The 69,962-nt window shown below is 50.3% G+C and overlaps 1 protein-coding gene and 1 non-coding gene across 4 annotated transcripts; one reads left to right on the forward strand and one right to left on the reverse strand.

Moving 5' to 3' along the window:
* Positions 1–6,753: 6,753 nt before the first annotated feature.
* Positions 6,754–53,231, forward strand: ADCYAP1R1 (ADCYAP receptor type I). 3 transcript variants are annotated; one of them, XM_049785326.1, is made up of 17 exons: positions 6,754–6,906; positions 14,917–15,033; positions 16,128–16,233; positions 24,485–24,592; positions 25,453–25,473; positions 26,388–26,432; positions 30,061–30,170; positions 30,632–30,729; positions 30,904–31,036; positions 31,982–32,135; positions 32,443–32,503; positions 32,831–32,900; positions 38,507–38,598; positions 47,803–47,886; positions 49,941–50,070; positions 51,143–51,184; positions 52,433–53,231. In XM_049785326.1, exons 2-17 carry the CDS (start codon positions 14,986–14,988, stop codon positions 52,619–52,621), a joined length of 1,491 nt encoding a protein of 496 aa, XP_049641283.1. In that variant the 5' UTR covers positions 6,754–6,906; positions 14,917–14,985; the 3' UTR covers positions 52,622–53,231. The 3 variants fall into 3 exon arrangements, with proteins under 3 accessions (XP_049641283.1, XP_049641284.1, XP_049641285.1); XM_049785327.1 differs by lacking the exons at positions 6,754–6,906; positions 14,917–15,033 and having other exon boundaries at positions 16,122–16,233; positions 47,806–47,886; XM_049785328.1 differs by lacking the exons at positions 6,754–6,906; positions 14,917–15,033; positions 47,803–47,886 and having other exon boundaries at positions 16,122–16,233.
* A 9,848-nt stretch (positions 53,232–63,079) lies between these two features.
* Positions 63,080–63,217, reverse strand: LOC126026375 (small nucleolar RNA SNORA51). Its single transcript, XR_007501665.1, has one exon. It is a non-coding gene; the product is annotated as a small nucleolar RNA SNORA51 (small nucleolar RNA).
* Between the last annotated feature and the right edge of the window lie 6,745 nt (positions 63,218–69,962).

A 69,962-nucleotide genomic window follows, 5' to 3' on the forward strand; every position in this document is an offset into this window, starting at 1 on the left:
CCATGCTAGGTAATGCCTTATCTGTCTTATCTCTCCAGTCCCCTGAATTAATAGGTCTTTGTCCAAAGGGAACTTCTCCTGAGAGATGTGCTCACAGATGTGTCTCTTTAAGGAAGACTCAGAAGTTAAAGCTGGTAACAGTACCACAAACCCCTCATCATTCTTGAAGATGAGATGCTTCGTGTTGAGGTAGCAGGGACAGATGTATGTGCCCTCTATTTGCTAAGGTTTTCCATACTTCTGAAGAACAGATTCTGGGAAAAGACCCCTGTTGCAAGTCAGCCAAAATATTTACATACACAACAGACCCCAAGCATGGGATGAGAGCCTTTAGTCTTATGACCCTAACCGGCAGGGGTTCGTGTGTGTGTGTGTGTGTGTGTGTGTGTGTGTGTGTGTGTGTGTGTGTGTGTGTGTGTGCGCGTGTGTTCACCTGCCTTACCTCTGCTGCGGATGACAAAGCAATGTACTGGACCATAACACTCTTGGCCCTTAGGAGTGGCTTCCTGTCCCAGCGTGTTCACATTGGGTCATAGACACTATTGTACAGCTGAGTGGGGTGGGAGATTTTACAGAACAGAGTCGTTGGACTTGGACCTGGGCTTGATGGATGTAGGTAGCACTAGAGACAGAACTTGGCACTTTCTGCCACTGTGCCATGTCCTGGGCCTACCATGAGTGACCAAGAGCAGCTGACATGGTGACGACCTGTGACTCAGACATAGAAAAATGAGCACACAGTCCCACTCTTGAGTAAATGCTGCATATATCGCTATGGCTGTGATCTCTTCCTTCTACTGCAGCTTCTTCCTGGACCCTCCAGAAAAATTCCTTGGAGATGCTCCAGCAGCCACAGCAAAGGATTATGCCATCAGCTGCCACCTCCGTGCAAAGTTGGTTGTCAAAGTAGGTTCTATTTGCCCTATTTTCAGTATAATTGCACAACACGAGCGTGATCAGTCTGTCATGGGCCCATTATCCTGATGGCTTTTCTGGGAGTGACAGTAGCCAAGTCCTGTGCAGGTGGCCTCCTCCCACACTAATTATCTGTCATTTCCACACCTCCATGCTCACCCAGGCCCCGTGTCAAAGCCAGGAATTGTGTTGGGTCAGGACACTGTGACTTTCAAAGCAGCTGAGCTTGGTTTGGAGGAAGCAGAAGCCAGAGCAAGCCCTTCGCTGTGCTGTATGCAAAGGGAGGGGACATGGGTGAGATCTGTCACTGTTCAGCCTCTTAGAGGGAAAACCTATGAAGGTCCCAGGGAGCCTGCAGCCCTCACCGCAGGGCCTCAGGATAGTCGCAATGGAGCACTGGCCAAGGGTGCTCCAACGAAACAGGGTGCTCTCTGTAGCAGAGAGGCATGGAGAAGATTAGGCACTGGGGCTGACCATTAAACATTCTGCTCCCTGCTGCAGCCTGGTTTTCTCTGCCAGATAGAAATGCAGGAGATGAACAGAAACCTGAAAACTGTCACTGTGCCGGAAATCTCCTGTGGGAGAGTGGGCCTGAAGAGGTAGTGCTGCCGGGATTAAGAAAACAAGAGAGACATTAGAGAATAAAGCAGAGCATTAGGGGTCTCTCAGCCTTTGGACTGAGAGCCCTGACTGTCCTCCATGTACAATATTTATTGTTCAGGGCCAACCAACATAGGAAGAAGAGCAGACATTAATAGGCAAATACCTATCCAATGCTAGTCAAGCCTCTGTGTGTCTTTACATTTCAAAAAGGGTGTGTATGGAGGAGGAAGTAAATGCATGGTCTCTCTGGAATGTCCTGCTCTGGGAGCAGTAGCAGGACAAAAGAGAATAAAAGATAAGATCCCCACCATCGGGAGTTCCCTAAGGGTGTTCTTAATTAAAGATTAAGAGCATTTAGATCACCTTTTCTCCTCTGACTGTCAACTTTCTAGCAAAACTTATTCATTTCTTAGATGTCTTCATATCTGACATATCAGACCCTTCTCGGCCTTTTGACTAAGATCAAGCGTAATATCTGACATATCAGACATCACTGGTCATCTCAGGCAGCTGGATGGTCATCAAGAGCCAGATCTACAGTGTTAAGTGTGGGATGGAGGCACTTCTGCCTTTACAATGTTGATTCATGGGTGAAGTGTGTATGCGTGTGTGTGTGTGTGTGTGTGTGTGTGTGTGTGTGAAAGAGACAGACAGACAGAGACAGACAGACTGTCAGACAGAGAGGAGGTGGAAGGGGAAAGGAGAGAGTGAGAAAGAGAGAGAGAGGAGAGGGAAAGAGAGGAAGAGAAAGGAAGACAGAGACAACACAGAGAAAGACACAGAGACCTGGAGAGAGGAGAGAGGTTGGACAAAGGTGAGGAGAGGCAGCTTAGAGAGAGAGAGGAGAGGCAGAGGGAGAGGTGAGAGGAGGGAGAGAATGTGTGTGTGAATGTCAGAGAGGGAGACAGTGAGTAGTGAGCGAGCTGAGCCTGCCTTCCAGAGTAGACGAAAGCATCTCAGCATGTACATAGTCTGCACAGCTGACAAAGGGGCGAGGGCATTTGGTGTCCCTCCCCCCTCTCTCTCCCTCACTCTCAAGACTGCCAAAATTTGTCACCAGTTCTCCCTAGAGTCCTTCCCAGTGTCCTCCTGGTTCGGGGAGGGTCCAGAGACCTGGCCAGTCTCTTCTGGATCTCATTTCCCTTCTCAGAGCCTCATCTGCCCTCCTGTGAACCAGAGAGAGGCGAGGCGAGTCCACACAGAGCATTTCCCACAGGAGTTCAGCACTCTGACCCCGAGGTTCTACTCACTCAGCCCTGCACTTGACCAAGAGGACCTTCAATCCCTAGCAGCTCTGAGGATAGGACCCCTCCTCCCATCAGGCCAGGCTCCCCGGAACTCAAGCCCTGGGGAAAACACAGCTGTTTGCTGACAGCTCAGAGGCTTGAGGGGACTGGGGAGCATGCACATCAGGTGGGTCAGGTGGTGTCCTCCGAAGTGGGTGGTACACTGGGCAGAGAGGGCAGAGGGCCTGCCCCAATGGGAGCTTTTTGTTTTCCCTGGGGGCAGAGAGGAAGGGGGAGAAAAGGCTATTTGCAGCTTTGCAGCAGGAGGAACTGTCACTTCTGTCCTTCTGTGGATATGAGTGACTCCTTGTGCCTGGGTCCAGGTCTCTTCAGTCATTTACAAATGGCCAGAGGATCTTGGGGTCTGGCCTGCCCTACTTCTACCACAGTCAAAGTCTCTGTTTTATTTTGGTTTGGTTTTGGTCTTTTGGGTCACACCCAACAATGCTCAGGGGGTCACCTCCTGGCTTTGCACTTAGGAGTCACTCTCGGTAGGCTCAGGGAACCATATGGGATGCTAGGGATTGAACCCAGGTTGACCATTTGCAAGGCAAATGCTCTTTCCGCTGTGCTATTGTTCTGGCCCCATAGCTGGTGTCTGAATTTTACTGACACCAGTAAGAAGAGTTGAGGGATCAGCATTTCTTTCTTTGCAGAACCTCCACGGAGCCACAGCCCAGTATTCCTGGCTTATATCAGCTTCCAAAAATGAAGCTGGTGGCTTACACCCCTTGTGTCATTCTTTCTTATCTTTCCCACGGCATGGAGAGAACATTCACGTTAATCCAGACATCTCTTGGGGAACATGGAACCACCTCCAGAGGGCTCTGAGTTGGCATACCCTGCTCCTATTCTGGACCAGGAGGACATAGGGTCCTGGGCACAGAGCACGGGGGAGAGGTCAGGCACTTTGGCTGTGTGTTACAGCCAAGTACAGGGTAGCTGCAAATATGCTCATGCACAGTCTTTCCAAGATCATGGGCTCGATTTGGCGGGTGTTGTGTGGGGAGATAAGGCACTGGCATATTTTCAAAGCCTCCAGGAGCTGCAAGGGTGAGAAAAAGCACTGGCCCAAGGTGAGTGACTCAGAGACTTTCCAGCTGACTAAGACAAAAATGCTTTGACCCAAGAGTGGTACTAGGTCAAAAGACTGGACCAGCAATTCTGAAGCTGGGGAACTGAGAATCCTGAGCAGAGCAATGAGGCTGCAGTGCATGGGGCGGGGCCATTGGCGCTCAGCACGGATGAATGCTGGGTAGGGCAGTCTGGCATTCATCTCCCTCAGCCACGGCTCTGAAAATTGAATTAAAACTCATATTTTTCAGTTGCCGCCTGGCTGGCTGGCCTGTGGCAGGAAGTTGAGACAGTGAGCACCTCAGGGTAGGGGAAAAGCTGTGAGGAGACACAGAGGAGCAAAAGCCAGTCCCTGGGATCTTCCAGGTTGTGGAACAGGGCCGCAGGCTCTCAGCAGGTGAAGACATACATATCTCAGGCATTATTCCTAGATTTGGGTGTGTAGGACTGGGGTACACTGCAGATAGTCGCAGTTGGGGGCCATGCAGATGGACACCCAGTTCATGTGCCAGGCCACTTCTTCCTTGCCCACCAGGCCATGGAGTCTGGGGACAGAGAAAGAGCATGGGAAATCAGGAAGCCCAAGTATCTGAAGGTGGAGCAGAGTGAACCTGGGAAAGGGGGCCTCTGGACAGGGTGTGTGAGTACATGTGTGTATGCCTATATGTTTGCGTGCTTGTTAGTATGCTTGTCAGTATACGTGTGTTAGTGTGTTTGTGTGCTTGTCTGTGCATATGTGTTTGTAAACATATTTATGTGTATATGTGTGTTTGTGCATGTGGGGTTGTTCGGCAAGTGTCCTATTGAGGGGTGCTGATTCCCAGGCCCACTCTCCGGGCTCCCGGCACCCACATTCCATGCTCCCCTCTGGTCTGTGCTCTTACATCTCCCTCCCTCTGCGAGGGTGCTTCATGGCTTCCTGGGTAGCTTCCCATTGGGACCTCGGGGCTTATTTCATTCATAGCCTTCTGGGATGGGTTGGATAGAGGGGGAGAGTTTGCGGGCTAATCTTCATGAGCCCTGCCTGAGGGGAGCATGCCAACCTCTCCTGGCCTGGCCTTCTATGCCTCTAGGACAGCCCCCTGACATCTGCTTTCTCTCCCTTGAGTCTCACTCGACTGGCCCAGACAAGCACTGACATTCTCCTCTTCCAGGAAGCTTTCTTGGACTGAAAGGCAAGTGAGTTATGCAGGCCAGTAGTGTGGTGTTCATGGTGGGGCTGGGGCACTGTTGCCTATGCAACACAGGGACACAACCACCACTGGCTGTGTGGGCCTCTCTCTGGACTCTTCAGACTCTCAGGTGATGACTACCTTTAAGTTTCCATCAAGAGCTATTCTTTCATCCAGCTGGCTGAGAACCGAGGCCTCAAGGAGCAACTCAGGTCCTTGACCCTCCTCTGGAACTTCCTTAGCAAGGGGGGTCTCACCCCACACCCTGCCCCAAGATGTTGCACAGATTTCTGACGAGTCTGGTTGAAGAACTGTGGGTCAGAGGGGCTAACACTTGTTCTAGGTACAGAGCAGGAGGAGGCGTGGAAGGTGGTGGCAGGTGGACTGCAGAGGGTGGACCTTCGCTGGGGGAGAGGCCATAAAGGACCCCTCAGGTTCACGTCCGCCTCTGGCTTCAGCCCTGGCCTTGTGTGCTGAACTCCTTGCGTTGTGCCTCAGTGCACCCATTGCACTGTAAACAGTAGCAATAACTGTGTTTCCTTCCTCTTGGCTTGGGTGCAGGGTGAAAGACTGAGCTCTGCCATGTAGAGAGGGCGCAATTGCAGTAGTCGCTTATTGATGAAGGCATGGACACATCCCAGAGATGCTTCCTAGGACCTCAAGAGTGAGAACTGAGCCCCATTTATATCTCAACGCTGCTGCCCTAGGAATAGGTGAAGAGGAGATGGGAAGGGGGCAGAGTCACTGGCAGCTTCCTGAGCTGTCGTGCCTGCATGCGTATCCATGCATATCCGGCTGATTTCCAGCATCATTGTTTTATAGAAGTCGTGCCTTGTCTTGAGAATCCTCTTCCTCTTTCCTGGCCTTAGAGATGGTCTCTAAGGGGGAATTCCAACCATGCCAGGACTCACAGTCAGGACTGTGAGGGTCAGAAAAGACCCCAGCAAGGGACTGGACCAGTAAGAAGGACTTCCTAGAGGAGATGATGGAATGAAGGGGAGAAAATAAGAGAGAAGGAGGGAAAGAAGTCGGGAAGGGAAAGGGGAGAGAGAGGAGAGAGAGGAGAGAGAGAGAGAGAGAGAGAGAGAGAGAGAGAGAGAGAGAGAGAGAGAGAGAGAGAGAGAGAGAGAGAGAGAGAGAGAGAGGAGAGAGAGAGAGAGAGAGAGAGAGAGAGAGAGAGAGAGAGAGAGAGAGAGAGAGAGAGAGAGGAGTGGGAGGAGGAAGAGAAGAGGGGAGGGATGGGGAGAGGGAGGAAAGAGGAGGGGAAATAAAGGAGGAGGGGAAAGAGAGGGAGGGAAGACGGGGGGGAAGACGGGGGTGCTTTGGAGAGTGGGCATTTGGGAGTGAGGATCTGGGTGGAGGCAGAGTCCCAGAAGCAGGGACTAGAGGGGTGCAGGGTCTAGTCTATCCTGTCCCTCCTCCTCCTCCAGACAGGCGGGTGCGGCTTGGGGCGGGTTCTGGGGCGCTGCTGGGTCTCCGGCTCCGGCCCCCCACTCCCAGCCTGGCTCGGCTCCGTGGGCTGCTCGGGGGAGGCGGTGCCTTTTCCGCAGGACTATCCGCAGGGTGGGTGCGCGCTCGGTCCGGCCCGGCTTGGGAGGGAGACGGGGGAGGCTGGAGGCGAGCGGTCCCCGCTTGCACACACACAAACGCACACACACACGCTTGCATACACGCAGACACACACACACACACGCTTGCATAGACGCAGACACACACACGCGCGCGCACACACACACGCGCGCACACACAGACGCGCGCACACCCGGGCGCACCGGGGCGCAGATGCTCTTCGTCCTCCCTGCCCGGCCCATCCGTTCTCCCGCAGAGCCGGCGCCCCGAGCCCCATCGGGGAGCAGGTAAGGGTCCCCCGCGAGCCCCTGTCCCTGCCCACCCTCCCTGGAGAGAATGGGTCGTGCCCTGGACCCCCAAAAGGAGACCCCGCTCGCTCCCCGCTTCTTCCCTACTCCCTGGTGACAGTTCTGGCATGGACTCATTCCTGCGGGCTCAGGCTGGGCTGGAGGTGGGGTGCGGGGTGCGGGGTGGGGTGGGGTGGGCAGAGGCCCCTTGCCTTGCTGGCTTGCACTCTAGGGGCGACAGGACCTCAGTGCTTTGCTGGGAAGAAAGGGGACCGGGGCATGCTAGCTGCCTGCCTCTGATCATCTCCTGCCTCCCTTCCTATTGGGACTCTGTTGTTTCTGGCACAGAGGCCCCGGGATAACTGGACATTGGGGTCCTGGAGAAAGGCTCAGGGCTCATCCACGAGGCCCTTGGCCCACTGGAGACTTCTGCAGGCCACCGTGCATAAAAGGTACCAGCTTTTTTCAAAGGCACGGACTGGGGTGCGGCGCAGTGGGTTTATGGGGCTTAGAGGGTGCCAAGGCTCTGTTATGCTCAGCTGGAGAGAGCTGACTGGGCCAGCACCCCCCCCCCATCCAGCCCAAACTGTCCCCCAACACCCCCTCCCCTCCCGCAGGCCAGGCTTCTTGGCTGCCTTTCTGAGCAGTGCGACAGCTCAGGCTTCTGCAGGACCCGCAAAACCCCTCAGTGTGCCTGTGGGGGTCTGGGGTGGCACGCGAGGGACAGGTTCCAGGACCAGGCCTGTGAAAGGAGGGGGCCTCTGTGGGTGGGGGGGCTTTAGGACACCCCTCCCAGCAGGCAGGTGCAAGGTCCCGGCTCCCCTTCTGCCTTAGGGCTCCTCTAGGGCCTGCACCCCCTCTGAAATCATCAGGCAGGAAGCTCAGAGCAGCTCTGCGCCAGATCTGCCCAGGAATCATCAACAAGTGTGTTAATGTGTGGGGGCGCCCAGGACCCACTTCCCCCTTTGCTTTCCCCACAACAGGGCGGTTTTGTGCCCTGAACAAGATCCCTCCTTGAGCCCCAGACCCCTGAGGACCCGCGGTGTTGATGGACCCTCTCCCATGCCCCTCCTGCAGCCATTCTAAGGGCTCCTGGTGCCGAAGGGCCACTAGGCCTCCTGGGAGGTGTCAGCCTGCAGAGTCCATAGCAGAAACCCCCTGTTTCTGACCTCTTCTCAGCCTGCTAGCCCTTGGGGCCTTGGGACCTTGGGGCCATTCCCCATTGGATTTGAATAAACCCACAAACAGAGAACTTACATTTCTAGACTGGGCTGCTGAGACAGGACAGGGACTCGGATCACGAAACAGTATGGGACCATGGTATCTGCTCCAGGGAAGCAGTTTTCATAGACTAAGAGCTGGCACAGATGTGTGTGTGTGTGTGTGGGGGGGTCCTGTGTGGCCACAACCTGGCCGGGCCCAGGTGTACATCCGGCCTGTCCTCACATGGTGTGCAGGAGGCTTGGTATTGGCGGGGCCCTGGCTTGTGTTTGAGCAGAGATCTGGAAGGGGCAGTGCAGGGCTGGGGGACAGTGGGGGAGAGAACCACACACACCACAAAGAGGAATGAGCGTGGCTCCAGCCGGCTGGGCTTCATGCCCAGTTTGCCTTGGCTACTGGCAGGGCCACTAGCGAGCTTCACCCCTGCAGTGACAGTCAGACAGGAGTGATATGACACACTGTCAGGACACCTGCCAGGGACACGGGTGAATGTGCCACTGCAGAGAGACAAAGAGAGGCCGGGGTGCACCTGGGCACAGCTGTCCATCACCAGGGACCCCGTTTGTGCTCCCAGCAAGATGGCAGCCTTTACCTTCTGGGTGTGGGGTGCTCATGGAACCCCCCGTGAGTGAGCGAGTTCAGGCAGTGAGGATGATGGGTGGGTCCACTTCTCTCTAGGACCAGGACCTCGCATACCCAGCCTTGCTGGTCATTCTTATGGTGCCCAGGACACCTCAAGTGGTACCATGAGTCCTGCCAGCTATTGACCAGTTGCTGCGCAGAGCCGTGTATGAAGCCATGGTGCTTGGATTTCTTGTACTTAATCACGTGTCATGGAATGTTTATCTTTTTGCGTGCTTTCCCCTTAACATGTAATATCTGGCTCTCCATAGTGATAAGAAAGAAGGTGGAGCAGGCAGTTGGAAGAGAGAAAATTTGGGAGAGGTGAAGGGGTAAGGGAGGCAGGGGCTTAGGGCCATCTGGCTTGGGATCTTGGCTGCATCTCTCCAATCCACTTGTCTGCTTTGTGGATCAATTCCAGGAAAGGCATCTAACTTGCCCGGCACCCAGAAGACAGATTCTTGGGGTCTGTCTGAAACCTGCCCTCCTCTAAGAGTACATGTGTGGACCACAGATATGACAGTATTTATCTCGAGATCACCAAATGGTCCCAGCTGCTCCTTTTCTCCTTTCCTTGGTTCTTTGCTACTGGCTCTGCACTCAGGAATTACTCCTGAAGGGCTTACGGGACCATATGGGATACTGGAGTTCCACACATCCATATATGTTGGCCGTGTGCAAGGCAAACACCCTACCTGCTGTGCTATTGCTCCTGCCCCCTATGTCTGTCTAGATATCTTTGCACCCAGTGTAGGGAGAAACAGCAGGAAAGCTAGAATGTGTTTCTAGTTCCTAGACAGCCTGCAAGTGTGAGATCCTAGGAAATGGAATAATTAAAGGCTAGAAAGAGTGGGGTCTGTGGAGGCTGGAGCTGCAAGGTGGGCTTCATGGAGTCGGTGGCAGGAAGTGGTGTTTGCCTTCAGGGAATACGTGGATGTTCCCATTCTGGCTCCTTGTCCTCTCCATCTGGTGAAACTGAGAAAAAGAAAATTCCTGAACTCCCTTAGGCTGCCCTGGCTCTCCTGCCTTCTGATTAAGGCTGTGTTGCTATTGCTTCTTTCGCCACTTCTCTGTGTCTCCTCTTCTCTTCAGTCCCCATCTGGTTTCCCTCAGCCATTTCTCTCTCTTCACACCCACAATCCCTCTCTCTCCTGCTCTGAGCCCTGCTTCCTGGCCTCTGTCCTTTCTGGCCCCTGGAAGTGTGCATTTGGCCCGGGATATACACAATGACCCCTGCCTTCCTTCCTCAACTCTTCATCCTGGAGCGTACAGTGTTCCCCAACTCCAAGTCACCTGCCCACCCTACCTACCTGTGTGCCAGAAACTTCTGCACCTGTGTTGAGTCCTGAGACTGCTGGGATGCAGCCCGAGCCTGTGGAGAGAGGGGCTCTCAGTATGCCCCCTTCTGCCAGGTACCTGCCAGATTCCCTGCATCCTCCCTCTCAGCCACCTCATCTACCCTCCTTCCTGCTTCAGCCCCTCCAGCTCACTGCCCCAGGGAAGTTCGCCATGGCTGCCAGGGCACTCCCACCTTCCTCAGCACAGGACATGCTCCTGCCCTGTCCACTCTGGAAGGTTTGAAGCATGCCCCAAGCTCCTCAGGCGTTTTTCCCTGCCCTAAGCCTGGCTCCCTTGCGGAGGTCTTTACTTCTGTTTCCTGCTGGGTAGGGGGCCTCAGGCTTAGAAAGGACAAGGTTTGAATCCCAAAGCACTAGCAATGTGCTTGGAAATGGTTGGCACCCTCCCCCTGAGCCCATCAGATCTGGGCTCTGCCCTTTATGAATCTGGGGCCTTAGCGGTTCCCTTTGTTTTGAAGGCTGATGCAGGGTGTCCGTTCCCTGCACTGAGAGGGAGAAGAGGACCTATGGAGTGTTTTCCTGAAAGAGGATCCAGAATAAGGCAGGCACCTGGCAGGCAGGGTTACAGAGCTGTGAGGAGTCCCTGGGGGAGAAAGAGAGGAGTGGCATTTGGCCTGTGGGACCTACCCTGCACTGAGCACCCTGGGCCTGAGTGTGCAAGAAGGGCAGTGGGAAAAGGCGGGTGCGGGTGGGCTTGGATCCTCCCACGTGCAGTTGCAGAAGTGCTTGAGTTCGGTGAGTCACTGCAGGCCTTGCTAATGCGGGCTGACATCCGCTTCCTGTGAGCACTGTATGGCCACTCACGGCACAGCTGCTCTGGGTGGGCCTGGGGGCCTGGTTCTGCATGGATTGTAGAACCCCCCATAGCCCAGGAGTCAGTGGATGCCAATCTGGTGCCTCACCCTGGACTCAATGTCCCCAAGAGGTATTCAAATGTTCTGTTCTGGGATGTGGGTTGGGGCCGGGCTATTAGGGTTCACAGTATTGCAGACGTCTGTGTGTGACCTTGAGGATGTCCCTGAACATCTCTGTGCCTCCGTCACCTCAGCTTGGTCACTTCACCTGTTAATGCTGGCAGGTGCCTCATAGACATGGGGCAGGCAAGATGAATAAAGGGGCACTTACCATCTGGAAGGACTTGCTGTGCTGTGGTGTGGTCTGTCTCATAAAAACCAACAGATAGCAAATAAAGGGGCAGCTGGCCTCCTGGGCTCATTTTGGAAGCCCTGAGAGGATGGGAGACCCAGAGAGGGCCAGAGAGCATGCACAGAAAGTGGTGGGGTTGACTCCCAGTCCTTACCAAGGGGGCCCTTCTTGGTTCTGTCTCTGACTATGCTGAGGACAGACTCAGTTCTCAACTCTGCCTTCAGTAAATTTCTGAAGCCTTCTAGGAACAACCGTGAATAGGTGGAACTGCAGTTCCTATTTTATAGATCACCAAGCAAAGGCAATGTCTTACCTAAGTCTCTGAGGCTAAACAGAATTGCATAATGGTCCCAGATTCCAGCCACTATATGCCAGGGGCTGGGTTGGCTTCAGAGGCCAGTCCTTAGGGCCCATCAAACCTGGAGCCTGGAGAGCCTCAGGGCCAGTGTTATGCGCTGGCTGGTCCTGGTGTCCACCCTCACCCTGGGATGGGCATGCTCAAGCTAGGCTGCAGTGGCCTGTCCCAGAGAAGGTTGTGGGAGCTGGTGAGATACTGGATCAAAGGGTGGGAAGATGCTAGCAGGGCTGACCAGGGACACATAAATACATGGGGGACTGTCTGGTGGGAAGAAAAGTGGACTTGGGGCCAAGGACATCCCCAGCAGGTAAGTAGGTCCCTGGGGGACCAGGCATGGGAGCCCTGCAGTTCTCATCTTCTAGGGGGCAGTCCATCTGGGCCTTGTGTGTCCTGTGATGGGGAGGGCAAGCCTAGCATACAGTCCTGAGGAGGTACCTTGCCCCTTTAGGCCATCCTGGTGGCACTTCTCCTGGCTGAGGTAGTGCCTAAGCACCTGCATAGGGGTGGGTGCAGAGTCTCTGATCTCCATTGCCTTTGCATCGTGACACAGCCACCACCTTAGTGGATGGCTGCATCATTCATCACATTCAGACTCTTGCCTTTAGGGGTGCCCAGGACATAGTCCCATGTGTGTTGTGTATTTTTTAATTAATATCTTTATTTAAGCACCATGATTACAAACATGTTTGTAGTTGGATTTAAGTTATATATATAAAGAACACCCCCTTCACCAGTGCATGTGTTATGTATTTACATTTTTTGTTATTCTTTTTTTTTCTTATTTTTTTTGGTTTTTGGGCCACACCTGGTGATGCTCAGGGGTCACTCCTGGCTATGAGCTCAGAAGTCGCTCCTGGCTTGGGGGCCATATGGGATGCCGGGGGATCGAACCTCGGGCTTTCCTAGGCTAGTGCAGGCAAAGCAGGCACCTTACCTCTAGCACCACTATGCCGGCCCCACTTTTTGTTATTCTTTTGGAGGCAGACCTAGTGATACACAGGGCTTACTCCTACTCTGTACTCAGGAATCATTCCTGGCATGCTCAGGGGACCGTATGGGATATTGCTGATTGAACCTGGGTTGGCTACGTGCCAGGGTCTAGCTGTTGTATTATTGCTATATTACTGCTCCTGCAATCATGATGTGTATTTATGGATGACATGTCTATACATGTTATTGCTGCAGATCTGTCTCTCCCACACATATGCACACATTCACTGTGTTGTGAGGAAGGCAAGAGAGTGGGAGAAAACACTCAGAGCACAACACACTCTTGCTGTTTGGCCTCCAGCAAGCACACTCAAGCTCTTCTGGAGCCGCCTGGGTCACCGATAAGGGTTCAGACAGCTGCCAGGCTCTCCCATCTCCACAAAGGAGCCTCCTGGGACTGGTGTGGTTAGCAGCCCAGCGGAGGCTCTATTTGCAGGGTGGCCAGAAGCTAGCCCTCAGGTGTGATACCTGTGCATACACTCTGGACTTCAGACTTACTCCCAGATCCCCTCTCTACCTCCTTGTTGGACTTGTGTGGGATAGGGAGGAAGTGAGGTGAGAGCAGAATGTGAGGTACGGGGAGGAGCTTTGGTGAGGTGTCTCTGTCCTCTCCTGAAACAGAGAAAGGCTGAGGCAGCTGGCGTTCAGGGTCTGCACTATGAGTGGATGCTAGTTGAATCGGGATGTAGAATTCTGGCTCCTACGTGGTTAAGGAGGGGGTCACAAAAACCACTCAACATACTTTGGACAGAGCTTCCCAGCCTTCCCCAGAGCTGGTCATGAATGGAGGATCGCCGCTACCTTGGAAGCCTGCTGGCGTCAGCAGCTTCTCTGGCACTGGCCGTCTGAGGGAGGGCCACATCTTGCTTGCCCATCCTCCTTGCCACAAAAATTTCCTCTAGTAGAGGTGGGGGGCTGTGGGCATCCTGGGAGAGGGTATGGAAACTGAGCCTGAGGGTGTCGTTGGGCCACCCCAGCGGGGGGAGATGCTGGCCAGCCTGGGCCCCTGGACTCAGCTCCTTATCGAGGAGGCCTCATTTGGCATCTGTGAATTGGGAGTGGGCAGAGCATAGGGCCGCTCCTTTGGGCCACTTCTGGCCACTTCTGTTTTTCTTCCAGGCTGCTCTCAGCTACCAGCTAGTTTGCTGAGGCCAGGAGACAGGCTTGGAGGCAGAGACCTGGGCATGAAGCTGGACTTTTATCAGGGCAAAGTCAAGGTCTTGAAGTCCCTGATGGTCCCTGCCCGAATCATGTTCCTATGGGAAGGTGGTAACCTCCAATGGGGTTCCTTCAAATTCTGGTAGTGCCAGACCATAGCTACAACAAATCTTGGATCAATGTAGTATTCTGGAGTATGACTGTGCAGGGCCCTATAAACAGCGTCTGTCTGATGGATGCTCTTCTGTGCCCCCCTTTCCCCCCCGATGATGCTATTTTAAACAGTGCTGCAGTGAATAGCTTTACATGTGCCGCATTGGTACAAGCATAAATATTTCTCTAGGACACGCACCCAGATGCGGAGGTGGCAGCTTCAGGGAGATGTGTGTGTGTGTGTGTGTGTGTGTGTGGGGGGGGTGTTTCCTTTCAAAAACCAGTGGCATATGCTTTCTCTGGGAAGGGTGAGCACTGGACACTCCCAAAACCAGCCTGTTCTCCAGGAACATCCTAGCTCTCCAGGTGCTCCTTCCTTGGCATCCTGCAGGGCTAGCAAATGCTCTTCACCCAATTGCCACTTGGTTTCACTCCGTGTCCCCTGACCTGGAGGCAGGTAGGCTGCAAATTGTGAGAGGCCCAGCCTGCTGGCAGTGCTCGGTCCACTGTGAGGACTCTTGGTGCCAGCTCAGCCAGCTGGGGCCCTTTTTCATGCTGCCCTGTGTGAATGGGCCTTTGCTGAGTCCTATCGCTGGGAAGAGCATGGACACCTGATGGGCCCAGGGCACTGGACTGTCCTTAATGGGGCAGCAGATGAGTTGCAGCACAGAGACTGGGGAGGGGGGGAAACAGTTGATGGATGCAGCTTGAAAGTCACCCAGAATCTTCATTTGCTGATGGGGGCTGAGTCAGCAGGTCTTTCCTGTGCCCTCAGCTCTTAGCACTCTGAAAAGGCTCTGCAGAGGCTCATGGGATAGATAAGCAAAGAACCGAAGGGATGAAGGGACATAAGGATGCAAGTATGGAGGGACAGAGAGAGGGAGGGATGTAGGGACATAGGGACAGAGGGACAGCCTTACATGCCCAGAGCTTCCCTATAGGCTTTTCCCCACTTGTTCTTCCCTACTACTGGACCTACAGGGCTCCTGTTTTCCTTCTGCCCAGCCTGAGCATTGGAGGCTGCCCAGACCCAGAGGCAAGCAACGCTGGCTGTCTTTCAGGCTGAGAAGCATCATGGGTGGCATCATCCAAGTCTCCTTGGCTGCTCTCCTGCTGCCTATGGTAAGACCCGACCCTCACTGCACAACGAAACAAACCCCAGGTCTCTGAGCTCCAACCCCAGACCAGCAGCCAAGCTCAGCTCTACTGTTGGTATCCCTGCCACAGGCTTATGGCCCACCTTTGGCACATGTAGCTCTACTGTTGGTATCCCTGCCACAGGCTTATGGCCCACCTTTGGCACATGTGCGAGTCAAGAAAGGGCCCAAACCCTGGTTTTCCAGCCACTCCACCCTCATTGAAAACCTACCACTAGGCCATACAACCTGCGGTGGCTCAGGTCAGGGTGCCCTAAGGCTCCTTGGATCTCTGAGCTCAGCCTGGCTCTGATGCATCTCCCAGAGCTGGAGCTGGGCAGGCCCCATTGTGGGCTCTTCTTCCACTCCATCCTGGACACTGCTCTCTTGAGCCTGGAGGCCAGCTGGGATGCCATTTTGCTGTGTCACAGGATCCTGTCTTGGTCTCCACAGTCAGTCCTTACACTGCAGGCAGAGTGAGGCAGCATCTTGGATCCCCCTACCAAACCTACCAGCATCCTCCTTGGGATCACTGTGACCTGAGCTAGAGGGAAAGGGGGCCATGTGAGGGTACGATTGTCACCATGGGCTCTGAAGTCCCTTAGTCTGAGCTTGCCTGGGTGACGTGGGATGGCCATGCAGCTGCTCTGAGACCCTGTGTCTTCTGCAAACAAGAAGTGCTTGGAATTCCCAGAGGACAGGACAGGACAGTGGGTCCGTGTCCCCTCCCTCCTGTCCCCAGAGCGAGCTGCCTGTGTGTCACTGGAGACTGGCTACAAAGTCTCGTGACATTGGGCAAGGCGTGTCATGGTCTGTGACTTCCCATCTCAGTCTGGGCCAGAGACATAGTGAGAAATGATGCCCACCATTTGCTCCTGAGAATCTATACAGCGTGTATGCTGGATTTCTTGGAGATAGGAACATTCCGGGAACAAATTGAATCTACTGGGGGTCCCCACACTGTGGGTGTGAGGAGACCTGGGCTGTCAGAGATGGAACAGGCACCCAGAACCTCATCTAGGCTTGTATGACAGAACTGGGCTTCATCTCTGCCCATTCCCATGCCCTCTCTGTCCACAGGCTGCCGCCATGCTCTCGGGCTGCATCTTGCGGAAGGAACAGGCCTCATGTCTGGAGAGGATCCAGCGGATGAATGACCTGATGGAACTCAATGCATCCAGCCCAGGTGAGTGGGTCGGCAGAGTGCCTCCATGCTGGGTGGGTGGAGGCGTCCACTTCAGACGTGGTGCTGGGGTGTCATGGGGCCCTGGGCTGGGCTGTGGACTCCCCCATGGGCACACAGCAACTGCCATGGCTGATCTGCTTGCTGTAGAATGGGGATGCAGTATAGACAGGTGGAGTCCTCTTGACCTGGACAAGGCCACATGTGGTAGGACACTGAGTAGCTCAACTGTGGCCCTGAGAACCCTTGGACTCCCCCTTCCAAGAAACACAATTGTCTTGCAACCTCCAGATGTCTTGGAGGTTGACACCTCAGGGTCATATGTGACCGTTTTTGACAAGATATCAGAGTTCCCTTAGCTCTTTGAGGCCTTCCTTCCCAGGGTCAGTAGGGACAGCTGGGGATTGGGGATTGTGGATCTAGAGGACTCCAGATCTCTGAAAACGCAACGTTCCCTATGGGCCCAGTTCCCTTCCAGTGAGAGAGCAGTCACTAGTGATGGAGCCACTTTGGCCCAACTGGCCTTTCCCACCCCAATGGAGCTGAAGAGGGATTGTTGGCCTCTGCTGATGGGACACTGAGGCAGAGTCCTCATGGAATCTGGTCAGAGGAGATCTCAATTTATGTTGGTCTAACTAAGCCTCTTGTCTCAGGGCTGAAAAGGGGAGTCTCAAGACTAGTGACTGGTCCGCACAATTCAGCCTGGTTTATTTAAAGATTTCAGCCTAAGCAATGAGAGTACCAGGGAGGAAAGAGAGGAGTGAGGAGTTGGGGTGTAGGTCGCATGCCTAGGCTGCTCCTGGGTGCTGCTGGCCTCTGTGGAGCTCAGCTGCAGGAGGACAGTAAAGGGTAGAGTCAGTGACTTGAGCAAATTCTTGTGGTACTCCCAGGCCTGCTCAGATGCTGAAGGAAGGATCTCTCTCGGGGAGACAGCAAGGAAAGCTTCCTGGCGAAGGCAGCATCTATGCTACACTCGGGTCTCAAATCTGCCTGCCTATCTGAGTCACTGGCCTTAAACACAATGTCCCCAATCTATGTTCCAAACCAATTTATTTAGGAGCTATTGCCTGGATTTGAAGGCTCCCCACACCCACAGTCCTACCCGATGATCCCCATGAGAACCCTGAGCCAGGAGCTTGGTGGTCCTTGGAGAAACAGAGGCTGCAGTGGCCAAAAGTGGGTCTCAGAGAAAAGTAGCAGCTTAGTGGAGGGAGATTCGGCTTCTATTGGGCAGGTGAGTGTGGCCAGATGTTCAGGAAGGCTTTAAAGAGGAGAGGGTGCTCCCACTGTGCCCAAGAGGAGCACAGGCCAGCTGGCCTGGCCCATGATCTGTCTGAGGGGGCTTTAGTCTCAGCTTTTGCCCTGGTGAAGCAGAAAGGAAGAGCCTGTAGGGCCTGCTAGATGGCCCTTCCTTGGTCCTTTCCTGCTCTGGTAGAATCAAGCCCTCAGCCAACACTTCCATAGAGTGACCTTAAGGGAAGGAAGTCCTACACAGCAGGCTCCTAGCATCCTTTCTTGGGTGCTGATGAAGAGGAGGAAGCGTTGATTGCTGGCTGGGAGCTGCTGTCTATGGAGGCTACCTGCTCTTCCTGAGCGGTATTGCATTGGAGAATCGGGTTTTAGCCCACATCCCAGGGCTATGCCCGTGAGGTCAGCGGTCTTTGTGAGCATCTGGGTAAATGTCTGTGAGTGTCCACTGTGACGGGATGGTTTCTGGCCTTGTCTGCAAATGGGTTGTAAAAGGAATGAATGAATGAATGAATCCAAAGATAGGTGAATATTAGAAGTGTGTGGGTCTTTATATAGAGGTTTTGGTGTGGGGCATGACCTGTCAGAAATTAAATTTGGTTGGGGCCAGAGAGATAGCATGGAGGTAAGGCATTTGCCTCTCATGCAGAAGGTCAGTGGTTCGAATTCCAGCATCCCATATGGTCCCCTGAGCCTGCCAGGAGTGATTTCTGAGTGTAGAGCTAGGAGTAACCCCTGAGCACTGCCAGGTGTGACCAAAAAAAACAAAAAAACAAAACAAAACAAAACAAAAAATATAAAAAATAAAGAAATTAACTTTGGTTTCACTGAATTCCCCTATTGGTTCCTTTGGATTGTTTTCCTTCTATCAGCATTTTTGGGCCCCCAAGGTGCTTGGTGATTTTGAATGAGGACTAATTCCCTGGTGCCTTGTTCTGATGCCAGTCTAGGGCTGGGGTTTGTGATCACCCCCCCCTTTTTTTTTGGTTTTTGGGCCACACCTGGTGATGCTCCAAGGTTACTCTTGACTATGTTCTCAGAAATCACCCTTGGCTTGGGAGACCATATTGGATGCTGCGGGATCGAACCGTGGTCCTTCCTAGGCTAGTGCACACAAGGCAGATACCTTATGCCCTGCACCACTGCTCTGGCCCCTGTGTGTGTGTGTGTGTGTGTGTGTGTGTGTGTGTGTGTATTAATTTTGGGCCACTCCTGGATCTGAGCTCAGAAATCACTCCTGGAGGCTCGGGAGACCTTATGGGATGCTGGGAATCGAACCTGGCTTGACCATTGCAAGACGATGTTATGCTACTTGTGCTGTTGCTTGGGTCCCAGACTGAGGCACAAGGAGCTTATGTACATGGCTTGAATAGAGCCTAATAAGTGACAGAAGTGTACAGTGTGTCAGTCTTTGCTCAGCCACCAGGCTGCCCTCCCTTTGTGATACCACTCAGGCCCTGGGCCCCAGCTCTGTCCTGAGTCACATGACTTCATGAAGGGCACATCTGTGGCTTTCTCGTCTGTGGACAGGAGGAGAGAAGAATTTCGGCCACGCAGGGGGGTTCAGGTGAGGCATGGAGGGTGGCAAGGGGACATGTGCTAGTCCTACCCGAGTGTACCACAAAGACATGAGAGTGATTTGTGTTTACCATCTTCTGTTCTGTCTGATTTCTTCTGAGGAGGTTTAGAGATTGCAGTTTGGAATATTCTAGAAGGATTTTCTGGAAGCACAGGGCAGTAGGGGGAATGGGTGCGGGGGAGCTTGGACACTAGATCTGAGTTTCCAGAGACTGCTGTATAGGCCCAAGAAGGCTGGGGAGGAAATAACAAATGGGGATGGGCCCAGGAAGGGCGGAGCAACTCTATGGGCAGTACTTGCATCCGTGGATAGTAGCCAGGACCAGATGCAAAGTCATGGCCCTCAGCACCCTGTGGTCCTGCCCAATCCACTTAAACTTTTCCAGCTGGGCTGAACCAGCACAGTTTGGCGACCCAGTACCCCATCTTTTCAAACGAGGCTGTGTGGTTGCTGGTTCATTTGGGGCAGGTTTGGGGGGGGATATGTGGCCCAAATGGGGTGATTCCTCTCCACATAGCCCCCTTGAAAATTTTTTTTGGCTGCCGTGGAAAGCCCCGGGGCTAGGGCAGAAGAGGTAGATATAAGGCTACAGAGCAGCTATAAGGAGCCTGCAGAGTGGCCTCTCTGTGTGGCCCCACATATCTTTGTGAGCTCCTGGATGGCTCTCCAACCTGGGCTGCAACATGCACGATGTGAACAGGAACTGTCCTGCCAGCTGAGGGGTGCTCTCTGGGCCTCTTCCAGGGAGGGCCTTAGGTTCTAGAGATCCTGCTGTGAGTCTCATGACCCATACTTGGGGATCAGCAGAGAGGCTGCCACTGATCTTGGTTTAAAGCCCTGGATGCCTCTCAATGTTGGTGTCTGGGCCTGAACACTCCCCACTCTGGGAGCATGCAGGGGAAGAAGGAGGAAAGGACTCGTTGAGGAGGTGTGGCAGGGCTTCCAAATAATTCAAGTGAGAACCCTTGGCTAGGTCAGAAAATAGATACCCCCAGTGTCCATCCACCCAAGGCTGGGTGTTCTAGTCCTATCCGAGCATGAGGTAACTTGGCAGCTCGAGTCAGATGTGCTGGGTGGCCTGTGGCCTTCATGCAGAGAAAAAGAAAGGGATAGTTAGTACAGTGACCCAAGGCATTGCTCTGTGGTGTGGCTAATGTGTTTGCATAGTTTGTATGTATGTTCCCATTGTCCTTTAAGTCCCCTGACGTGACTGCTGGAGCTAAGAAGGTTGAGCGACAGTTGAGATTAGTGCTTGATACTGGGTGGGATTAGGGCATCTCTGGAATGGGCTTCCTGCATCATCTCAGATCCTACTGTCTCTGCTCCTCAACGTGTGGGGTGATCAGGCCAGGGCCCCTGAGCTCCACATCTGTTCCAGGGGTCACCTCGTGTCCCTGAGCAGTGGAGGGAGGGAGGAAGCAGCTTTCTGACCACCTGCTTCAGCCCTGCCAAGGTCCGGGGAGGGAGTTCGTGGCTGTGTCTCTTCAGAACATTCCACGGAGCATCATCACACACAGCACTGACTCCAGCTCTGTTGGAAGACATGGAGGACCTGGCAAATTAGCCAAGGGCTCCAGCCAACGCTGGGATAGGACCCAGGTCTGGCTAGGCTGGGCCTTTTTATGCCATGGGTGCTGGTGCCCGGAAAGGGCGGAGCTGGGGCTCCGGGCGTGGGAACCCAGGCCTGATCCTGATTTGGCCCATCCTGGGAGCCAGATTAACTACTGGAAGCAGGGGGGTTGGGGGCTTTCAGTTGCTTGGGACCCAAGAGGTGGGAAGAGGACTGTGGCCCACAAGTTTCATGCTCTGAAGCTCTCACACCCCAACTTTGGCAGCTTGTGCGCTTTCTCCCACCGAAACTTGTTTTCCTTTATGCCAATCGTTTTCCAACCTGGACTTGCCCCAGTCCTTTACTTGAAGGCTGTAAAGTTGCAGGCTGCCCCAGGATTCTTTGTAACTTGGTGGGCCTGCTGTCTCCCAGGTCTCATTCTGAATACACAAACAACCTCACACTTCCTAAGACGGAAGGTGAAAACTGTGGGGGTCCTTTCTTTCCCCACCCCAGCACTGAGCTGGCTGCTCCTGGCTTCACTCATCAGAGGCAGAGGCTGCTGATAAGGTTTCAGGACATTGAATTGTTCCTTGCCTCTTGGATTGTCTGCTTAGTGAGGGGCTCACTCTAACAGTGCCCCAGTGTCCGTGGGCCACTGCTTCTCACAGGGAGGACGGAGCCTTTGTCTCAGTCCCTGCGGTGGCTTGGCTTTGTACGGGTTCTGAACAAAGCAGAAGTGGACAAAATCATTGCCATGACAACCTGAGATTTCGCTCCTGGTTTTTTTCCAGCCCAGGCTAATAGCTCCTGTGCTGTCTCTGTCTAACCTGATGCCCCCCCCCTACCCCATTCTATCCCCCTTCCTGACTGCTCCACATGGAATGAGGGTTGAAGGGAAGGAAGAAATAGAGATTTAGGAGTGCCAGGATGGGGAGGTCTGGGAAGGGGTCATAGGGCTGGATCTCTCTCTCTCTCTCTCTCTCTCTCTCTCTCTCTCTCTCTCTCTCTCTCTCTCTCCCTCTCTCCCTCCCTCCCTCTCTCCCTCTCTCTCTCTCTCCCTCTTTCTCCCTCTCTCTCTCTCTCTCTCTCTCTCTCTCTCTCTCTCTCTCTCTCGGCTTTCTTCTTACTCACCTGTGGACACACTGGGCTCTGAGCACCCTCTTACAGGAAGCAGTGCCCAGCTGTGCTGGTGTTCCCACTTGGCCCAGTTCTTTCCACCATTTGTTTGTGTCTCATCACAGCCTGCTACCCCCTGTGACATGACCCAAGGACTCTTCCTTGCATAGTGACAGATAAACCTGCTTATCTTAGACTTATCTTAGACTAGGCTGGACAACACAACTGGTGTGGTTGGCCCAGGCCAGGCCTGCTCATAGCTAGAGCTGGCCCGTGAGTGTTCATTCTCATATCCAGGCTTTCTGCTCTTTGGGGATGGCCTCCTTAATATGTGATTCCTCAAAATGTGCAGAGGAAATGACAGATGTGTTTTTAGAAAAAGAAAAGCAGGGGCTGGAGAGATAGCACAGCAGTAGGGCGTTTGCCTTGCAAGCGGCTGACCCAGGACGGATGATGGTTCAAATCCCAGCATCCCATTTGGTCCCCCCATACAAGCCAGGATTAATTTTTAAGCACAGAGCCAGGAATAACCCCTGAGCATTGCCAGGTGTGGCCAAACAAAACAAAACAAAACAGAAAAAGGAAAACAAAAAAGAAGCCTGTGTTTTCTTTTTTTAAAAATTTTTCTTTTTTGGGGGGGCACACCCAGTGGTGCTCAGAGGTTACTTCTGACTCTGTGCTCAGAAATAGATCCTAGTTTGGGGGACTATATAGGATGCTGGGGATCAAACCCACCTCCATCTTGGGTCAGCCTCATGTAAGGCAAACACCCTACCACTGTGCTACCTTTCTGGCCCAAACCTGTTTTTTTTTTCATATACCTTTAAAGGTTTTTTTTAAATTGCTTGGTTCCAGTCCTTGGACTCCAAGCAGAGTGATCACAGAGGCTCAGGCTTAAGTAAATGAGTGTGTGAGAGGGAGGGGAATAGGAAAATGCAAAAGGGAAGGAGAAGAGGACATCTGAAATCTTTCAGTCCCAACAACACTAAGCTTGGTCAGGATTGAGTGTGGCAGGACCGGATGGGGCTGAAGGAGCAGAAGGAGACACCCTCTCTCTTTTTTTTTTTTTTTTTTTTTTGGTTTTTGGGCCACACCCGTTGACGCTCAGGGGTTACTCCTGGCTATGCGCTCAGAAGTTGCTCCTGGCTTGGGGGACCATATGGGACGCCGGGGGATCAAACCGTGGTCCATCCAAGGCTAGCGCAGGCAAGGCAGTCACCTTACCTCTAGCGCCACCGCCCGGCCCCTAGACACCCTCTCTTAAACTGAAGACATAGAGTTCTCTCCAGAACACGTCCTCATGCTGGGGAAAGACCTCTGGGATTGATAAAGTGGGAGGGGGAACTCGGATCTGGCAGCCCCCATTTCTGTGTATCCCCAAGTGAGATTTTTATGGAGAATGTGGGATATTTAAAGCTAGTATTTCCTTAAGAAGGTGGCACCCCACTGGGTTAGCATCTATTTAGGGAAGAGGATGTAGAAAGATAGTCCTACAAGCAAGGCAATGTGGGAGTGCTCTGCTGCCTGCTTTGCTTCTGTGGGTTCAGACCTTCCTGTTCTTGACTCTCCTCCCCAGGAGAGCCGGAAGATCTTGGGTAAGGGGGTATCCTGACAGCGTTTGGGTACCTTCATGGCAATCATGTGAGTCTGAGATGTCATAAAATGGGTTTGGTCTGTGGTCACCTGAGAGACCCCTGGCCATAAAAAGGGGGAACCGTCCAGGGGCTCTATAGCTTCAGTGAAGTTTCTTGCTACCATACACAGGCCTGGGGTCTAGGGTGAGACCTCAGAGCAGGCAGTCTGTCAGGATAGCTGGTCCTTTGCTGTCCTGCCCTAGGCTCTGCCCTCTTGCCAGTCATTGCTTTTTACCTCCTTTCTCCCACAGAGACAGGCCAAGGGCACTGGGACAGACTTGCACAGAGAGACACAGAACCATACAAAGTTTCAGAATTTTCTGGAGCTTTAATAACCTGTAACTGCACAGGGTCCCAGACCTAAATCATACAGCCCCGTTTCTTTGTCTAACCATAGGACTTTTGGCCAAGCAAGAGGGGTCGTATTAAATTCTGGAGAAGCAATTAAGCAGCAATAGCCAACTGTAAATACAGGATCTATTGAGGGTCCAACCACCCAGGGACCATCACTATGTCCTTTAGCCTCCAAGGTCTCTTTCTTGGACCTGCTCCAGCGATCCCCACCCCTCCAATCAACAGCATTTGGTTCGTGGACTTTCTTCTTGTATAGGAACCTTGTGCCGCCGTTTGCTGAGGGATCTGCATCTGTACTCTGCGGTGTAGCTGGTTCAGGGGTGGTGGTGTAGTGTAACCCCCTGAGCCCTAGAATCCTTCTTTGACTCCCATGTAACTTACTAGTCTGCCCCTTCCTTCTTTTCTGCCCACCATATCTGGGCCTTTGTGTAATCAATTTTGGGATCCCTGAAACATCTCTGTGTTTCCTTAGTTCTGGGGGTCACCGGTCGGTGTTCAGCCTGACTCTGCATTCAGAACTCACTCCTAGTGGTGCTTGAGGATCATGTGGGGTGTCGTGGATTTGAACTGGGCTCAGTTACGCCTTAAGGCTGTGCTGTCTCTATGAGGTACATTAACTTTTAGAATTAGCGTTGGGTAAATTCTAAAGAAGCCTCACCTTCTCCTCCCTTCAATGGTTTCCCTGCAAAAACGTATGATACTGTGTGGACATCTGCGCACAGGCATGTAGGGTGAGGTGGCTTCTTGCTCATGTGACTCTCCTGCCCACAGACTGCCCAGGAATGTGGGACAACATCACATGCTGGAGGCCAGCCCACGTGGGGGAGATGGTCTTTGTCCATTGCCCTGAAGTCTTTCGCATCGCCAACCCTGACCGAGGTGAGCTTCTCTCTTCTCTCTCTCCTACTGGGCTCACCTCTCCCCACCCTCCTGCTCAGCCCCCCAAGAGGATGGATTAAGAGAGAGAGGGAGAAAGAGATGTAGAAAGAGAGAGGGAGAGGAGGGAAGGAGGGAGAAAGAAAAAAGGAAGGGAGGGAAAGAAAAATGGAGGGAGGGAGAGATGGAGAGAGAGAGAGAGAGAGGTGGGAGAAGAGTAGTTCATAGCTTGTGAGCATCTCCAGTCATGGCCCAACCCTAGGCCCCGTAGAGGAAGGCCCTTGGGAGAGAAAGCTATTCACCCACAGCCTCTCTCACTGGCTTTATCGCCATCTTGCTCTCCTCCTGCTGGTCCTTCCCCCAAGCCTCTATCTTCCACATCTGTGGGGACTTAGGCACCCAAGCTGCTGCTTCAAGTGTCCTCAAAAGCTGAAATGGAACCACAGCCTCCCAAGCTTCTCCTAAGAGCTGCTTCCTTTCACACCAGGGTTCCCTGTCTTCGGGGCATAAAGGTGCCAGAATTCTTGCTTCCTAATGGCTCATTAGGGCCTTTAGTGTCTCACCACTGAGCGTCATCTTCACACTAATACTGGAGTTCTGTGTTTCTACCCGAACCTCGAGCTTCTTTGCTGCTGGCTGTGGCTCCTCTTCCTCCTGTTCCTCTGCCTTCTGCCCCTTCCACTGTAGCCTGCTCAGAGACCTGAGCAGGGGCCTGAGCTCAGGGGTCCTGGACTTCCCAGCCTTCTAGTCTTAACAGGGCCCTTGTCCAGATTGGCAGTGAGAGAGGGAGAAAAAAAATGTACTTCTCAGTGCCCTATGCCAGTTTCCCTGGCTTACCCCAACCTTCTCTTTCTGTGTTTCAGAGTGGGAGACGGAAAGCCTCGGTAAGAGCAACCTTGAGGAAACAGAAGCGCCATGGACTTGTCTGTCCATACAGTGGGAAGCAAGCAACTCAGATGGTTGTGTGTGTGGGGGTGGTGGTGTAATGATGGTGGTGGATGAGTATGGGGGATACCAAGTTCCTATCCTGCCCTCGACGGTGTCACAAAGGGAGATGGAAGGCACCTCTGAGATCTTGGTAGGACCAGACAATAAAAGTAGCCCAGCCATGGGCATCTGCACACCTGAGGGAGCCCAGGTAGATAGATCTACTGCCCTGAATTCCCAAAGGTGGAAGATCTATCTATTCCGCCCAGGAGCACAGGGAGCTGCTGACTGCCTTTTCCCTTAGCAAGCAGGCTAAGGAAAATGTCGTGGGATATTTCTTGGGGGAGGTGGCTTTTGAATGGTGCTCAGAAATCTAGATTTGGGGAAGCAGAGGGGAAGTAGGGCCTCAGAACTAGCAGGGAATTCATCCTAAGGGCACGCTGCTGAGCGGAGGGAAAGAGTAGGGAGAGGAGAGACAGATTTGATGAAGTGTTCAGTGTTGTGTGTGAGAGTCCCTGCAATGGAGGTGCTTCGGAGGATGGACTAGCAGGTGGACACTCCAGAAAGCCAGCAACCCTGAGGGTCTCTGCAGGCATCATCCTGACCTTTCTCTGCCAGTTCTCTGTCCCCACCTCCTTCTTTGCCTCATTGCTACTTCCTGTGGGAAGAACTGACTCGTGGACCAATGACCACTCACCAAAGCCAGTGAGCTTGACCTCAGGAGGTGTGAGTGTGTGGTGTGGGCCCGGCTGAGACCCGCCCGCTCTGGTCTCCAGCACCATCCGCTCTGGCTTGGTTAGGTGGGATCAGCCTCTGACTATGGGCCAGCTGGGCCTCTGACTAATACATACCCCTGGTCTGTGTCTTGCAGGCGAGTATGAGGATTTTGCGGATAGTAGCTCTTTGAGTCTGTCAGGTAAGGGGGAAGATGGGCTCCATGGTGGGCTAGCTGGAGGGAGAAGGAAAGTGTTTGCTGAGGTGCCTGCTTGGGTGTACTCTTAGCCAGGCCATAATGTGGCTCCGGAATATAAGGGGCATAGAACCTGGTATGCACAGTTTCAGGGTGGGACAGCTAGCTTCGTGCTGCACCATGGTCCTTACAGAAAGCAGCTGTGTAGTTTAAGGGCTGGTTTCTGGCCCCTGCCAGTCTGTAGATGTGGAGCTTCCAATGAGCCCCACGAGGCACTCTCCAGGTGTTTCCAACTCAGATCTGTGGAGTGGTGTTTCTCAAACCTGCATTCTGAAGATGGGTACCCAATGAGCTTGTTCAAACGCAGGCTCCCGGTCCCCAGCTGCAGAGAGGGTAACCCATGAGGGCTCTGGCCATGTGTGTTTGCAGGCTACCTCCTGCATGCTGCTGCTGGCAAGGTTTGTTTGATCACCGTGTGTTGGACAATCTGGAAAGCCCTCCATATTCCAGAGCTTTCTACAGGAATAATTGAGCCCCACCCCCCCCCTTACAAGGAATGGTTCTGCACACTTTCTGAGACCAGAAATGGAAAGAGAAAAAGAAAGAAAGGGAAAAACAGGAAATAGCTTCCACCTGGAAACCGTGTTGTTTCCAAAGTAGTTTCTCTTTCCTCACTCTCCACCACCCTGATGTGGGAGTTGAGGGGTTTTGGCTGAAACTGTTGTCCCTCAGATATACCAAAATGTCAGTCAGGGACAGGGTTCCAGGAGCCTATGACTGGCCTGCAGAGAGCCTCCCTCTGAGCATCCTGGGGCCAGAGAACTCCAAATTCCCATCTTCCTGCTCTGACCGAACTTTTGGATTTTGTTTTCTTTCTTTCTTTCTTTCTTTCTTTCTTTCTTTCTTTCTTTCTTTCTTTCTTTCTTTCTTTCTTTCTTTCTTTCTTTCTTTCTTTCTTTCTTTCTTTCTTTCTTTCTTTCTTTCTTTTCTTTCTTTCTTTCTTTCTTTCTTTCTTTCTTTCTTTCTTTCTTTCTTTCTTTCTTTCTTTCTTTCTTTCTTTCTTTCTTTCTTTCTTTCTTTCTTTCTTTCTTTCTTTCTTTCTTTCTTTCTCTTTCTTTCTTTCTTTTCTTTCTTTCTCTCTATCTATCTATCTATCTATCTATCTATCTATCTATCTATCTATCTATCATCTATCTATCTATCTACCAGTCTATCTACCTGTCCGTCTATCTATCTACCTGTCAGTCTATCTATCTACCTGTCAGTCTATCTATCTATCTATCTATCTATCTATCTATCTATCTATCTATCTATCTATCTATCTATCTATCTATCTATCTATCTATCTATCTCTTGCATTACATAATTAAAGATGAGGCTGGATGGCGGTGGATGGCGATGGATTGAGGTGGATTTCTCTGTCTGCCATCCCAGGCCACGTGGCTCAGCAACCCCATGAACCGGCGAGTTTCAGGCCCAGGTGAAACGCGAAATCACTCACTCACAGGCAGGCATCAGGAAGAATCATCTTTATTTAGGCCCTAGCCACCATGTGTGTGTGGCCTATCTCATAACCTTTTAAGCATTCAGCCATTCCAGGCTACCCTGCGTCTAAACTCTTTCAGCCATCTTCCTCAGAGCGCCCAGCAGGGCCAAAAGGCAAAAACCCTTAATCCCCTGGCTTCCGGGTTTATCTACCTATTCCAAGACCCCTCCCAGGAATGGGCCGGGTCTTGCAGGTAAAGTATCCGGTTCCCAAGACCCCTCCCAGAAATGGGTGGGTCTCAGATAGGTACCCTACATCTATCTATCTATCTATCTATCTATCTATCTATCTATCTATCTATCATCTATCTATTTTTGTGTGTGTGCAAGGCACACCTGACAGTGTCCAATGCTTAGCTTCCTTCTGGTTCTGTGTTCAAGGACCACTCTTGGCAGAGCTCTGGGGCCATCCATATACAATGCCTGGGATTGAGTTAGGGTGGGCTGCGTGTAAGGCAAGTACATTACCAGTGGTGCTATCACTCTGGCCAAAGATTTTTTTTGTGTGTTTGGGGTCCACACCTTGTGGTGCTCAGGGCTGCTCCTGGCTCTGTGCTCAGAAATCATTCCTAGCAGACGCAGGGGACCCTATGGGATGCCAGGCATTACAAGGCATTGAACCTGGGTTAGTTGTGTACAAGGCAGATACCTTCCCAACAGTGCTATCCCTCCAACCCCACAACCAAGATTTTAGACGGTGGCTTTCCCCCAGCTCTGCACCCCTGTGTCTCAACACCCCATTTCTGGCTCTTTTGCTTCAAGAACTGGCCTTTGATGGTCTAATCCAACCATCAGACTGTTGGACAGTTGAGCACATTGTACATTATAGGATATTGTACAGTTGAGGGGGGTCACTTCCTTCTTAAGTTTGGCAGATGTGGCCTTGGCCAAGAGGAGGGGTATACTGCCAGCAGTGGGGCTGATGCTACAGAAGGTTTTTGCTTCATACCATTTCATAATTTCACATCCCCCCCCCCCAAACACAGGGTAACTCCCAGAAGCCAGAAATCCCCAGAGCTGGTCTGGACTCGACTTCTTAGACATCTGCCCATCTCATGAAGGCAGGTTTGGGGAAGAACAGCTGAAACGAGTGCCATAAAAGGTTCAAACAGTCCTGGACAGAGTGCAAAGCAGCTAGCTCCTCCCTGTAGCAGCCCCAGAACTCCCAGTTCTCTGTGTGTGCCCACCACATGGCCTTGATCAGTCAGTCAGAAGAAATGAAAGCACAGTCATGATAGGAAACAGATCTCCAGACCTTGAAAGGCACAGGTTTTGGAAAGAGCTCAGCGTCCATTTTAATAAGACGTGATACAGCCTCGGGGTGGTCTGGCCCTTGTTGATGAAAGAGCCCCGCATCCCGCCCCTGTTGCTCACTCATCCGCTGCTGGGATCCAGACTCCAGTTAGTTTGAATTTCTGAGGGTGGCAGGGAAGGAATCCTGCCACATCATGAGTGGTTTGGGGGTCCTTTGCGGAGGAGGGGGAGGGAACTGGCTTGCCTGTGTGCTGCTAGCTGACTCCCCTGTTCTGCAAGTGCTGGGCAGGTCCAGAAGGGCCATACAGCATCTGGGGGTGAGCTGCAGCTTCTCACTCTCTGAGGAAATCTGAGCCTTGTCCCTTAAGTCCTATTCTTTGTCAAGGCTGAGCCCAGGAGGCCTGGCCTTTATTATCTTCAGCGGAGGTTTCTGGAACTTTCTGGTGCCCCAGAAGTGTGTGTGTTTTCAGAAGGCTCAGTGTGGAAGAGTGCAGCCCCAAGCACATAGCTTATTCCATCATAGGAACTGGGGTCAAAAGAGAGTTGCTTGCTGGCTTGGTTCTTTGGAGGTGGTTTGGGGTGGAGGCTGCTGGGGTGCTCAGGGATCACTCCTGAAGGTACTCAAGGCTTAGTCCTGGCTCCATGCTCATGGCTTAGTCCTATTTCTGTGCTCAGGATACCACACAGGGTGCCGGGAATTGAACCAGAGTTGGCTGCTACAAGGTGAACACCTTACCCCCCATAGTCTCTCTTGGGCCTTCAAAGAGAGTCTGGAATGAGAACCTGAGGTACATGGAGAGTGGTGCTAAGGCTCATTGGGTTTTGTTTGCTGCAGATATGGGGGTGTTGAGCCGAAACTGCACGGAGGATGGCTGGTCTGAGACGTACCCCCATTACTACGATGCTTGTGGGTACACTGACTTTGACTCGGAACCGGGGGATCAGGTGAGGTCAGCCCTGACCTGGGGGTGATAAGATGAGGGGGTGGGGTGGGGCAGGGGTAGGTGAATGTGCTAACCAGTGTCCTTTAATCCTGTTGGAACAGCTGGGAGACCCCCCCATGGGCCCCCACAGCTCCTGCCCTGTGCTGCCCACCCCCTTGACTGCTCTGCCAGAACCCCCAGTCTTTCGGTGGCCTGCACGCAATGAAGGCTTAATGCTTGGGCCACGGGGGCCCTCCAGGACCCTCTTCAGGCTAAGGGCTCAGTGCCCAGGATCACATCCTGCCCTCAGCTGGCACTGACCAGACCTGCATTTGCATATCTGGGCTCAGGGTCTGGGGGAACTTGGGGGAGAGGGCAGGAGGGAGCAGAGGAGGCTAGATGGGGAGGCCAGAAAGAGAGGAGGGAGCTCCCAGAGGCCGCAGTTCTGGCTGGAGTAGGACGCCATGCCCCTTTCTGCTCCAGGATTATTACTACCTGTCGGTGAAGGCCCTGTACACAGCTGGCTACAGCACATCGCTCATCACGCTCACCACTGCCATGGTCATCCTCTGCCGCTTCCGGTGAGCCCCATCTCTCTGGTCCCCGCACACCCAGGGACTCTGGAAAGGCTGCTCCCTGTTGAGGGAGGGAGGGAGGTTGGCCAGCGAGAGGGGAGGGGCCATATGGGCAGCACCAAGGCTGACCCCATGGAGCTGGGTTGGAGTTCAAGCCTCTCTCTTTTCACACTGGCACAGGAAGCTGCACTGCACCCGGAACTTCATCCACATGAACTTGTTCCTGTCCTTCATGCTACGAGCCGTGTCTGTGTTCATCAAGGACTGGATCCTCTACGCCCAGCAGGACGGCAGCCACTGCTCAGTCTCCACCGTGAGGGCGCCCACTTAGCACCCTGTCCTGCCACTGCCCAGCTCCTTCCTCCCTATCCTCCCTGCCTGTACTCCTCCCACCTTCCCTTCCTTGTTTGCTACCGGTTATTCCCTCCCCTTCTTGCCCAGCCTGCCCCTCAACGTCCCACTCTCCCTCTCTCTCTCTGCCTGACTCTCCCCTGTCAGCTCCCCACCGCCCCTGTTTCATTTCTGCCTCACCACTCATCCTGGCACTTGCCCAGGGGATAAGGCACTGGCACCAGTGAATGGGATACCAGAATGCCTCTGAGGGTGCCTGTAGCCAGAAATCCAAGATGAGTGTGGGGGCCCCTCAGGAGAGTTCTTGCTCATTCAGTCCCAGATGGAGCCTTGGAATCCCCAAATCACTGCCCCCATGATTGCACTCTGGAGGCTGCAGACGGGAGGGACAGAAAGAACATTCCACATCCCAGGAGCCCAATGTCCAGGGCAGACTTGGGCAGCTTTCTGTGGTTTCTGGGACTAGTCAGTATCTGCAGCACCAATTTTACCAGAAGCCCTGTGGTTTCTGGGACCAGGATGGGGAATGGGGCAGACCCCCAGTAGCAGTGAGGGGACCCTATTCACTTCACTGGCTTTGGTGCCATGCATATGGCTCCTTAAAGTGTTAAACCCTTGGTTTGGGGGACATCTAGAGATGCTCCTCCTACTCTGTACTGGGTGTCCTGGTGGGGCTCTGTGGTATTGGGGATCAAACAGGAGCTGGCTGCATACAAGAGAAGCACCTTAACCCCTGTATTCTCTGCGCTCACCTGTAATGCTCAATTCTTTGAATCCAAGGGGTTGGGTCTTCCAGCTTTGGGGAGTAGGCCATGCAACACCCCAGCATTTCAAGCGGAAGGGCCCTGGGGGTTGGGACCAGGGGAATGGGGGTCAGGCCTCTCTCCCCAACTGGACTCCCCTGCAGGTGGAGTGCAAAGCTGTGATGGTTTTCTTCCACTACTGTGTGGTCTCCAACTACTTTTGGCTGTTCATCGAGGGCCTGTACCTCTTCACCCTGCTGGTAGAAACCTTCTTCCCAGAGCGCACGTACTTCTACTGGTACACCCTCATTGGCTGGGGTAGGTCACCACTTGGCTGGGCCAGGAGAGGCCTCTCTGCCCGCTCTTTGCTACAGAAATAGAAGGTGGTTCGAGGGTCTGTTCTTGTCCCTGACAAAAAATGAGAGGGAGGGAAAGGGAGAGAGTGTTGGGGAGATGTGGGTCTCAGAAGGCCTGAGCGTGTGAGGGAAACAAGGTCCTCAAGTGAACCTCACACCTAAGGGGTAGCACAGGGGTCTCCTAGGGGCACGGTTCTGAGGTTTTGAGCTTTTTAGGGGTACTGGAAGCTTTTCTCCTGGTCACAGGCTCCTGTCTTCTTGCTCTCTAGGGACCCCCACGGTGTGTGTGACGGTGTGGGCGGTGCTGCGGCTCTACTGTGATGACACAGGGTGAGTGTCTGAGGAGACAACTTGAAGCTGAGGAGAATCCTACATGTCTGTCTTTGGCTCCCATGAACCTCTCCCCTACTCTGGCCCAAGCGCTCTATGTTTAAAGAGGAACTTAGCCCTTGACCCAGAAGTCTGTTGGTGATGTGCAAAGCTTAGATGCTAACTCTATCTTGATGGGAATCCGGGTATTTCTGGTCTCTGGGAACTCCAGGTCAGCTGCCCCTGTAGGTACCTCATGGGGAGAATGTGCTGCTCAGGATCCTGGGGGCTGTTTTTAAGGGTGCTGGAAAGAACCTCACTTGTTTATTTATTTATTTATTTTTATAGCTGCTGGGATATGAATGACAACACGGCCCTGTGGTGGGTGATCAAAGGCCCTGTGGTTGGCTCGATCATGGTGAGTGTCCTCTGGAGAAGAGAGGGGCCAAACAGAAAGGCACAAAGGAGCTGAAGATGGAGCTCAGAGTACCAATCACCTCCTCCTTTTGCCTGGCAACACCATATTGTGCCCTGTGCATGGACTGATCATTTAGCTGTATTTATGGTATCAGTATTTTCATAAGGAAACATGTCGCTAAGAATTAGTAGATGCACAATTTTATTGGCGTGAACATATCTTTCGAATTCCCTTGCCATGGAATTCTGGACCCAAAAAGGGCACCTAAGATCATTTGTAATATAATTTTGAAGCTGGCATGTTTTTAGAGGAGATATTAGTCTTTCATTGTCTATACACACATCTAGCACAGTACCATATTCTATCAAAAATGAATTGGCAGTTTGTTGATATTTCTGGTTGTTTCCTGTTTATTTCTTTTGGCTCATTTTTTCTAGCCCAATCTATTAGACATGTTGAACATGTGGAATAACTTTTGGATAGATAAATCACTTGGCTTTTATTTATTTTTTTTTTGGAAGAAATTCTAAGCCTTATTTCTTATTTTTGGATGTCTTTTGCAAATTAAGAAAGAATACTTTTTGGAATTGTTTTGTACTATTTTTATGAATTGGATTATTACATGTCACTTTTGGTTTGTTTGTTTTGAGGCCACACTTGGTGGCACTGTTATACTATCTTTCTGGTCCTGCCATAGCTCTTTCTAATGGAGCAAAAATTTTAGTTCTTTGATTTGAAGTAACATAAAAGTTTTATCTAGATTTTTTATTTTACTGGATAAGCATCACACATTCTCATTTCTTTAACTGGATGAGCCATTTTTTTAATGCCATTTTTTTGCTTATTTATTATTTATTGTCTTGTTTTGGGGTCACACCCGGTGACACTCAGGTGTTACTCCTGGCTCTGTGCTCAGATGGGGGACCATATGGACACTGGGAATCAAACCCAGGTTTGTCCTGGATCAACCGCATTATATAATGCAAACACCTCTGTACTATGCCTTCGGCCCCTGTAATGCCATTTTCTTATAAGTATATGATATCTCCCAATCTGTCAATAATCTAGCTGGCTATTCCCAAGAAATATTCTTTTCAATTCTATTTGCTGCATAGGGCGGGTGTTTTTGACATCTACTATTGCAAATTATCCTGCTTTATTCTTTCTTTAAAATGTTCTTGTGCATTCACTTTTTCAGGTGGCCTTTAAAATGACCTTGTCAAATTGCAAAAAAGGAAGAAGTCTGGTTGCCATTTTATAGGGATCTCATTAAATAAGTGGTAGGATAGTTGCTTTTCTTAAACAAATTTAGAGTATTTTTGCATTTGCTCAGACCTTTTTATGAATCATTGCATACATATAGTTTCCTGTTGTCATTCTTGTCCTTGCTAAATTTACCTTTGGCATCTCCAGCTTGTACTTTTGTTGTGCCTAGGAATTATTTTTCCCATTGCCATTTTCTAGTGTGTCACTACTACCTGTAGGGAAGTTATTGATTTTACACACTTTTTCTTTTCTTGGGTGCCTTTCTCATTTCTTTTTATCTTTTACAGTTGGTTTATGTATTGATTTTTAGGCAGAAGTTGCATCATTTGTACGCAAAGAGAATTTTGGTTTTTTCTTTTTAAATATTTCTGGCATTTATTCCTTCATTTTGTGGAGTAAGATTGTTTATACTAAAGTTGTTGCAATTGCCCTTCATTGTATTTGCAAAGTTTCTATTCCTGGCTTCTTTTGGTGTCAGAAACAGGTGTTAAAGTTTAGCAAAAGTGTTTTGGAGAGATTTATCCAAGTGACCATTCCCTTAGTGTCAAACACATCTAGTATTCAGTTTTTCCTGGATATGACTGATGTTGGAATGAGCAGCACTGAGTATTTGTGCAAGCATTTGAGCATGCATGAGTGTCTTTAGAATACATCTCTAGAACAGGAATTTATGGAGAAAAAGGAGCCTACACTTGTATTTTCATAGAGCAAATCACTCTCCACCAGAGTAGAGAAAAAACAGTCCTCAGTTTCCTCATTTTTGTTGATGTTTCTGTTGGTGAATGCTGCTATTTTCTGAGCTTATTATATTTTAATCTGTTAATCTAATAATTTGCTAATAATAATCTAGTAATTTACTAAGTTTTATTTTGTGTTCCTAACATTATATGTTTATGGCTACAAGGTCTGGCACGTAGCTCACTGGTAGAGGACATGCTTTACATATGTGAGGCCCTGGGTTTGATCTCTAGCTCTAGTGTCATCTTTCTCTCTCCTCTATACCCCGAAAACCCAACAATTTACCAAATAAACCTTGGAGAGATAGAGCAGGTGGGGCACTTGCCTTGCTTGTAACTGACCCTAATTAGGTCCCTGCACTGAATATAGTTCCCTAAGCATGGCCAGGAGTGAACCCTGAGGGCAGAGCTAGGAAGCAAGCCCTGAACACCACTAGATGTATCTTCAATGCCATGAAACAAACAAACAAACTAATAAACAAACAAAAAAACTTGGTTCACACCAGTTCACATGTCATCTCCTGGGTTGAGGTATACATTTCTCTTCATGGGGCTACCTCTCTCTCTCTCTCTCTCTCTCTCTCTCTCTCTCTCTTTCTTTCTCTCTCTCTCCCCCTCTGTCTCTCTGTCTCTCTCTGTCTCTCTGTCTCTGTCTCTGTCTCTCTCTCTCTCTCTCCTCTTACCTAAATACAATTGTTTTCTTTTACTTTATTTATTTATTTATTGATCAATTTATTGTTTGGTTGGTTGTTGGGCCACACTCAAGCAGTGCTCCGGAGTTACTCCTGGCTCTGCACTCAGAAATCACCCCTGGCAGGCTGGGGAACCATATGGATGCTGACAGTTGAACTGGGTCCGTCCTGGGTTGGCTACATGCAAAGCAAATGCCCTACTGCTGTGCTATCTCTCCAGCCCTAAATAAAATTGTTTACTTCACTATAAACAAACCACCCAAAGCAAGCAGTGCATCCTCCCCCAAATAAAACCCTATAAAAATAAACCCAAACCTGAAAGAAATGATTTATGCTTATTACATCATCGGATATTTATTTTTAAAACACTGCTAAATTGTTTCTTCATCACTATATCTTTTATACTCTTTCTGTAAGTTGTGTTCTTTTTGGAGTATGCATTGCATCGTTCTGTGTGTGTGTGTGTGTCTGTGTGTGTGTGTGTGTGTGTGTGTGTGTGTGTGAGTGTGCATTTTCTGTGTGCTTTCTGTTCCTGTTTGGTGTTTGGAACAGGGTTTCATCAGCTGAAGAGGTATATTGGAATCTTCTTTTTCTATTTCCTTTGAAATGCTGAAGTAGTGCATATGGTAGCCTCCCTTTTAGATGTTCCAAAGGTGCTCTGTGTAATTGTCTGGGACTAGTGCCTTTTACCAGGCATATCCTTGACCAATTCTTATGGATCGTGTGGTCATTTCCCCATTGATTTATCTTGGCCTTCTTGATGCTGTTCATCTAATATTTTTCCTTTCAACATTTTCCTCTTTTGACATAAATTATTCTATCATCTTTTCTCTTTCTATCCTGTTATTCTGAAGTTCGTGTCATTGCTTCTTCTCTGTATCCAATGGCTACTCCAGCATGTGCTTAGCAGTGAGCTCAAATCCAGGTCTTCAACAGATACTGGACAGGAAGAGGAGAGCCTGACAGCAGAGCCCTTCCCAACGACACATGCTGTGTTATTTATTCTAGCTGACCTGTGAGAATAAAGCCAGTCCAAAGAACAGTAACAGAAACCAGAATGTTAGGGATGGTTGGAAAAGTTGAGACTTTTTCCTTATCTTTTCTTGACAGAATAAGGAGGTTGAGACCTTCATCAGAAATCTTTATTTGTTAATAATACTAGTAAGCTATAAAGAAGTTCCTATATATATTTAAGACACAGTGCAAGTGCATTTAGGAAACTATAATCTAGTACAAACTTTTTATACACTGGTTTAAAAAATAAATATTTGTTATCATATGGTGAATCTAGGGGGACAATCCAAGAATGAATTCATTAATCACCCTGGTGCCCCTAGTCTGTATTTCCCCTTTCCTATTTGTTTCTCATAGGAAAATTGCTCCTTGTAATCAAGCAGACAAAATGGTTTTGATAACATAGGGTTTGTCTTCTCAGGTTGTAAACTCCTAAACAGGAAAATATAATTGGTTTTCTATCACTTATACTTGAATATTTTTGTTTGTTTGTGGGCTACATCGAGTAGTCCTCAGGGATTACTCCTGGCTCTGTGCTTAGGGATCACTTTTGGCAGTGCTTGGGGAATCCTCTGGGATGCCTGAGATTGAGCCCAGGTCAGAAGCATATTCGGCCAGTACTCTCACTGCTGGACTCTGCCTCTAGACCCTTGACCAACTCTAGACTTCAAGTAGTGAGCACTGAATTTTGGTCCAGTCAACGGAACCATCAAAACTAAAAAGGTCGAATTGAATTTGTATTGCTCAAGTCTATGGTTGTTGTTTCACCTATCTTTAGAAGGACAGGTTACTATTTATCAGTTTTCTGCTTGTAAGAGTTTATTTCTTTTATCATCTTTCATGATTTAAATGCTTTCTTCTTTATTTTCTGTTCTCAATTATTTAAAAATCTGTTTTGGTATGTATATTCTTCTTTGGTGTTCTGAGAACAGTTTCCACTCTATCTGAGGGTGATGCTAATTGTCTCTCTCTCTCTTTTCTCCTTCTCCACATCTTTTCTCACTGTACATAAACTGCCGTTTTGGAGAACTTCTGTCCCTGATCTTCATCTGCAGGCCACTGCTGTGTCTGCTGTTCTCAGGCAACCCTTTAATTAATGAGGCTCATGACCATCTATTCCAGTTTCCCACATTCCGAGCCACTGAACTTGGAGTTTTTCCAGAGGACAGTTCTCTGCAATAGCCTCCATTCTACCTATGTTGGCTCCTAGATTTTTCCATCACCTTGACCTTCTTTGCTCCTTTCTCTTCCAGAAATGGCTCACTCTTCTGGCTCTCTTATGAGGCTATTGGATATATATATATATATATATATATATATATATATATATATATATATATATATATATATATATGGAGAGAGAGAACAGTAGCCATGCTGTCATTTTTTTTATTGTTATTGTTTTTAAGCTAAACCTGGTGGTGTTCAGGGATTACTCCTGGCTCTGCACTCAGAAATCACTCCTAACGGCCAGGGGACCATATGGGATGCTGGGGATTGAATCTGGATTGGTGTCAAGCAAGGAAAATACCCTACCTGCTGTGCTGTTGCTCCGACCCCTATGATGCCATCATTTTGGTGGTGGTGGTGATTTTGGGCCATACCTGTCAGTGCTCAGGTTTTACTCCTGGCTTTGCATTCAGAAGTCGCTTCTGGCAGGCTTGAGGGACCATATGGAATGTCAGGAATTGAACCGAAGTCCGTCCGAGGTTAGGCATGTGCAAGGCAAAAGCCCTACTGCTGTGCTATCTCTATGGCCCCCATCTTGCTTTTATGAGCCCACATGGGGTCTTGGATAGCTGGGGAGAAGTTGAGTCTAGGGAACATGTGTCTCTGCAAGGGTACGAAAAGTCTGTCTACAACCTTATCCATCTGTCTTTCCTGTGCCTTTTCCTAGGTTAACTTTGTGCTCTTTATTGGCATCATTGTCATCCTGGTGCAGAAACTTCAGTCTCCGGACATGGGAGGCAACGAGTCAAGCATCTACTTGTAAGTACCTTTGTATGGAGGCTGCAGGCCCTTCCCACAGCTCCCTGAGCCCTGTCCTCAGGCTGCAGGAGCAGTGTCACCACTGTGCTGACAGGAAAAGATAGCACGAGCCTTTGCAAGACCTGATTTTCTGATTCAGTTTCTTTCCAAATGTAGTAGTGGACCTCCCATCCTTTAGCCACCCCAGGGCCATATCAGGAATACCAAGTTGGGAACTGCACTGGATGCCATAGGCAGGGTGTCGAGTGTGTGCAAGTTGTGCTGCCTTTGACAATGTAGAATTTAGTGGACACACACTTGGACACTGCCTATCTTCAGCCAAGAGAGAGAGAGAGGGAGGAGAGAGAGGGAGAAGAGAGAGAGGAGAGAGAGAGGAGAGAGAGGGAGGAGAGAGGGAGGAGAGGGAGAGGAGAGGGAGAGGAGAGAGAGAGGAGAGAGAGGGAGGAGAGAGAGGAGAGAGAGAGGGAGAGAGAGAGGGAGAGAGGGAGAGAGAGGAGAGAGAAAGGAGAGAGGGAGAGGAGAGAGAGGAGAGAGGAGAGAGAGGAGACAGGAGAGGAGACAGGAGAGAGAGGAGAGAGAGGAGAGAAGGAGGGAGAGAGGAGAGAGGGAGAGAGGAGAGAGAGAAAGAGGGAGGAGAGAGAGGGAGAGGAGAGAGAGGGAGGAGAGAGGAGAGAGAGGAGAGGGAGAGAGAGGAGAGAGGAGAGAGAGGAAAGAGAGAGGAGAGAGAGAGGGAGGAGAGAGGGAGGAGATAGAGGAGAGAGAGGAGAGGAAAAAGGGAGGAGAGAGGAGAGAGGAGAGAGAGGAGAGGGAGGAGAGAGAGGGAGGAGAGAGAGGGAGAAGAGAGAGGAGAGAGAGGTGAGAGAGGAGAGAGAGGGAGGAGAGAGAGGGTGAGAGAAGGGGAGGGAGAGAGGGAGAGAGCGAGAGGGAGGGAGAGAGAGGAGAGAGGAGAGAGAGGAAAGAGAGAGGAGAGAGAGAGGGAGAGAGAGAGTCTTCTCTGGCTCTGGGCAGCTTTTCTTCTCACTTTTCTTCTCAACTCTTCTCACCTGATAGAGAGACTGCTGTTCTCTCAGGGGACTGCCTGTGCTCAGGGGAGCCTTGCCTCAGTGAACAGAGAGTTTTCTTCACTTTTTCGACCATGTGGCTTCCTTCCTTCGAGTGTCTTTACAGTCCTGTCTTCTCTGCTCACAGCTTTGCCCTGAGTGCTCCATTGCCAGCCCTCTACCCTTTCTGTTCCAGACTGGGCACCTTAAACTGGATCACTCTTGTCTTGTGAATCAGGGTATGCCCTGCTGCTGGGGAGGTGGGAGACACTTCCACTGCTGGGGAGGAAGTCTGTCCCCATGGTGGACTAGAGGGGCCAAGTGGACACAGAGAGCATGAGAGTCTATAGGTCTGTCTTTTGCAAGACCAAAGCCATATCTTTCCAAGGTCCTGAATTTCTTTAGAAGAGTCTGGAGTAGAAGTGTAAGGCTATTTTTCTGGCATCCTTGGGGGTGTGGGCTCATCCCCATTAAGGTTCAGAATCCCAACAGCTGCCCAATGTCCATGAGGGAAAGCAGAGCCCTAGCAGGGGACCTCTACTCAGGTACTCCCAGGAGAGGGAGAGCTGGAAGCGACCACTCCCTGAGCCCAGACTTTGGGGGCTCCCTTGCTCAGCCAGGACACCAGCGATTGGGAGCCCATCCTGGACTCAGGAGAAGCCCCAGACCTGGCTTGATTTTCCAACTTGCCAGATGATTCATTATATGGGAAAAATTCCTCTCTGTCTTTTAGTTTTTGCTAGCGAGCTTTTACTTTATTAATGTTATTGTTTATTTTTTGGCTACCCATGGATTTTCTGTTAAGTAGCAAAAAAAATATGCATTCCAGAGCTTCATAAAATGTCCCTATGTCATAAGATATCTGTGGGACTGGAATGTGGCATTCTGCAGGGAGCTGTTTGTAGGCACCTCTTGCTTGAGTCGAGGGATTCCCCCCAGTGGGGCCTTGCTGGTTCCGTTACTTCCATCGCATGTCAGGAACCCAGGCTTGGAGGAGGCCCAGACTGTCCTTGGAGAAGGGCTCATTCGCAGTGTGACCCCAGCAGTTTGTGGGCTGCCTGTCACCCTCATTCTTTCAGCTCCTTTGTTCCTCTCTTGCCCCTTTCTGGAAGCAGAATCTGTTTCTTCTGAGGTGCTCTGGGAGCCTTTCTGCTTTCTGCTTCATCCTGCTTTTCCCATACAAGGATGCACATTTTTGACCAGTCAAAAACTCAGTTAGGGTCCTTATCTGACCTTGATGACATACTTCTAGCTCAGACACCCACCACAGGGAGGAGGATGGGACTGACTCCTGGGTACTATAGTGACTCATCAGGCTTTTCTGATGCATAGATGAGAATATTTTGTAATGGTTTATACATAGGTAAGAACAATTTGTAATTAGCATATGTCACTTTGGGGTACCTCCAACTTTTCTATAATTTTTGGCTAAAAATTATGATTCTTTAGAATGGGTCATTATTTAGAACTATTGACACATTTACACACAAACACAGGACTTGATCAGAACAAGCATTCATTTATCACCTAGGGAAAAAGCCAAACCCCTGCTAGTTTTGTTGTCATTGTTTTGTTAGTGGCTTTTTGGTCATATCTGGTGGTATCCTGGCTTTATGCTCAGGAATCTCTCCTGGTATGCTCTAGGGACCATATAGGATGCCAGGGATTGAACCCAAGTCTGCCACAGGCAAGGCAAGCCTCCTCCCTGCTGTACTATCACTTCCGGCTCCCATCTTGGCTAGTTTTGAGTGCCCCAGTTTCAGAAACATGATGGATATGGTCTGCAGGCCAGGAGGGAGGTTCACCCAGGACAAGAAATTGACTTGATTGTACTAAACTCACCAACATGTTAGAGTCATGAGAGCCCTGGAACAAAGAAACTGGGCTGGGGACTGGAGGCCACAATCAGTCACAAGGGTACTAAGAGCTGCAGGTACTAAGCACAGCTTTCATGTCTGGGGATTAGGGGTGGGTCAACCACAAGGCAAATACTGCAGAAGGGGGCCACAGTGGTCGCCATACCATATATGCCCAGGGACATCCCAGAACAGGAAGATCTCACATTATCATTGCTTCCGTAGCTTGGAATTCAGGCTGAGCATGGCGTTGCATGCAGGAGTCCCGATTTCCTACCTCATAGCACAGGGTCCCCAGAACCCTGCTGGGAGTGACCCCTGAGCACTGAGCTGGGAGTAGTGCTCAGTACTGCCAGGTGTTGCCCCGTAAATAAACTTTCCTGGAGGAGAGGCCTGAGGCTACCAGTCCTAAGTAGACATATGAGCAGGACATGTTGGTAGGACATAGAGGATGCTCTCTGTTAAGAGGGTGGCACCGTGCAGAGAAGAGGATTCTAGGGTGGTGCCTGTGCCCCCGATCCCCCCCGAATTATGTGCTGACCCCAGAAGCTCCTGCGGTTTGCTTCACAACAGTTTTCCTGTTTTTTTTCCCCCTCTGTTTCCAGAACAAATTTAAACCCAGGAGTCCCCAGAAAAGCCCGAGAGGATCCCCTGCCCGTGCGCTCAGACCAGCAGTTACCCCTCGTTTTGTAGGTTTGTGTAGTTGCTCAGAGGACCAAGTTGTGTCCTTTGTGGACTGAGAAGGTGCTCTGGAGCCAGCAGCGTCCAGGGGCCTGTGGGGGAAGGGCCTGTGGACAGTGGCACCAAGTCTGCTGCACTCCCCACCAGATGTTCCTGGTGTACTTCATGGTGGGCCAAGCCATGGGCCATGGTCAGGCGTGAAGTGTGTGGCTGAGCCGGGATCAGCCTTTGCTCAGGTCTGGCTTGGTTGGGGCTGGCTGTGGGTCCAGGTCCAGCCTTTGCCTGGGGTCTGGTTTCCCTTGGGGGACAGCTGGTTCAAAGCTGGGGAGTAGATGGAGGGGGGATGCAGGGGAGGGGGATGCAGGCCAGGGAAGGAGATGCAGCGACTCTACAGAATTCTTCTAGCAAGTTCTGGGTGCTGGAAGGAATCCCCCTCGTCCTCTGTGCCCTGCCCCATCCCCAGCAGGTCTCCAATGCTCACAGGATGAAGGAGATGTCCATGAAGCCCCACGTTGGCCAGTGGTGTTGTGGTATGCCCACCAGGGGCATAGGCTCTGAAAAAGCCTGAGCCCAGTTGCTCAGCCCTGAGGCCTGATCAGGGCCTTCAGGTCTCTCTTGGTGCCATCTCCACCCACAAGGGCTCCGTAATCTCACAACCGACTGCCAACCTTGCCCAGGGACTGGCAGCACAGCCTAGTCTCCCATGTCAGATGAGTGAGCCACTGCCAATGTCCTGCTCATCAGTGACCAGGGGAAGCCTGGTGGGGTGCGGGGATCCCCACTGTGTTGAGCTGTGGCTCTCCACTCCCTGGGTCCTGGGCTGGGGCACAAGGGATGCTCAAGGTCGGGGAGCCCTGTTAAGACTATTCAGAGCATCTTATTCCTTGAACCTCCAAAGTCCTCCTCAGGGGCTTCCCTGCCAGCCGCTTCGTGGTTCTTGGGGCTCCAACCCAGGCAGCTCTGCACACAACTACCAAGCGAGCCTAGGTTTGGGTTGAGGCCAGGTGAACTGCAGCACTTGGAAAGCGGTGGAGACCACAGGCCAGATGGGGCATGCGGAGAACTGCGTAACTGCCTGCCCTGCGTACGCACAGAGCCAGGCCTGGGAGCCAAGTTGGTTCTGCTTCCAGATGAGCTTCTGGCTGAGGCCCTGCAGCTGGGACTCTGCTGTTTGGACACCTCTCTCCCTCCTTTGATCCCAGCCAGCCAGGTCTCTCTCACCCTGTAACTCATTTTCTGTGGACTACACAGTTCCTCTTACCCACTTCTGGCCCGTCCTTCCTTCCTTCCTTCCTTCCTTCCTTCCTTCCTTCCTTCCTTCCTTCCTTCCTTCCTTCCTTCCTTCCTTTCTTCCTTCCTTCCTTCCTTCCTCCTTCCTTTTCTTCCTCCTTCTTCCTTTTTTCCTTCCTTTCTTCCTCCCTACATTCCTTCCTTAATTCCTTCATTTCTTCCTCCCTCCCTCCCTCCCTTCCTCCCTCCCTTCCTTCCTTCCTTCCTTCCTTCCTTCCTTCCTTCCTTCCTTCCTTCCTTCCTTCCTTCCTTCCTTCCTTCCTTCCTTCCTCCCACCCTCCCTTTCTTCCTTTCTTCCTTCCTTCCTCCCTCCCTTCCTTCCTCCTTCCTTCCTTCCTTCCTTCCTTCCTCCCTCCTTCCTTCCTTCCTCCCTTCTACCTCCCTCCCTCCCTCCCTCCCTCCCTTCTACCTCCCTCCCTCCCTCCCTCCCTCCCTCCCTTCCTCCCTTCCTTCCTTCCTTCCTTCCTTCCTTCCTTCCTTCCTTCCTTCCTTCCTCCCTTCTTCCCTCCCTCCCTCCCTCCCTCCCTCCCTTCCTTCCTTCCTCCCACCCTCCCTTTCTTCCTTCCTTCCTTCCTACCTTCCTCTTTTCCTTCCTTTCTCCTTCCTTCCTTCCTTCCTTCCTTCCTTCCTTCCTTCCTTTCTTCCTTCCTCCCTTCCTTCCTTTCTCCCTTCCTCCCTTCCTCTTTTCCTTCCTTTCTCCTTCCTTCCTTCCTTCCTTCCTTCCTTCCTTCCTTCCTTCCTTCCTTCCTTCCTTCCTTCCTCCTTCCTTCCTTCCTTTCTTCCTTCCTTCCTTCCACACGCCCACCCTCCCTCCTTCCTTTTTTTCCCTCCCACCTCCTTCCTTCCTTCCTTCCTTCCTTCCTTCCTTCCTTCCTTCCTTCCTTCCTTCCTTCCTTCCTCCCTTCCTTCCTTTCTTCCTTCCTACCTTCCTCTTTTCCTTCCTTTCTCCTTCTTTCCTTCCTTCCTTCCTTCCTTCCTTCCTTCCTTCCTTCCTTCCTTCCTTCCTTCCTTCCTTCCTCCCTTCCTTCCTTTCTTCCTTCCTACCTTCCTCTTTTCCTTCCTTTCTCCTTCCTTCCTTCCTTCCTTCCTTCCTTCCTTCCTTCCTTCCTTCCTTCCTTCCTTCCTTCCTTCCTTCCTTCCTTCCACACGCCCACCCTCCCTCCTTCCTTTTTTTCCCTCCCACCCCTCCCTCCCCTCACCTTCCTTTCCCTCCCTCCCACTGGGTCTTTTTGCTCAAAGTTAGCAGGGGACTGGGCAGAAGAAATATTTAGGAAGAAGAAAAGAACTCTTGTCTGGGATCTCTTTGAGAACTCCTGTCCCTCCAGCACCCCTCTCAACAGCCTTTAGACTCTTCTGTGGAAGACAGGAGTGTCCATTGACAATCCAGGGCTTAGGGGTGGACAGGAGATTCTTCCAACACCCCATCAGGGCCTTCTAGATGGCCCAATTATCACTCCTTTATCAAGCAGTGGCAGATTTGTTATCAAACCCACATTTTGGTGCTTATTGCTCCAAAGACAGTTATTCAAGAGACCAGGGTTGACGTAGAAAAAGTGGTTTTCATTCAAGCAGGTAGAAGCCAGATGAGTAGATGGCAGACATCTTGTCTCCCCTGACTCATCTTTCTATCAGGAAAGGGTTTTAATGGGACTAGTCAGAATGGATGATGGAAGGAATGGGTGGGCCACGAGTCAAAGAAGTCTTCAGGCAAGTCTTAAGGCTATCTGGGCTGCCTGAGTGTTCGAGTTAGCTCTGGGAACAGTGTCTGTTCCTCACAGAGCTGAGTGACCATTGTGGTAGAAACGACATCCAAAATAAACTCTGAGAGTCTTTCAGAGGCCCCAGAGTTTACTTTTCCCCAACCATCTGTGACTGGGCCTGCTTTGACATGAAGCAGACAATGCATGGAAACATCGCTTTAGATGGGAGGGGAGGCAGGGCTCAGTCACAGACAAGGAGAGATTCTAAGAAGGAAAAGTGCAAAGTAGAGACTCTGTGCTGGCTCACTACAGACTGAGAGGATAAAACCAAGTTCATGCTCACAGATTCCCTTCTGGTCACCTGGGAGAAACCCACTAGCCTGAGGACTTAGCAAAATGGCTTTAGCCTGCACCTTTTAAAAGTCTGTAGCTGGAGAGAAAGGACACTTTGGTGGGCCTCCAGGCATTGTGGGGGATGCCCCGACTTAGGGGAACCTTCCTTTCAACACGGGGCACTTTCCTTTCAACATGCCATTTTCTCTTAGGAAATGGCACCCCATGTCCAGCCTATCCAGTGGAACAGCCCTTAAGCTGGAAACATCTGCAGACTTGGTGCCTGCAGGAATTTGGGAGTGCCAGAAAATGTGGTCAAGAGAAAGCTGCAATTTTAGAACCAGGGCTGAGAGATTCAGTCTCCTAGGTAGAGATGACCTTTGTGACTTGGATTGAACCTCCTGGTCCCTCATTTCTGTGTCTTGGGATCATACCATGAGCTTTTAGAGAGAGCAACTAAGATTTGGCAGGACTCAGAAGGCCATTTTCACACCCCTCAGGGTTCTTCAAGGGCTGGGCCAAAAATGGAAAAAAAAATACCACATTGAACAAGAATTGTGTGGAGTTTGCACAGTTGGCTGGAAATTCTCATATCAGTGGCCCAATTCAGCAAGCAGGCTCAATGCCATGCCAGGATTGGCAGTGAGGATCAAGGAGAGAGGAAAGGGGGCCCGAGTGATAGCATAGCAGGAAAGGCATTAGCCTTGCATGTGGTTGACCCAGGTTCCATCCTTGACATTCCATATGGTCCTCTGAGCCTGCCAGGAGTAATTTCTGGGCACAGAGTAAGGAGTATCACCCAAATGCTGCCATGGGCCACCAATCAAAACTCAACAAAACAAAAACAAGGAGAAAGGAGAGGGTTTCCTTTAATATGGAGAGGGCAACTTCCTGTGCTGAAATGGTAACCATCAGATTTCTCCAATTAGCTCCTTCTGGAACTAACCCTGCAACCTAGTGGGATCTGCATTCTTTTAATAACATGGTAGTGTTTCCTGCAGCCCCGTCAATCCTACTTCCATCTAAACTTCGGTGACATTGTGCAGGGTCCATTTTGGGCAGCTTGCAGGAACATGTTTTGGAAACACTTGTCTCCTTCTAACACAGGCAGGGCAGAGAATGAATACACATGAAGAGAAGTGTGGTGTCCTCAGACAGTGGGTCTTTCTCATGGGCAGGCTCTCTGAGTTCTTGATGAAGACAAAATTCCCTGCATTAATTGCTTTGTCTATATATGAGACAGAACTTGAACCCCCCACTGAGGACCCCAGGAAATCTGTCCTATCCAGGACTTGTACAGCCATGTCTCACTGCCCTTGATGATATGGAGTTCATTGGAGGATCATTGTGGCCTGTTGATTCTGTGACCCCTGCATTTCTAAGATGCTCTGGGTCAGCTGATCCTACTGGCCTGGGGACTACAGTGGGGAGCAAATCCTTCTGGTTACAACATCCTTGCTCTGGAAAATGGGCCCAGAGGGCCCCTTTTATCACATGATGCAAATTCAAAGATGCTCTTGATTAGAGATGAACCATGCAGCCGATGAAGGCGTGAGGCTCATCACCTCTTTGACACATGCATGTCATATTCTTGCATCTTGAGAGCTGATTCCCTATCCTCTCAGCATCTTCTCTTCAGGAGATGGAGCCAGAGAAATGGGCATGTGAATTCCTTTTGGGCCTTGGTGACCCCTGAGGGTGCCCCAAGAACTCAGCTTCTTTCACGGCCTATTGCGAGTTTGGGAAGAAGCTGTTTTCTGCTACTGGAGGGGGGCAAAGCTCCTGAGTCATCCCTTAGTGACTGTTAGGAAAGAAAGGGAGGGTCTAGGGCTGGTTTTAACAGAGAGGGCGAGAGGACAGGGGAAGGCAGACAGAGCTGTCCAATGAGGTGGCTCTCTGGGTCATCCCGACACCCCTGTAGATGCTTCCATGGACAACTTGTTCTAAAAGTTTATGTCTCAGTTTGGAACTAACTCTGGACACAGCTTCTGGGCACATTGCATGCTTCCCTGGCCAGGCCATCCCTTCTGATCACATAACCTACTTTCCTGGTGTTCAGCGCCTCTCTGTGCACACACGTGTTGGTGTGTTGTCTGTCTGGAGCTGACCCTGTTGTGGCCTTCGGCGGCCTTGTTCTCCTCCATGCATCTGGCACTCTCTTCATGCATCTGGCCCTCTCTCCACATTCTCTGTTCCTCTGCCTCCTCTTTGGGGCCCTGGGACCCATGGGATTGTGAGTCTCACCTGGGTTTCTTGGTGGCCCGTGGCCCCAGCTGACAGAAGTGCTGATCTTGTCACACCCAGCAGCTGCGTGCAGAAATGCTACTGCAGGCCACAGCGCGCTCAGCAGCACTCATGCAGGATGTCAGAGCTGTCGGCCATTACTCTGTAAGTGTGCGTGGGGTGGCAAGGCTGCAGCTGGGGCCTGCACTGGTGGGGGGAGGCGCATGCTGCTGCTGCTGCCTGGAGCTTGCGCCCTGCCCAGTTGTGCCCAACCCCAAACCATCCACCCCACCTGGCTGCTGCATGTGACATGTGTCTGGTGAAGCCCCCTCCCGCAGCCTGAGGTCCAGAGCATGGGCACAAAGTTTGATTTGCCTCTGGCCCGTACTCAGGAGGAGTGCATGTCCCTGGGGCTATCCCTGTGTGGTGTCCCTTCATACCCATACTTCTACCTTTGCACCTGCATAGTCTAACCTCCTATAGGATGGGGTGGGGGCAGGAAACTCCACTCAGACTATATGTGCTGCAGAAAAAACAGCCATGTGGGGGGAGGCTTGATTTACAAATAAGATAGACACACAGAAAGGTCTAGAAGTACTGGGAGGGGGTGAAGTGCGTGGGCAGGATGGGAACTCTGGAGGTCCTAGTGCCAGGTGCCAAGATCTGACTGGATCAGGTACTTGCTGTCCTTTAGGTGATCTGGCCCTTGGGAACTCTTCCTGCTGTCTCGTAAGATTCTTGTGTTAACGAATGCATCCGTGGGGCAGGAGGAATTTGTTGCTGAGTGAGACCCGTGTCACGGCTCTGGTAAACAGATCCACAGGGGTCTGGTCCCACTGTTTCAGTCCCCACTCGGATACCTTTGGTCAATTTTGTGGAGTTGATGTCCAGACCCTTGGCCCAGGCCGCTTGTTCTGAGCAGCTGCTCTGTCAACCAAGGGGCTCCAGGAAAGGCATGCTGCTCTCAAATGCTCCTGGGATACCCTAGGCCAGGAAGGGCCTGTTGCTCATGCCTGGCCCTCTCCCAATCTGTGCAGTGGGGCCTTTGACTTTCCAGGGTCATCTCCAAAGCATAGAACTAATCCCTGGAGATTGGAGCATTGTGGGCCAGGAAATGGGGGAGACCCCAAGCTTAACTTAGTTGCTCTCTGACCCCTGACCCAGGGTCCCTTTGCATTACATAAAGCTGATCTTTTAAAGAACCTTAGGGCGGACACAGTAGTGTCACTGAGGGCCGGCCTCATTCCTGGCTACTGGCCTCTGCTTTTTGGACTCTGGTTCTCCAGAGTTCCTTGCCTCCATGGAAGGCCTGTCAGGTTTTTATGGGAGCCCTAGGTTTGGATGCTGTCCCAGAGAGTATCAGAGCCCTACACTTGGAGAAGGCAATGAGCAGCTGGGGACATAGGGACAGACCAGCCTGCTCCGAGCTGCATCTTGGCAAGAGAGGGCACCCTTGGGCTCTGAGCAGGGCACCCAAACCAGGGAGAAAGTATTGCATACTCATGGTGGGGTTGTTCTTCCTGGACAGAGCGTGGGCTGGACCCTTGTTCTATTCAGCCCCCCATTCCCCACTCCTGGCTCTGTAGAAATAGGATAGAAGGGGCCTCTGGCAGGTGCCCCATCCTGAGTGCCCCATTGGAACCCCCACATCTCCACACCCTTATTCCTCCCATGGTACTGGCTCTCCCACTAAACAAGCAGCTTGTCTCTGGGGGTCCCCTGGGCTGTTCTTTTTTTTGTTGTTCTGGCTGCTTTGGGGCCACACTCAGTGATGCTCAAGTATTTTTCCTGGCTCTGTGCTCAAGAACTTCTCCTGGTGGGGTTTGAGGGACCTTTTGGGGGGTGCCTGGGCTTGAACTCAGGTTGTTGCAAGACCAGTGCCTTCCCCACTGTGCTGTCTCTCAACTTCAGGGTTTGTTCTTTTCAGAGGCTGAACAGACATTGTGCTATGCTGGGAACATGTGCTTTTGTCCTGGCCTCCCAACTTCCCCTGTGAAAGGGGTCTGTGCACCCCAGAGGCCTCCCACCCTGTCCTGGCAGAGACAGGCTCTGTAGAATGCTGACCTGGGTCTGGGATTGGGTCTGGGGTTGTCCCCAGAACTGTAGGCTGTTTGCTCATCTGGGCTCTGCTTGGGGTACCCCTGAGGCCCTTGCACCCTGAGGGGCTCCCCGAACAGGACAGCAGTGGACCCAGTGTGTGTCCTGCTCTATCCCGACAGGCGGCTGGCCCGATCCACCTTGCTGCTCATCCCGCTCTTTGGCATCCACTACACTGTCTTCGCCTTCTCCCCGGAGAACGTCAGCCAGAGAGAGAGACTCGTGTTCGAGCTGGGCGTGGGCTCCTTCCAGGTGGGTGTGCCAGGGGTGCATGGCTGTTTCTTGCTCCTGCCGTAACCGTAACCCAGACCTGCCACCACACTTCCAGTTCTGCACTGGGAGATTGCAGCACCTTTGAGGGCCCTTTTGTGGCTTTTCCTCTGGACTGGCATGAAGGATTTACTCCCTGAGCCGGGAGCTCCCGGAGCAGGTTGGGAGTGGGCTCAAGAGGCTTTCTGGAAGTCTCTGCTTCCACATCTTGCTTTCAGCGGGTGCTCCATACAAGTCATACCTGAACTGTAAGAGTCTGGGGAGGGAGAGCAGGAGAATTCCCAGAGAGAAAGGGGTGGAGTGAGTTTGCATCATCTTGATGAGGAGGAAGAAACTACCAGAACTGCAGACAGTGTGGGGAAAGAGGGAGGGAATGGGTTTGGGGAGAGTGGCCAGTGGAGGAAGGGTGGGACCAAAGTGGAGGGTGAAGGTGTAGAGACCCCCTTAAATGCACCCAAGAGAGTGTCTCTCTGGACCACACCAATGTACTGTGGGGACTTACCTGACTTGTCCCATTTCAGTTAGTTCCGGGCCCTTTCTTCTCAGCCTGGGGAGAGCTAATGTTTCAAACAGTCCCAGTCCATCTGGGATCCAAACCAAGAGAGCACTGTTCAGAGAGCAGGAGAGTGTGTGAACAGCTCAGCACCCGCTGGCAGACCGGCTCTTTCTTGAACATGTGGGATTTGCTGGCCTGGACACTAGAAGGACCCACAGTGACCAGAATGGGAGGAGTGGGAAAGTGCCTTCCTCGAGGTGGAAGGCAGCCCTGAGAACGTTCTAAGGCCTTCTGGAAAGGTCTTGCAGGAAAGAGGCTTGAGCAGTCCTTTGGGAAGGGCGGCCCTATGCATGGATGGGTGGAAGGGACTGTTCCTTAGTCATGTGCCCCCAGTTTCATGGCTTCCTGTGATAGAGCAGGTCCTCTCTGCCCTTGTCCTGGCCAGGTGCACCCCCATATCACTGGCTCATCACCTTGTGCTGCCTCCTTGGGCCACCCTACCCTGTGACTTCCTCCTGCAGACATCTGCAGGGAGGGTCACATTTGCTCTCTCCACAGGGCTTCGTGGTGGCGGTTCTCTACTGCTTCCTCAACGGGGAGGTAAGAGCCTATAGATTCGCAGTGGTGGCATGGGTGGGGCTGATTGGGAAGTAGGAGAGGCTATGCCCACTTCTACCCCAGAGCCCTCCGGAGAGCTGAGTCCTGTGGGGTCCAGATTCTGCTGGGATACTGGGAGCGCTTTCTGCATATCCCCTCCACCAGTGGATGAAAAGATGGAAGCAGAGGGAGGGATCCTGCCTCTCCCCACTCCCCGCTAGCCTTTCCTGGCTAGCAGAGCTTCTGTCTCATTAGCAGAGCTTCTCAAACTTATTCAGCCTTTTACTCCTTTTTCAGAGATTTTATTTTTCTTCAATGCTCCTTTGTAAATCGAAAGCACCCCTCAGTTGTACCACAGCTTCCTATGACTTCCCTGGAATCTTCCAGCATTCCTAAGATCAGACTGCCCACTTGGGGACACTGCCCTATAGAGTACGAGGGGCCTTGGGAGTCTGAAAGAGAAGTCAGGAAAGATCTGGAATGTTTTAGAACTTTCCTTTCCTATGCTGGTTGTCTGGGGGCTTCTTGATCTAGTCTGTTAGTGCTTTTTATTTTTTATTTTTTAAGTTTTTGGGCCACACCCAGCTGTGCTCAGGAGTTACTCCTGGCTGTCTGCTCAGAAATAGCTCCTGGCAGGCACGGGGGACCATATGGGACACTGGGATTCGAACCAACTACCTTTGGTCCTGGATCAGCTGCTTGCAAGGCAAACGCCACTGTGCTATCTCTCCGGGCCCTCTGTTAGTGCTTTTGAGCTGAGGCCAGAGAAGTACAGGATGGGGATGGGGTGGTAGGTGAGATAGATAGGAGGCTCTAGGGTTTGGTCTTTGTGACCTTGCAACCTGCACAGGCTGCTCCCCTGTTTGTGAGGAACCCACAAGACACCCTAAGAGGGGTAGGATCTGGGTAGGGAAGAAGGTAGAGGGAAGCTTCGGGCACAATGGGGTGAGTGTAGAGAAGTCTGAGGACCCACAGGGTAGGCGGTAACTAAACTTGAAGGGACAGTGTGTGGGGCCTGTCCAGTTGCATAGTGTGTGCATTGAACAAAACCAAACCAGCTGTGTGAGGGCAGAAACAAGGCCTACCCTGGCTCATCCTGAGAGCTACAGTGGTCTGGGTTAGGGGATGCCTGAGGGTTGCGCTCCTCAGTGGATTTTAGTCCAATTCCATGCCGGGGAATGCCCAGGGAATCTCCCCCGAGGCCTGCCATCCTTGCGGGTACAGGCTGCACTGGGACCGCTGTCTCCGCAGGTGCAGGCTGAGATCAAGCGCAAGTGGCGCAGCTGGAAGGTGAACCGCTACTTCGCCGTGGACTTCAAGCACCGGCACCCGTCCCTGGCCAGCAGCGGCGCCAACGGAGGCACCCAGCTATCCATCCTGAGCAAGAGCAGCTCCCAGATCCGCATGTCTGGCCTCCCGGCCGACAGTCTGGCCACTTGAGTGTCCCTGAGTCCCTGATGGGAGGAAGAAGTAGGGTGCCAATGGGCCGGTAGGCCCTCCTTGTGCCGCTGTCCCAGCCCAGGCCCCTTGGACCCCAGTCATGTAAATATGCCCCTGTTGGTTGGGATGCTGCTCCTGTCCACCCTCCGCCACCCAGTGCCCCTGCTCTTGCCCAAAGGTCCCGGCTCTGCCTTGCCCGTGTACACCAGTCAGCTGCCACCTCTTAGCTCTGTCGCCAGGCTGTAAACTGAGACAGTGGGCATGGCCCTGCCCTTGCCGGATGCTAGAGTGCCTCGAGTTCGATAGCCCCCTTGGAGTCTGCCCTGTGTGGTCCTGAGCCTATTTGCCACCCTGGGTCTTGCAGAGGCCTGGACTCAGCTCTGGTTCTGACAGATGGTTGTTGTGGTCCTCCTGACCCCAGACTTCAGCCGAGAGACAACGCCTGAGATAACTGCCCCACCCTACGGGCCTCCAAGAGCCTGAAGTCTAAGCCATGTCTTAGGCTTTCTGCCTGTCCATGTGGCCCTGCTCTGAGGTCTGTGTACCTCAATGCAGGGCACCAATGGCCATGCCAGAAATCTGTGCCATAGGAAGTACAGAGACTGATGCACTTGGGGATCCAGGTGACCAGTCCATGCTTCTTAGCAGAGACATTTGGCCACCCTGTCCTGGTCCTGACTCCCCAAAGTCACTGAAGGAGTGGACAGATGAGATGAGGATGAGGACTAGCACAGGGGAATGGCCGGGGCCTGGTCAGGGAGGGTGGGGACCAGTTGGGTGTATGGTGATTAGCCAGGGAGGGACGGGGACTATAGAAATGAGTGGGACCTAGGCAGGGAGAAGTGGGGACAAAAGAGATGGGTGAGGACAAGGGGGGAATGGGTGGGGTCTAGTCAGGAGGGGCGGGAACAAGGGGAAAAGGGAGAATAGGGGAGTTTAGTCAGGAGGGGTGGGGCCTAGGAAGGAGGGCGGGGCATATGAAGGATTGGCGAGGCCAGGAAAATGGTAGAGCCTAAGAGGGGTGGTGGAGCCTAGGAAGGGAATGGCATGGCCTATGAAGGATGGGCATTGCCTGGTCAGACAGGGGCTAGTTTGGGAGGGGCAGGGAAGAAGGGATGGGTGGGATCTAGTCAGGAAGGGGCAGCCGACAGGGGGTGGAGGCCAAGGTCACATATGGGGAGCCCTGTTCTCTCCTCTTTCCCTGGGTCTTCCTCCCTCCCTCTGTGTTTGCAGTCTTGTTCTGCAAGTGTGTTTTGCAACATGGAGTCAGTGGACTGGGAATGTTTTGTAAGAGGAAGGGCTGAGAAACTGGGGGAATGTTTCTGGAGAGGCCAGTGCAATGGTTGAAGAAAGGCCCAGTCAGGCGTTGCAATTCAGGTGGAGAGTCTCTGTAGGTCCTGGCACTTGTGACCGAAGCTGCCTGTTCCCAGTGGTAGTTGGCACCCAGTGGTAGGGGAGCTGCACCTTTCTGTCCCATGTCTGCCCTCGGACCTGTTCCCCCACCCCTATGTACTCCACCCATTACCAAAGAGCGTGACCCGGGCACTTGGACTTCCTTGGGGGACCTGAGATGCTTTCTAAGAGCCCATACTGACCTTGAGAAAAGGAACTGCAGGTAGTTGTCACCACTGGAACAGGACAGAGCCTACATCAGGGCCTATATCTCCCAGAGAGGGCTGACTCTGAAGGCTCTAGGATCTGTGTGATTCTCTCTCAGCAGTTAGGACCAGGCAGGCCCGAGGCTCTGTCCTTCTGTCACTGTCTTGTGCTCTGTCTGCAGAGTTGATGTGCCGGTGTGGTGGAAGGGGAGGGGTCGTGTTGCATGCAGGAGTGGCAGCGGGAAGGAAGGGCCAGCTGTAGACAGTTGTCCAGGGTTTGATGGGCCCAGCCATATCCCCTGACTAGATGGGTCCCACCCCAACAGCTCCCAGGCTTAGTCCTGACTCATTCCTGTGTGCTCCTCTGGAGGAAGCCATCTTCCCCTTCCATCACAGAATTGCAAATACCAAGTCCAACCAGCCCACTACAAAGGGTCCCCCGAGGGAGTCTCCCTCTGAATGTGGGTCTCACAGGTTCTCACTGCCCTGTAAATATTTCAGCGCGATGGCCAGAGTGCCAGGTTTTAGTGGAACCTGATGTCAAGGCAAAAAACCCTCCTTGCGGGAGAGATAGACAGCAGGCAGAGTGTTTGCTTTTCACAACCTGGTATCCTATATGGCCCCCCTGAGCTTGTCAGGAATGATCCCTGACACAGCTGGGTGTGGCCCCTCCCTGAACCAAGAACAGAAACAGACTTCCTCACACCTGCTAAGGAGGCATCAGTCTGGGAGAGCAGGATTGTGACTGCATCTAGGACCTCAAAGAAATGCCAGCCCTTCTCGGGGAATGCCCTAAAAGACCTGTACAGGCTCACCCCTTTTCAGACTTAATGAATGAGATTCTGAGGTCTGTGGTCTTGGTGAGGTTGCTGAGAGCAGGCTGTCCTGACAGGTTGTTTCTAGAACATTGTCTCTTTTTTTGCTTTTTTTCTTTCTGGTTTTGGGTTCCTCTTGGCAGCACTCAACTATCATTCCTGGTTCTTTGCTTAGTAATCTCTCCTAGCAATGTTCAGGAGAACCTATGGAATGCTAGGGATAGAACCTGGGTCTGCCACATGCAAGGCACGTGCCTTCTGGACACTGTATTATTGCTTAATCCTTAAGACTAGTGTTCTTTGACCTTTTTCTGACTCTGGTCCCCTCTGGCTTGTTTTTTTCTTTTGCATCATCATATCCCCTCCTATTTTATCCTGAGTCTCCTGCTATGCACCCTTTTGTTTATATAGTGCCCACCCGTGGCTGCCTTGGAACATTCTGGGAATCATAGGGACAGCGCGCAAGACAGTGACAGAGGGACAGAGAAAGTTGTCCACCACCAGGAAGGGCATTTTATGTAATTTGGAAAAAATATGCCCCAGAGGACTCTGGGAATGCAAAAGGCCTTAGGAGTAATAGACTCTTTGGGGCTAACGATCCTGGAAGCCTGTTTAGGATATGGGATTGGGGTCCAGGGTCACCAGCTTGGGGAGATCCCTCACAGGGACACCACTGTTTTTCTGGACACATTGCTCAGAGGCCATGTCCCTACTCTATCCACTGCAGATTTTGAGCCAGCTTCTGGGGCCCAGAGCCTTCTTTTCTGTGTCCTCTTCCCTTGACCCCACCTCTCCTAGGAGGAAGGCTGGAAGAGACTTCATTGTGTTGTGCCTACCCCCTGAGCCCTGTGATTTTCTGCACAAGATAGTGGATGCCCTATCTTCATCATCAGTTTCTTGACTCAACCAGAGATCGGGCTTGTCTCAGCGCTGGCCCTGACGCTGTTTGGTCTTGACTTGCTTCTCTCTGGGGAGACTCACCTCCTCTTTAAAGTACCCATTGGGCTGATGAGCAAAGGGGTGGATGGGGCAGAGAACATCCTGTCGTTAAGATCTAAGGAGTCTTTGAGGCCTGGGTGTGGAAACAGGCCACCGTGCGATCCTCGGGCAATCCTTGATGGAGCTTTGTACAAGCATTTTGGGTCTGAGGGCTTGGAGTGTGGTGCATGGGGGAGGCCTGGGCTTGATACCCAGTGACACTTAACAGCATCAGGCTTCACTTCTGAGACTGGGAGTATTACAGGGCTAGAGTTGCAGGAGGACCCTGTGTGATGCTTTTCTGGAAGCAGCTATGGGATGGCTCTTGGGGTGAAAACCTCAGAGGGAGCTCTGTGCTGTCTGACCCCGGCTCTGCCCACTCCTAAATCCTCCTCTGTTCCACTGTACAACCACCAGCATAGGGGCGAGGGCAGACCTGCTGGACAATATTTCTAGTTGAGCTGTCAGTTGCTTTCAGCACATCCTTGAGGGGATCAGGCTACCAAAGTGGATGGTATGTGTGGGGGTTTTGGCTTTTCTCATCAGCCTCCTGGGAATCCTTCATGAGTCTGGAGCAGCCCTGGGGACCCAGGCCCTGTCCTTTTTCTCCTGAACTTGAATGCCTGGGATATATTTGTGCTTGGCTGTGTGTGTCTTGTCTGCTGTCTGTCTTCTGTAGCTTTGCCCTGTGAGGGCGGGGGTGGCACAGCCCCTGGTACCCCGGATGTGGTTGCAGGCCCACGTTGGGAGAGTCAAGCCTGGCCCAGGCTCCACATCCGCTGATCGAGACCAGGGGATCAAGGCCATCAGGTCCTACTGCCTGATGTCTGGCAATTGCCCTCATACTCGCTCTCATCAGGATTGTAAGGATGTCTAGTAGCTATATATGACTTAATAAATGTCTTCTCACTTTTCCTGGTGACTGTTGCTTGGAGGGCAAGGAGATGAAGACAAGGCATAGCACAACTCTTCTGAATTTGCCCAGTGTGATTCAGTTCTTGGAGACCAATGTTCTTTCAGGTTTTGAGTGAGTGAGTGAGTGAGTGAGTGAGTGGAGTGAGTGAGCAAGCAACCAACCAAGGGGCCACAGTGGGATAAGAATTGGCATGGAAGGGCCTCTCCTGGACTCCAATGGCTCCAGCACTAGCCATGTGGCCTGATGGCCTCCAAGGCCCTGTGGATGCTTTGGGTCCCTGGACAACAAAAGCTGCTGACCACAGATTCATCAATGCTTCAAGCCCTTCGTATTGCTTTTTGAGAGTAATCATTACATATAAAAAGCCCTAAACTTGGAGCTGAAGCCATAGAAGAGTGGGGGAGAGTATTTGTTTTGCAGTTGGTTGACTTGGGTTTGAACCCCGGCATTCCATAGGGTCCTCGAGTCTGCAGGAGTGATTTCTGAATGCAGAGTCAGGAGGAACACCAGAGTGCTGAAAGATGTGGCCCAAAAGCCAAACTACATAAACCTACAAACTTGCTTCCTTCCAGGGGACTCCAGGGGACACAGCTTGGTGTGATAGAGTGTCCCCTCTCCAAAAGTGCCTGAACATTCAGAGACATTGTCTCCTATCTGAGCAGGTAGACAGTTCTCGAGGACCTTATTTCTTTTTAAATTTTTAAAAATTTTACTGAAACCATTTGTGATTTACAAAATTCTTCATAGTTGGGTTTCAGACATACAATGAATCAGGGTCAATACCACTACAACTGTTGACCTCCCTCTAACATGTTCCTAGAGTGTATCCCAACCACCACCCTTTGCCTCTCAGCCTGCCAGTATAACAGACCCATTTAAAGTTTAAGTTGTTAGAGTTTGGGTCTTTTGATTCCATTGTTGTTGACGTTGGCTTAGATGCTTAGTTCTGTCATTTTAAAAAAAATCTCTGCCAATGCACCTGAGACCACTTGGCCCCTGGCCTCCATCCTTTATGTTTTCTCCTTAATTTTATTTAAAAATGTAGAATATGAGGTAAAACAAAGTAATTCATATCCCAAGGTTCTATGAAAAAGGTGGGAGCCCCTATCTAAAAGATAAAAAAGGTGGTAGTTTTTTGCAGAGGCAGCAAAAATTGGGGAAAATAGAACAAAACAATACCTTTGGCCTAGAAAAACAGGGTGTCCCTACCCGTGAAGGATCTTGCCATAAGAAAAACTACAGGCTCAAGGCATACTAAGTAGTCTGACCCCAGAGTTTTCACAGTCCGAGGCAAAGTTCTCCTCAACCATGGTTGTTGAAGTCGGGCTTCAGTAAATAGAGATCTTGATTTTTGCAAGGGACCTTTGTTGAAGTCAGGGTGTCACAGGACGTCTTATGATTTTTTTTATTTTTTTATTTTTTTTATTTAAATACCTTGATTACATACATGATTGTGTTTGGGTTTCAGTCATGTAAAGAACACCACCCATCACCAGTGCAACATTCCCATCACCAATGTCCCAAGTCTCCCTCCTCCCCACCCGACCCCCGCTTGTACTCTAAACAGGCTCTCCATTTCCCTCATACATTCTCATTATTAGGACAGTTCAAAATGTAGTTATTTCTCTAACTAAACTCATCACTCTTTGTGGTGAGCTTCCTGAGGTGAGCTGGAACTTTCGGCTCTTTTCTCTTTTGTGTCTGAAAATTATTATTGCAAGAATGTCTTTCATTTTTCTTAAAACCCATAGATGAGTGAGACCATTCTGTGTTTTTCTCTCTCTCTCTGACTTATTTCACTCAGAATAATAGATTCCGTGTACATCCATGTATAGAAAAATTTTATGACTTCATCTCTCCTGACAAATCTCACCATTAGGTGGCGATGCAGGGAACCCTGCCCTGAAAGCAAGTTTTTGCTGTTTCCAAGTCAACAGGGTGTCATAATAACCCACTCTGGAGCAAGTCGGTACCAGGACAGCATTAGGAACTTCTTCCCTGGAAGAAGTTTGATTCCTGGTGCTGGTGCAGAAAACCTCACCAGTTCCAAAAATCGGATCCAAATTTTGGGTGTGATCAGCTGATGTCCAATCAACTGAAGCCAAAGTCAGTGACTTACATGCCCTATACTGACAGGGATATCCTGGAGGCTGCTCAAGCGAGCAGGGAGCTTAGCTGTCAGAGTGCCCATGGCAGGGCGTCCTGCAGCCTCTCAGCTTTTCCCCTGCCCAATCAGAGTGGCACACAGGCTACTTGGCTTGGTTGGGGCCAAACTGCAGGGGACCTGCCACTGGACCTTCTGGGGATCTGCTGGAGTTCAGCTTGTCCAGATTGTCCAAGCTCTCAACTTGGAAACTGTGTTGGAAAATCTTAGAACAAAATGTGGACCCCCTAGGCCAGTGATGGCTGACCTTTTTGAGCCCGAGTGCCCAAACTGCTGCAAAATGCCCGGTCCTTCCAATGGCCAGTCTGGCCCTGTTGCCAGGTGAGCTTCCAAGCAAACACCAGCACACTCGCCTCCCGCCGCACAGCATATCTTAATTTCGAACCCTTCCTGCATGCCAGCTGCAAGGCTTTCGTGTGCCACCACTGGCATGAGTGTCAGAGGTTCGCCATTGAGGCCCTAGGCTATGTCCTGTGCCCTAGCTACCCTGCCAGGACTCAGGCATTGACTTGAAAGGAGGCATGTCCGGGATAAGCTGACATGCCTCTGACCTGAAAGTCCATGAGCTCTGTGATCTGAGGGGCCACTGGCCGTGCACCCAGGAGCTGGGATTTCTCCCCAGTGTCTCTCTGGCCTGCCGAAGAAGCAGTCTTCTCTTTCCTGTTCCTTTCAGCTCATAGTCCTAGGGAGAACCATCTTTATTACAAGTCCCTTCCAGCAGCTCCTGATGCTGCTCTAGTTCTGGAAAATCTCACCAGTATTACCATAGGAAGTCAAGGTCCCATCATGACTCCTTCTGTAGTCAATCCTGAGCTCAGATGAAGGACCAAGGGTAACAAGAAAGGCTAGACTTCATGTAGACTCGATTCCTATGGAGGCAATAAAACAGCTTAGTTCCCATCTTTCCTCTCTCCATTCCTCAACCCTCTTGCCCCAGGCCCTTCAAAAGTACCTTCCACCTAGAGGTGCTTTTTCTGCTGAGACTGTGAGCAACTTCTTGGAGAACCAGCCCCACTGGCCTTTCAGTGAGAGTCAGAACATTTTGAACTGTTAGAACACAGAATATTGGCCTGACACTCAGACTCCAATCCAGTGCATAATATCCTGCATTTTGGAGAATGCTCTGGTACAGCTTGCCTGGAGGTAGCATGTGAGGAATAAACAGTTTGGGCGGCCAGTGTGAGCAGTCTGGCTAGTCACTGTGGTCCCTTTTTGCTGGACTTGTGAGTGAAAAGAGCTTTATGGGTTGCAGTAGGAAGACATGCTTGGTCACCAGGTGCCTGAGCTTTGGAGGTCAGAAGCTGAAAAGTTCCTGAGGAAAAGAGCCCACAGTGTTGACACAGTCTCAAATAAATCACCACTGAATCCCTTCGGATTCACTTCTTAACACAGGATCCATTTTACTTAGGACCCACTTTACCTAAAATCTACTTCAGTTGGTTCTAAAAGGAAAACCACCACAACAAACTAAATGAAAAACAGCTTACAGGGCTGAGATCTAGATTGTGTTAAGGGTCAGAGAAAGCCCACTGCCTCAAATAAAGACCACAAATATTCAGAAAATACAAAAGCAAACAGGTTTATTGATTCCAGCTAGCTGAGGCACTGGGAACATCCATGCAGACTGAAACTGGAAGCACAGGGCAATCTAGGGAGGTGTCTTTTATAGGTTTAAGAAACCTTAGGAGGAGGGTCGATATGGAAAGCAGGGCTTATAGAGTGCACCAATCACTAGTCTAGGTTCAAACACAATGTCCAATCAGATGGTGAATTTGTCCTTTTTCAAATAAGGCAAGTACCTTAGAAGAAGCTAGCAGAAGTCCATTCTTTTGCCCAAATACATCAAGTTCCTCTTAGGAAGGCATTGGCTAATGGTTACCAGGGCAGCAGGCTGCTGATGTCTCAAGGTGAAATTCCAGAGCAAAAGGATCAATGGATCAACAAGGTGGGGAGTGGAGAAAGGCTTAACAGGCATCTATATAAATCATTTAACATTTTTATAAAATTTCCCTTAACCATAGTATAGTTGTTAAGGCACTTGTCTTTCATATTACACAGACCAGTTCAACCCCCAGAGCCACATATGGTCCTGAAGCATAGCTAGGGGCTCCTCTTAAGAGTCAAAAATAGCTCCTGAACACTACTGAACTTGACTCCAAAACCAAACCAAAAATCAATAGGGGCACAAGGGTTTGGGCATTTGCCTTTTATGCTGCTGATCTTGTTTCTATTCCTGTCACTTCATATAAACTTATGATCCCATGAGCGGGCTACATAAGTGGTGATCCCTGAGAAACACAAGGACTGAGCCCTGTACACAATGTCAGAAGTAAGCCCTGAGCATAGAGCCTGGCGTGAGCTTTGAAGCACTGCTGGGTGTGGCCTATAAAACAAACATTGATTTGAAAAAGATGAAAGTGGTTTCTCCTCCCCAAAGCTCCAGCTTTTGCATTCCAGAATGATGGCTGGTCTTGTGCTTCCTTTAAGATCCCACACTTCCTCCTTTCTGCTCTTTTGTCCTTTAGCATGTATTTTCCAATGGCACGGTCACTTCATGCTCTGAGTTGACTCCTGAAACTCTCCAGTCTTGGGGGAATGTGTGAGAAGACGAAGTCTATCTTTTTTTTTTTTTTTTTATACAAGTCTCACATCTGCTTCCTTTGGCAAATATTGGGCTGTGTTGCTGCACTCAAGGCAGAGATGTGACAGTAGTCTAGGCCTGAGTTTCAACTCTGATTCTTGGCAGGATGAAAGGAGCATGGTCTCTGAGCTCACTCACTGCTAAGAAGATATAGACGTGATTGCTCCATGCTATCCTGCTGCGAATGAGCGAGGAACTACAGTCTCTGGCCAGGTCTTGTCTTCCCTTTCTGCAGGACCAGAGAGATCAGCTCCCTTCACATTCCCCTCTTCCTGGCTGCCTCCACATTCCTCCCTTCTTGCTTTCTCATGGCTACGTTTCCTGAGGGACCACTTCTCCCTCGTGATTTCTAGTGCTTTGATTTGGGGAATGATCACAGTCGCAATGCAGTTCTGTTGTTCACTTTTTTTTTTTTTTTTTTTGTCTTTTTATATCTGTCAATTGCCCTTGAGTGAACTCAGTTTAGAAGCTGCCAAGTTTGTGATTCGGCCCCCTGGTGGACACCCATTGCAGGAGTTCTGCTCTGAACACAGGCCTGGTTCTCTGACCCCACTGCAATCAAGATTTGGACCTACTCATGTCAAACGCAGTCACTCTGAGTGACTCTCATTTTTAAGTGGGACTGCATCCATATTTATGTAGAAATGATTTTTTTGGGGCGTCAGAAATAGCCTTTTCTCAGAAATTCTATAAAGAGTGCTTTAGGGATTTTACAAAGCCAGTGTATGTGCTTGGGACACTTGGTCATAGGATGGAACCTGGGTCTGTTGAGTGCAAGGCAAATGCCCTCTCCATTGTACTATCACTCTGGCCCCTCTAAATCTTTACCAGTGTATGTCCTTAATGCCCACCATATGCCCAGTCTCTAAGCTGTCATCTTAAATGAGGCCTCTGTTCTCAGGAACTTACACCTGAGCCAGAAACAAAAGTGCCAGAGTGATTTAGAGAGAGGAAACGGTCATTTGGAAAAAAAACCAAAACCAAAAACGAGTGAATGCCAGGATCAGATAGATTGTTTATCTAGGGTAAAAATACTGATTTTGTCCTGCTCCTGAACATTGTGTCTATACCTCATAAGAAGGTGTCCTGGGAATTCCACAGAAACTTGGGTAAGTGCCTTCCTAGTGGGGGTAATAGCAAGAGTTGGTGCACAGAAGCATGACATGAAGGACATGTTCAAGGGCAATGCTCCTGTCCTTAGGGCAGCCATGACGTATCACTGCAAACTGGTTTATAGCAAGAGTAACAGATTCTCACTGTAGAGAATACCAAACTGACTTCAAGATGTCAGAACAACCAGCTCTATACAGGCCCTGGGACAGAGTCTCTAGGCTCATGTGTCTTTTTTTTGTCCCCCCCCCATTCACAATACAGACCAGGCAAAGGGCCTGGTTTGAGGTGTATATGGGGAGCATTTACTGTACCTACTCTTTCTATACAGTTAGTGTAAAGAACACACAGCCTGTGGTTAGCATCGGGAGGCCTTATCTTTTCGTTTCTTTATTTATTTTATATATATATATATATATATATATATATATATATATATATATATATATAAAACCCTTCACCAGTGCAACATGCCCATCACCAATATCCCCAAGTGGGGAGGAAGGACACTTGGGACTCTTTTATTTTTAATATGGAGAAGACTACCTGTATTTTAATTTCTTCTGCCCATCTATGGTTCCATGAGAGTGATCTGTCACTATCTCTTCTCCTGAAAACTTGCAAGTCACCAAGGCTTTAAGGACCCAGTGTGACCTCATCATCACTGCACCTATGGTTCCCCACCGTGATGCTGATCCTGAAATGCATTGTAAACAGAACTCCATAGAGCAACCCCATAGAGAAAACTACCCAAGAGATCCAATAGAGCCACTGTTCCAGGAATTCTTCTTGAGGCAGAAGTCTTCACCCTCATAGGGTCCATTTTGAACATTTGTCATGGTAATTGTCTTGTTCCTCAGAGCCCACTGCCTGCCATACCACCATTCTCACACCAGACCCCACAACCTTAGGAGACCCAGTCTCAGCTGATGAAGAGGAATCATATAAAGCCATTTGTAAAGTATCCCTTCCACCAATGCCCTATATTAATCCATCCTGGGTGGTCAAGCCCACTCACACCTGGAGTGGGCAGGTTATTTTGAATAAAGAATAAGAGAGTCTGCCTGGGGGAAGGGATGGGAGAAAAAGGTGGAGAGCCAGAGGAGGAGCAAGAAGCAGCTAGGCAAACGGCTTAGCATAGAAGCCATGTGAGGAAATGCACATGGCTGTTAGGGCCTTAGAATAAACCAAGCTGTCTCCGATGAAACTTGAACTGACTGCTTATGATTATATCTCCACAGTTATTCTGCATCTTCAGACCCTCTGGTCAAAGGACCTACAGGCATTGTGCTGAGAAAGGCCTCACTCAACACGTGGACTTTAGACTTTATATTTTATATTAAATCAATACCATTGACCTGCTCTTATTGTCCAAATGTCCCAATGTTTAAAGAAAACTCCCAAACCAAAATGATATCCCCATTGGCAGCTCTATAGACTCTTACATTTTAGAAGAACCAAAAACCACTCTTTACATCCAGTCTGGGGAGTGGAACCCCGGCTTTAGCTAGTCCCTCCTCTAATAACTCGATGGAAAGCATCTTTATCTGCTCCATGGTGCTTTTTTCCAGGCCATCTCTCCATTGCCCTCTCTGGCCCCTCCAATCACTGCTTGCCCCCAAGCTGTCCTAGTCTTGCTATTTTCCTTTCCTCATCCCAGGACCTGGCAGATAGTGCCTTCCTTTAGCTAATACTCTTTCACTTTTTGTGTTTCCTTGAGATGTGCTTTCTGTCTGTCGTTTTTTTTTTTTTTTCAACTGCTTCTTACTTAGAGACTTCTCCCTCCTCTCTTTAGAGGAGGAGCTTTGGCCCCTATGGCCAAAACATCCTTCCCTATGACATTACCTTTGATTTATTATTATTATTTATTTATTTATTTTGTTTATTTGGGTCACAGTTGGTGGCACTCAGGGTTTACTCTTGACTCTGCACTCAAGGACTCACTCCTAGCAGTACTTGGAGGACCAGGGATAGAACCCCAGGTCAGCTGTTTGCAAGGCAAATACCCTACCTGCTGTGCTCTTGCTCCACCTATGACACTAACTTTGACCTCAGTGGATAACCCCAACTCTTCCTCTTCAGCACCATCTGCCAAGGCTGGCTTGTTCTCTAAGTACCATGGAGAGAGCTGAGGATCTTGAGATCCAGCACCACAGACAGTTCCAAAATCCCTGCCCCTGATGATTGGCTACAGGAACTAGGGCAAACCTAGGGTATTTAGAATCTGAAATGAAAACATTTGGGGTTGGGATCTTTAATGCTAAGTTTTAAATCCCAAAGTAGGTGTATGATGAGTAATTTATTTTAGAATAAGAATAAGACAACTGGGACTGAAGAGATAGGAAAGCAGAGAAGATGCTGAATTTGCATGTGGACAACCTGGGTTCAATCCCTGCATTCCTTATGATGTTCTGAGCACTGCCAGGAGTTATTCTTGAGTGCAGAGGCAGGAGGAACCTCTGATCACTACCAGAAGTGCCCCACCCCAAAAGACAACTATTAGAAATATTGCCCAATATGAACTATGGCATATTTATTTCATAGGATGTAAGTCATGGTACTTTTGACCTTACCTTTTGGGCTGATTGGTTTCTTTCCTTTCCTCTTTTTTTTGTTTTGTTTTGTTTTTGGGCCACACCTGGTGACGCTCAAGGGTTACTCCTGGCTATGCACTCAGAAATCGCTCCTGAAAAAATAATTAAAAAAAAAAAAGAAATCGCTCATGGCTTGGGGGACCATATGGAATGCTGGGGGATGGAACTATGGTCCATCCTAGGCTAGCGCGTGCAAGGCAGATGCCTTATTGCTTGCACCACTGCTCTGGCCCGATATTAAACACTTTTTAACGTAAACATTGGGACATAGGAGTGTCTAGGGAGCATGGCAGTAGGTGATAATGACAACAGATATCTCATTAACAGAGTTCTCTGTGAGCAAGGAGGGATAGCCTGGAATTAAGTCTGAGGATGACCACTGACCCTGGGGCCATGGCACCCTTTTTGTGCTATCCTTCCCCCTCTCTGTAGTGGTATCTTGAAGTTTCGAAGCTTTTGCCTCAAGGAGAATCCTCAAAGCAGTTGCTCTTTGGAGTCCCCCTGAACAGGTAGTTGCTCTCTAGGATACCTTCTGCCAGTCAATTCGGGAACAACATCAAAGGTGGATTCAACAAATGACAAAGTGGTCTGAGATGTTTTCTAAGTCCTGGGTCATCTTTCATGTGCATCACAAGCAGTGTAATACTTCATTCAACAAGATCACGGAAGAGCCACTCATTTATTTCAGCAGCCCACCTATAAACTCACTCCCTGACTGTAGCCAGGGCTCCCCCCAGCCTTGCTTGGGTAAGTCCCATTGTCCTGGTTTCCAGAAGACACTCAGCTGTGGTGTTGCGACGCCACCTGGTGCTCGCTGGCTCAGACGCATCCACAGGCGCAGCCCAGTGCCGCCTCCTGGACAACGCTGTATGTAGCTCTTCCCAGCTCAGTTTTTGTCAGCCAGGCTGGTCTGCACACAATGACTCATAAATGAGATAATGAGGGGGCAAGAGGAAGCTAAAATATTTACTATAATTAACACAAGGAAGAAAACTTATATCTTAAATAGCTCAGGGGAGAGAATGAATCCTTTTTATTTCCCTGCGAGAAGCAAATGCGCACTTCTTTTTTTTCTTCTGCTCACACAGTTAAGTTTATTTCTGAAGACCACATGGGAACCAGTGGCCAGTGGTAGCTCTCAGATGCAAAAAGGAGCTCTAGAGCCCCCCCCCTTCCACTCACCTGCCAGGAAAATTCAGCCATCTGGCCACCAGATCATCGTGTTCTGGTTTTCATTGCAGTGTCTACTCTGTGCATCCAGCCTACACCGTGGGGCAATATGAAGAAGATGAGGGTCTAGGATGCTGTTGTGTGTGGGTGTTGTTGTTGGTGGTGATGAACTTCTCTGAGCAAAGGCACATGGGAAGCTCTGTCAGCAAATGGTGTAGACACCTTCAGAGGCTCAGATGTATAGAGACCTTGGGTAATGGTGTGCCCCTGCCCAATCTCCAACTGAAGTCTTAGGGATGGGCTACCTGTGTTCATCATCTATGTCCCTATTGTTGTGGCTGAGGGCAGGAATGGGTCCAGGGTCCCAGGGTTCGGTGGGGCATCTGTGCTGCTGCGTGTACCCCACAAGAAAAGAAGCTGGAGGAACAGCTCTCCTTGCAGAGGACCAGCCCTCATTAAAGGAACCTAAGCAGGGGCATCTCAGGATTTAGAAAACAAGACAGACAAAGCAGGGAATCAGGGAGCTCCCAGCCTCAGGACTGAGAAACCAGTCTTCAGTACTTATTGTTTAGAGCCAGTAAAAATAGGTGAAGGAATGGAAACCATTCATAGATAATTGCCTATCAATGCTCATAATACTGAGTTATGCCTTGACATATCAATGGGGCACATATGCAAAGTCTCTGTATTGTCTTTTTCTGGGGAGGAGGTAGATAGGAGACTGGAGACTGAAGATTTCACACAGCAAGGAGTAGGGCTTTTGCTTTGCATGTGGCTGACTATGGTTCAATCCCCAGCATCTCATAAGGTCTCCCAAGACTGAATAATTTCTGAGTGTAGAGCCACTGGGCATAGTCCAAACAAACAAACAAACAAACAAAAAGTGTACCTTTCAACAATTAGTAATTAAGGGTCCCTAAATCACCTTTTTCTTAGGGTCTGGAGTTAAAGGATGAGACCACACAACTTAAGTAAAACTGAACAAAACTTTAATCCCTCTGCCAACAGCCCCCAAACTGACCAGTCAGGGTCATCTTTAGAAGGATATGAACCCAAACCAAAGTCATGAAAAGAATTATATAGGGATGGGATATATGGAGGTTCTAGCTTTGTCTAGAAGTACCTTCCTACTGCTCCCTTGTGTCCTTCCCTGATAGGCTACATGGTATGGCCAGGTAACTTGAGGTAGTGTTAATGGAAATAGGCTTGTGAAAATCTAACATGTGGCTTGCACCATGTGGTCCTTACAAAATAGCCTCCCTCCTGTTTAGAATAGAAACTTGACAAAATGGCATTACTCCGTGTTCAGAACCCGGGACCCCACACTTTTTAGACACTTTGACCCCTGTTTTCAGACTGTCATCTTCTAGCTAAACATATTTATTTCCTGGATGTCTGGCTACCCAACTCTTCCTTCCACCCCTACAGCTTTTCCCACACTCTTATTTCTTGTTTTAGGGAAAACAGAGTGACAGTGGGGAAGTGTTTGGGGTTATTTCCAACTCAGTGTTTGGGGCATGTTGCAGTGTCAAGAATAAGCCTGGGTCCCCTATGCACAAAGCATATTGTGTCATCTCCCTACCCCAGTTGACTTTTTTAAGAATCTCCCCTTCATATGAGAGTGAGCATTCTGCTCTTCTCCCTCTAATTTTACTCCATAAGATACTCTCCAGGTCCATCCACATAGCAGAAAATTGCATGATTTTATTCAGAATATAAAGAAACAGTAGGGAATAACAAATAACCAAAGACAACAACAACAAAAAAGAGTCTGTGAATTGGTTTTCAGAAGGAAGTGGGTGCTGATGGGAATAGAACATGACAACAGTGGTAGAGGAAAATGATCAGTTGGGTGCTGGAAGGGGCAAAAGTGATATGTGTGAAACTGTTTTAATAACAGTGATGACAGCCACAGTTGCCTAAGAGAAACAAGGGGCCTCCATGACTGGGGGTGGATGGGAGGGAAATTGGGTCATTGCTGGAGGATATCCCACCAGTGGTGGGATTGATATTGGAACATTGTATGCCTGAAATTCAATTGTAAGTAACCTTGTAAATCATAGTGACTCATTTTAAAAAAAATCTCCAGGGGCTGGAGCACTAGCACCATGGGTAAGGCTAATTTTTCTTGCATACGGCCAAATAACAATACTACTTTGGCCAAATAATGCCAAAATAATTGGCATCCATATGGTCCCCCAACCTGCCAAGAGTGAATCCTGAGTGCAGCAACAGGAGTAAACCCTGAGCACGGCTGGGTGTGTCCCTCCCCACCATAATGAATATTCACTTTAGGTTTTGCTTCTAGGAAATCAAGGCAGAAACATGTTGGTGCAGGAAAGATGAAGTCCAGACTCAGCAGCTGGAAAACACACTCAGAAAGAAAGTAAAATTAAATGCTAAAAATGTATTGGCAGGGGTTGTCTATCATCCAAATATTTCTGCTTATAGGGACATGTTAAGAGGACAGTCAAGGCCTCTTGTCCAGTCTGATGGGTCCTTTAATTCTAGAGGAGGGATTTATGTCAACAAACTAATCATGGACACTCCAAATATATTCAGATGAGGTTGGTAGTGAAAAAGGGACCCAGAACCAAGTGAATGTCACTAACTTTCTTTCCTACCACTCTCCCAAAGCTTCTTCTTAGGGACAACAGTTTCTGTATACTCTTTTTCCTCAGAGTTCTAATTCTCTGCATATGCTCAGATTTCTCCAGTGTCCCTCCTATTGAGATTTTGCTATGGACAATCACTTAAAATCTTTTGTTTTATATTTATTTAAACACCTTGATTACAAACATGATTGTAGTTGGGTTTCAGTCATATAAAGAACACCCACCTTCACCAGTGCAACATTCCTATCTCCAATGCCCTAAATCTCCCTCCTCCCCCCCACCACCTGTATTTGAGACAGGCTTTCTACTTCCCTCATTCATTCACTAAAATCTTTTGATAAAACTTTATTTATTGATTGATTGCTTCATTGATTGATTGGTTTCTGGGCCAGACCTAGCAGCACTCAGGGGTTACTCCTGGCTTTGCACTCAGAAATCACTCCTGGCAGGCTGGGGGACCATATGGAATGCTGGAATCTAATCGAGTCCCTCCCTGGTTTGCTGCATGCAAGGCAAACTCCCTATCACTGTGTTATCTCTCTAGATCTTTATTTAAAATCTTGACATAGAGCAAACACTTGCCTTACATATAGCCAACCTGGGTTTGATGCCCAGCATCTAGACCCACTCTGGGAGTGACCTCTAAACACAGTGCCAGGAGTAAACCCTAAGTAATGCTTGACCTGACCTCAAAACAGGCAGAAAAGCAAACAAGCAGGAATAAAAACCATGGCATTGGC

The sequence above is a fragment of the Suncus etruscus genome, chromosome 13 (genome assembly GCF_024139225.1).
Source record: "Suncus etruscus isolate mSunEtr1 chromosome 13, mSunEtr1.pri.cur, whole genome shotgun sequence".
Classification (NCBI taxonomy): Eukaryota; Metazoa; Chordata; class Mammalia; order Eulipotyphla; family Soricidae; genus Suncus; species Suncus etruscus.

Excerpts from the sequence above, each read along its gene's own strand:
- ADCYAP1R1 (XM_049785326.1), top strand. The coding sequence starts at position 14,986 with ATGGGTGGCATCATCCAAGTCTCCTTGGCTGCTCTCCTGCTGCCTATG. Across the intron at positions 38,599-47,802 it reads AACGAGTCAAGCATCTACTT|CAGCTGCGTGCAGAAATGCT; the intron begins GTAAGTACCTTT and ends TGTCACACCCAG. Across the intron at positions 51,185-52,432 it reads ACTGCTTCCTCAACGGGGAG|GTGCAGGCTGAGATCAAGCG; the intron begins GTAAGAGCCTAT and ends CTGTCTCCGCAG.